The sequence below is a fragment of the Cornus florida genome, unplaced genomic scaffold (genome assembly GCF_030987335.1).
Source record: "Cornus florida cultivar Cherokee Brave unplaced genomic scaffold, ASM3098733v1 CherokeeBrave_3.0.0_Hap2_Chr03, whole genome shotgun sequence".
In the NCBI taxonomy this organism is placed as follows: Eukaryota; Viridiplantae; Streptophyta; class Magnoliopsida; order Cornales; family Cornaceae; genus Cornus; species Cornus florida.
Window position 1 is genome coordinate 22032244 of NW_026775573.1, and position 67684 is coordinate 22099927.

The window sequence follows — 67684 nt, forward strand, 5'->3', positions numbered from 1 at the left end:
ATATATATATATATATATATATATATATATCACCACCGTCTTATAATTTGCTGAGTCTGTATAAAAAAAAGTGCATCGACGGTGAATTATAAGAATCAGGATCTTCTACGCTGCACCGTATCAAAATTGTTCTTAACACAATTAAATCAAATTTTAATTTATTAACATATTAGTATATATTTAATTGCATTAAAAAATTGTTTGTAATATAAAAACGTTATCCAAACCCGAATTATGGGGTCCTCCAGGAAAGCACACCATCATTGTCTCTGTCCCAAAAACAGAGACTTGGAGTTCTTACAGGAGCTCATTGCACTGGAAGTCGTCTGTGTGCTATTTTCCAACGTGTGGAAAAGGTTAGCCCCCAATACACCTCATCCTCTTGAACTATCATGACGTCATGTCAATATTACCCCTAAAATCACAAATTTTTTTTTTTTGTTTTTTCGTTTTTAATGACGAAGGCCAAGAAAGGTATAAAATTTATGATAAAGACCCTCTCATAAATAATATTATTTTATATAATTAAAAATAATACTTGTCTCGTTAAATTAAAGAGTAACTTCTTTCTTATCATATTCAACCCAAATAAAGTAAATTAACAAATTTTTTATTTTTCATTTTTAAAAAAAATATTTTTAATATTAATAGATTAGCGCAATAATTATAAAAAGAAAATTTTCCACCGAGAAAGAAAAGTACTGTCATAGGTGCTTGGATCTATAAAATGGTGAGTTGGTGACCCACTTTATAGGTGGCAAGACGATGACGTAACAACATGGGATCACACAATCACATGTCACGAGTGGGACTCAGTCCGCGTCATCCAATGAGACTAAATAAACATTGACTCAGTCACACCACCCCAATTGAAGTGTTAAAGATAGTACTACGAGTGCAAATGTGTTGCACACATTTATAAGAATAATTTTTAAGGAAAATTGTTACAGATAAAAATAAATAAATAAATAAATAAAATGAAATCTTCTCAGGAGGTAAGTTTCACAGATGGTGGCAGCATTTAATTCGCATTACATTTTCTTGGCGTTGAGTACTGAGGACAAAAATTAATTTATGTTTGACTTGTCAGTTCAAGTTGATTGACTTTAAGTTGATGTGAAAAATAATATTTCTTATTAAAAATATCGATTTGAATTCGCTAATGCTAATGTTTGGCAATATAGAATTTAATTCTTAAATGGGAATTGCTGACCATTTTATTTAACATTTTTAATTAATTTTTTTTTTTCAATTCCAATTTCATTTAATATAGAGCATGACTAATGTAGAGCCAAACAAAGCATAAGAAATGTCGAAGTGACTAGATTCCTAGTTACTATTACATTAGCAACTTTTAAGGTTTGTGTGTGTTATGAGTTCCTTAGCCTAGCTTCACATATGTGGTTGTGTGGTATGAGAGGAAATTTTTGACACGTGTTCTTCAATGATTAGGTTGGGTAACTTGAATGGCTCATAAAATTTTGATTGACGTTCTTCATTGATTTTTGTGCTAACAAAATCAATTATTTTGTTCAACTCAATTATTTTTTTCATTGGAGAGATATTTCATTGTTACTAATAAATATCAATACATTTGAGAGAACGAAAGAGCATACAAAAGAGAAAGAGTTACAGATGCGCAAAAAATTGAAAACATTAAAGATTAGAAAGAGAGCGGGAATGAAAAGACCATTCTGTGTAGTTAAGGTATTTGAAAATATATATATCATTTGCTTTTGAATTTAGTGTTAAAAGAATCATTTACTTAATGCTCCGTTTGTTTTGAAATAAAATATTTTTTTATTTTAATTTTTTGGTATTTGAAAAAGGTTTAGGTAGGGGTTGAGGTCGAATCCATCGAGAAGGGCGTATAAAATAATATGCCTAAAATTAATGAATAAGTTATTTTTCTTAAATTTTAATATTTTTTTCGTCATAAATATTTTATAACAATAAAATACTAAAAAATATAATATATATATATATGTATATATATATTATTTAAAATATTTTACATCCGACAAACGGTGTCTTAGTTTATAATTTCAAGTTATAACTTAAACTAAATAATTAAGATAAGTTGTATCTATGTTGACCTTCTTAAAGTCTTAAAAAAATGTAGTAATAAATATAGATAAAGAGCACTAACTACTATCTAACAAATTTGTTTGTCTTGTTCATATGCTAAATCCTACACGCATTCCACACGGTGATGGTAGTCGCATTGTCAGATGAGATTTGTCTAGCGCTTACAGTATCTCACGAGTGTAGTTTCTCACTTTTGGAAGGAAAGGGTCAAGGTTGAAGTTTCCTTGCGTGCAAAGTACGTGTGTGTGTGCGCGCGCGCAAAGCAACCTCCAACAAAATCGGATTTAAAAATAAAAATTAAAAATATATTAAAAATGGGTAAATTATACGACCATCTCTTATAATTTGTCATAATTACAGGTAATTTTCCTATGGTTTAAAAAATTATTTGAACCTCTCTAAAAATGAAACTAGTCTACACGAATTACCTCCCTTCTGTTACGGTCAACGCAGACGAATTTTGTTGATGTCATGTATTGAATAAATTGAAATTTTTAAAAATTAAAAATATATTAAAAATGCGTAAATTATACGAACCTCTCTTATGGCCGGTTTGTCATAATTACAGGTAATTTTCTTATTGTTTAAAAAATTATTTGAACCTCCTTATAAATGAAACTAGTCTACACGAATTACCTCCCTTCTGTTACGGCCAACGCAGACAAATTTTGTTGATATCATGTATTGAATAAATTGAAATTTTTATATTATCCTTCATCCATCTCCTCTCTCTCATACATACAGATGGGTACAACAGTCATTTATTATAATAACTTGAGGGCATTTCAGTAATTTAGACAAATATGTTAATGCATTTGACGGTCCGTCACTAAGAAGGGAGGTACGTGTAGGTTAGTTTCATTTTGAGGGGAAGTGCTAATAATTTTTCAAACCACAGGGGAGGTCCCTATAATTATAGTAAACCATAGGGAGGTCCGTATAATTTATCCAAAAAAGTTTTGATGGAAGAGACATTCATAGGAAAGAGATTATGTCATTCCATTTTTTTGTTCATTTGTATGATAGAGAAAAAAATAAGGTCACAATTTATTAGGAGAGAAGAGAAGAAGAGAAGACAGAGCTTTAGTTTATTTTTACCATTATACCCATCACTACAATAATATTATAATTTATAGAAGATAGTATTTAATTTAAAACTTATATAATTTAGAATAACATTTAATTTAAAACTTCTATATTGTCCACTTGACTTCCCTCATCTTTTCGCCGAAATTCGAATGGGCAAAAATTTATAAAGAATGAAAGATGATTTATCTATTTTATTATCCTTTTATTTCTCATTGTCTATTTTTTTAACGGAATGAAAGAAATTCTTATGGTTTTTTTTTTTTTTTCTATACCTCTTCCTTCCTTCATGCAGAACCTAACCTGAAAAAAAAAAAAAAAAAAAAAAAAAAAAAAAAAAAATCAGCCATTAAGGAGAAAGGTAAGAGTCCAAAACTAAGATAAGTTTCTCTTTGTCTATTCCAACGGTTTCTTTTATATGGAAGACAAATCTACTTTAGATTTCTTGATTTTATTTTTAAAACTTACTTATTTCGTTTAAAACTGCCCGGTGGTTTCTTCTTGGAAATTAGTAAAAGTTACTAAAATTATAATATATATTCATCACACAAAGCATTTTAGTCAAAAACATGTCTTGACATAATTGATTTTGAAGTCTTAAATCAAAATAATAATAAAAACGATCTCTTAACATGTGAAAATACTTTCATTTTATCTAATATTTTTCTTTGAATGGATCCTACTATCAATAGATTGAGAGCACTAAAGGCATGGCTCTTTACCACTCGAAGAACACAATAACACCTCCTTTATAAAATTTACACTTAATATGAATGAACTATGTTACTTTCCACTGTGCAATCTTACTCTTTAAGTAATTTGTATAGGGGATAAAGCCTAATGTGATTTGTGTGTTCATTTTAATTTGAGTAATCACTAAATTTCTAAAAAAAAAAAATGTAAAAAGTTAAATAAGAATTATCACTAATTTCTTTTCAATTCTTCTTCTTATTTTATTTTTTATTTTTTAATTATTGTTGGAACAAGAACTTGAACACTCAACCTCCATATGGTTATTATATGAGGAGATACCGCTTAAATTAGACATTCGTGATTGCCACTTTACCAGTAATTAAAAATAAAAGTTGAGATCATTTGAGAATTCATTTGTGAAAATATAATGTACCCAAATCACAAGAAAAATGGGCCGAAAAAGTATATGTGAAGGGAAGAAAAACATTAAGGCTATGTTCGGTTGTATAGAATTGAATATTTGAAATTAAAATTAGTAGAATTAGATAAAAGCAACTCAAAAAATTGGACCAATTTTTTTTTTCTAATTTTACTAATTCCAGTTTCAATATAGCCTAGAGACAAACTGTTGAACACACGTGTTGCAGCAGACGTGTCCAACCGTGATCACATCTGAACATGACTTTTAAAGTTAAAACTTTAGAATAGTTATTCAAACTTGCCTCCACTCCTAAAAGTGTTAATCTAAAGTACTTAGGAGACCGAATAGATATCTTGAAATTATAGAATTGGCATTAAAGAAACCTAGTTTAACTTTTCAAAAGTATGAACTAAATTTTTTTATTTTCAGTTCTGAAGTGTTGATTTTGATGTTTTCATTACCATCACTATGCATTCAAACACTACTTAATTCTTTATATAATTTAAGATTGAAGTACAAATATTATGGGTCTACTTAGTTTATAGGTCAAAAAATGAAAAATTATTTTTAGAGATTATTTTGTATACTGACTTATTCGTCGGAGCCTACTCTACCGGTAACACACCGGTGCCTGTAGGATCACCTTTTCTTTTCTTTGTTCAGGAAGTCAGATTAGATCCGAGTTACGTAGAATCCATCATCAACAGAGTTAAAACCTAAACATGAAACAACAATTTCGATTGCTGAACTGTAAGTCAAAAAATGTAGATTACAAAACTAAAGAATTCAACATTTCTTTTGTTGATGATGGATTTTGCGTAACTTGGATCTGATCTGACTTCCTGAATAAAGAGAAGAAAAGGTGACCCTACAAACAACAGTATGTTACCGGTGGAGTAGGCTCCGACGAATAAGTCAGTGTGCGAAGTAATCTCTTTGGAGAAATCAAGAAATTGAGTTAGGATTTATTGCGTACCTCCAAACGTCGATTAGCCCCCTTTAATTATAGGGCTTAGGTTAAGATGTCACGTAGAGTTACCGTTGTCTTCATCCTTATCATAATCTGTAGGCTTAATCCTTATCATAATTTGTAATCCTTATCGTAATCTGTAGGTTTAATCCTTATCGTAATCTGTAGAGCCTATCTCAATCTTATGAGATAGCGTGTTAATTTAACAACCTTCCCTTATTCACGGGTATTTAATTTATACATCCATCAGTTGTCCCCATTTCGGAGGATTGCTTGTCAAACCACCGGAACGTTACTTCCCAAATATTACATAATAATAGATAGTTAGAATTGTAGTAGAGCCTTGTCCATTAGCGTGACTCATAATGCCACTTCACGAATACAGTCGGGGGTCATAGTGCCACATTAGCAGCTGGTATATATGGCAAGCTGCCATGTTGGCAGCCTACCTCTCGGCACATAGGTAACTCATGTGGGGCTGCCAGTGTGGCTGTCTTATTCGAGGAGTGACTCCTAATCCTATTCTACCCTGTAAAAGTAAATTCCTATGCAAAATAGCCCGCTAGGAGCTAATTGTCCCTCACGAAGCAAATTTCTATTAGAATTCCACCAAAAATATCTTCCATATCTTTTTACGTTCTTCTTCTATAAATCGAGATGGTTTGAGTAGAATTCATTCAAATTACTTCCATCTTCCAGAAAACTAAGTAGTACCAGTCGTAGTGATGTGGTAAGTTCAATGCCATTGTTTTCTTCCTTCTTTTTGCTTCTTCCTCCAACTCAGTATACCAAGACCAAAGTTAAAAAATTTTATAGGTCACTATGAAGCTAGGCTCTTGCATATAGCAGCGTGTGTTACTACAAGCATGTTTCACCCAGAATTATGTTAGACGAGGAATACCACCAGTCTGATTCGGCTTCGTCAGAGACACATCTAGTACAAGATATAGCTGGCTCCCTTACCCCACATGATCTAGATCGGATCCCTTTCTGCTGCTTCACATTCAGCAAATGTGTTGCTGGTCTCTTATGCCTCTGCCCAATGATGAAGTGTCCTATGAATTGTTTGCTCAACTTTTCAAAGTTTTCAATGGAGCTCGGTTTTAATTTACTGAACCAGAGACGAGCCCAACCCTTTAGTATGGTAGGGAAAGCCCTGCACATAATCTCGTTCGGTACGGCTTGTAAATACATAAGAGCTTTGTAGGTCTTCAAATGGTCGAGAGGGTCATTTACGCAAATTTACGACTGGGAATGGAAAAGGAGGCTCCAACCCAGCCCGAGAGGGCCGAGATGATCGCCTTCCTCAACACTAACCAATGCGTGAGATCAGAGTTATATATTAGGTGGCTTTACTGGCGATGGGGAGACGAGTTTGGCTCGGAGGGCTCATGCCAGGAAAATTCGGAGTTTTTCAGAGGTGAATGAATTTGGAGTGACAAGTCCTCTAACAAAATTTTTGCGAGTTGAGGAGCCGGTCATAACCTTTTCAGAAGAAGATGACAAGGGAATTTACCAGCCCCATGATGACCCTCTGGTAGTTTCTATGGTTGTCGCTAATTTCACTGTTCGACAAATACTGATAGAAAATGGTAGCTCGGCTGATATACTATTTCTTGGAGTGTACGACAAATTGAAAATCGTTCAAGAGAAGCTCCGACCCATGAAGTCACCACTGGTGGGATTTTTAGGCCACAAAGTATATCCACTGGGGGCAGTTACCCTTCCAGTCACTGCAGAAGCTAATCCAAAGCAGGTCACTGTAATGGTGGACTTTGTAGTGGTGGAGTGCCCATCATCATACAACATTATCCTGGGGAGGACAACATTGAATGCCATGAAAGCAATCACTTCCACTTACCATCTCCTGATCCGTTTCCCAACTGAATATGGTATGGGAGAGCTAAGAGGGGACCAAACAATGGCTCGAGAATGTTATGTCGTCTCTCTTAAAAAAACTAAATCGTAAGAGGCATTTACGATTGAAGGGCTGGAAGAGAGAGATAGGGCATAATTTCATAGAGCGAAACCTACAGTATTTATCACGAGACCTCTTTGTTGGATCAGTTTTTAGCTTTGTCAGCCATTTCAATGATGCGTCATCTTGAATCTGCAGAAAGACCTGCTCTATAGATGTATTTAGGGGGGTGTAGTTATTATACCTGCCTAGGCTCATTGGACGGTGAGACGATTTGTCAGCCTGGCTATTTGAGATTTTCGTGTACTTCGATTCCCTTTCCTCCCTAGTGCTAGGTGCTAGCCTCTTTTTATCTGACCTCTTATCTTTACCATCTTTGTTTTTTCGTACATTCATAGCATCCTCAGCGTTCATGTGCTTCCGTGCTCTAACCATTAAATTTGTCATGCTCGTAGGGGCTTCCTTTGATAAAGAAAATAGGAACTTAGAGGTCTGTAGTCCTCCCATAAAGGCTGTGAGGGCAGCCTTGTCGTCCATCTCTTCTACCTGCAGCATTTTAGTGTTAAAACGACTTATGTAATCATGAAAAGGCTCTCCCTTCTGTTGTTTCACATTCAGTAAATATGTTGCTGGTTTCCTATGCCTCTGCCCAGTGATGAAGTGTCCTATGAATTGTATGCTCAACTCTTTAAAGTTTTTAATGGAGCCTGGTTTTAATTTATTGAACCAAAGACGAGCCCAACCCTTTAGTGTGGTAGGGAAGGCCCTGCACATAATCTCATTCGGTACGGCTTGTAAATACATAAGAGCTTTGCAGGTCTCTAAATGGTCGAGAGGGTCCCGCGTCCCATCGAAGCTTTCAAGAGTTGGCATCTTGAATTTGCTAGGTAAAGGACAACTCATAATAGCTGGGCTAAAAGCTAGGTTGGTCTTCTGTACCATATCGTTCATTGAAGCCTGGCTCTTCCTTTTCATCGCTTGCATGACGTTGTCAACTCTAGCTTTCAGATCCTGCATCTCTAGATCTAAATAAGTGGCGTCCTGGCCCTCTTACCCCACATGATCTAGATCGGATGAGGCAAACTTATTCAATTCCAGATAGTGTTGCTCTCAGACTTTCTTCACTTGAGGATAGAGCGTCCTCCTTTTACCCAATTGAGATTTATTTTTATGAGTCTGCTTTCATTGTCGGATTGCATTTTCCAATCCCTTTTTTTTTTTATTTATTAGGGATCTGTTGCGTCACCTTAATCTTACTTCGACTCAATTCTCCCCGAAGACTTGGAAAACAATGATGGGTCGTTTTGTTCTGTGGCGAGCTTGTTGTAATACTTCGTTCACTATCCAGAAGTTTCTTCATTGTTACATTCCCAAAAGGGGTGACTGGTTGTACTTCTCCCCACGGGATAGAATTATTATCTCTGGAAATCCCCTTAAGCACAAACCATGGAAAAACCGTTTCTTTTGCGTTTCTGGTGATGGCTGGGAGTTCTTTCCTGATAAAAGTACTTTCCTGCGAATATGGACTTCCATTCTTCGTGCGTGGTGCAGTCAGAATTCCATTGGTGAGTTACCCATAATGATACCCTCTTTTGTTTTAAAACTCAAAATTTTTTGGTTTGAGTTATTAATAAAGTTATCGTCCTCTCAGGCTTTAAAGAGATTGCCATTTCATCAGATCTCCAGCGAATAAAGGAAGCCTTTAACCACTCAGTGAGGGACTGGTCTCACTCGTAACACCTCAAACTTTGTTTACCCATGGGATTGGTCCTCAGCCTATTGGCAAGTCCTCTATAACTATATCCCGAAAACTTAATAAGAGGCTTCTAGTTCAGTTCAAAGAAGGCTCAAGTTACTTCCCACCTACTTCCCCCGCCAAGAGGAAAAAAGAGAAGCCTACTATTACAGCACAAAGAGTCTTACCTATTTCGGTTGTTTTGCCACATGTATCTGACTCCCAATTCCCTCATCAGCTTGTGGATGAGACTAGGCTACTCCTTACTGAATTAGGGGTACTCCCCTCAGACCCCTACTCTTCAATAGCATCTGTTCCAGGCAATTCTCAACTTGCTTTTAAGAAGATAAGTGAGTCTTTATCGAAGGAGGATATGATGTATCTGAATTCTCGCCCTCTAACTAAGATTGTAGACCAACTCATGCATGGTCTCGCATGGGTTAACTCTCTCACCATCCTCTATTTTTATTTAGCTTTTCTTTTCTTCTTCATTGTAACTTTTTATTCCCATGTGTTTACAGGTTAATACACACGCGTATTACTTATTGTGTCTAGCTGCAAAAGGAAAAGCGCATGACACCAATATGTTAGTTTCTACTCGCTCCCAACACTAAGCCGATTTACAATTGGAGTGTGATAAACATGAGGCCGCTCTACAAGAAGTGCGTGCTAAGTTAAAAGCAGAACGAGCTTGTTATGCATCTTATGTGCAAAAGCTCGACAAGGAGATGTCCGAGAAACTAATGGTGGAAAGATCCAATGCAGTGGATGAGTTTAAAGCCTCACCAACCTTCAAGGAGATTATGTCAAAGGCCTACTTTGATGGCTTCGAAGATTTTTAAAATCGTGCTGCTTCTGAATTTGCAGACCAAGACTTCTCTGTCATTTAACTGGATGAAGCGAGTGACTCCGAATAGGATAAATGTGTAGTCATTCATTTATTTGCTCCCATTTTTCTCTTTGTGCTTGAAACTTTTCTTTCTTTGCAATCAGTTTCCATTTATATTTGTAGGGTTGGTGAGTAGGATGGACAGTTATGCTTTGTCATTGCGATTGTCGCATTATGTTATTCTATTGACATCTTTGGTTGGCTCGTCCCTTTAATAAGGAAAGTAGATTAAGACGAGTTTTACTCAACTCGTCTATGTAATAAGGTAAGTAGATGAATACGAGCTTCACTCAGCTCACCCTTTAACAGGGGAAGTAGATTACTATGAGCTTCACCTAGCTCACCCTTTAACAGGGGAAGTAGATTACTATGAGCTTCACCCAGTTCACCCTTTAACAAGGGAAGTAGATTACTATGAGCTTTACCCAACTCACCCTTTAACAAGGGAAGTAGATTACTATGAGCTTCGACCCAGCTCACCCTTTAACAAGGAAAGTAGATTAGTATGAACTACACTTAGCTCATCTATTTAACATGAATAACTTAACATATCAAAATGATAATGAATTATTTGAAATAATTGATCCAAGTAGGGAATACTTTATTAAAACTAAAGTTGATAACAAGGTTATTAAAGACATTCATTTGTAGAGAATGAAACAATTATTGAAACTAGAAGTATTAGCAAAAACAAATAATAAATTGAGATTAAACTGAAATTGTTTACTGATAATATTTCTTCAGATGCTCAATATTCTATGGGTGAGGCAGTGGCTTTCCCTCTAAGTCCTCCAACTAGTATGTTCCTGGTCGCTGACATCGCGTAACTTTTTAAGACCCTTCCCATTTAAGACCCAGTTTCCCTATGGTTGAATCCTTAGTTGCTTGAGTAACTTTACAGAGTACTAAATTTCCTACTGAGAACCTTTTAGGCTTGACCCGAGCATTGTAATACTTGGAAACCTTCTGTTGATAAGTAACCATCCTAATCTGGGCTTGGTCTCTCCTTTCTTCGATCAGGTCCAAGCTTGCTTCCTACTCCCTTTCATTCTGCTTGGGCTCGTAGTGCTCCATCCTAAAGCTTGTTAGGTCAATCTCTACAGGTACTACTACCTCATTTCTAAATACTAAAAGCGAAGGGGTTTCCCCTGTGGGAGTCCTTGCAGTAGTACGGTAAGCCCAGCAGCTACTTAGGCCACAGTCATTTTAAAGCATCAAGTCAAGTCTTGATCATCTGAACGATTTTTCTGTTAGAGACTTTGGCCTGTCCATTCACCTGGGGATGTCTTGGCGATGAGAAATGAATTTGAATCCCGAGCTCGGAACAAAATTTTTGAAGTCAGAGTTGTTGAACTGTTTTGCATTGTAATACCCCTAATTTAAAAAGGATAATCTCGGTATTATTTTAATAGGTTTAATTGTATTTAATTATTTAGTTGTTTTCGTGGGTAATTATTTACTTGTTAGGGTAGTCTCGGTATTATTTTAATAGGTTTAATTGTATTTAATTATTTAGTTGTTTTCTTGGCTAATTGTTTACTTGTTTAATTGATTTAATTATTTGTTTAAATTGAATTGAATGTGATTTAATTGTTTTATTTTTATTTTTATTTTATTTATTTTATTTTTATATTTTTAAAGAATTGGATATGGATAGTAATAAGTGACCAATCAATTGAGCTCCATGGACTACTTGGATAAGGGGTTTAATGGGTATGGATGATTACCCATGTATATGTATATTTAATAAATAAATAAATATATATATATATGTAAGGAAAATCCCTTTAATAATAATTTGATATATATTTATATATTAAATATAAAAAGGGGTACACATAGATTATACGTAACATATATTTAGTTACCTTTTTAGTATTTAAATTTTATTTTTATTTCATTTTAGTTTGTCAAGGAATGGGAAAAGGATTAGGGTTATTTTAGTTACCTATAAATATATAACTATAGAGTTGTGAAAGAGGTTAAAAAATATATCACGTACTATATTTTAGAGAGAGAAAGAAGGAAGAGGAAGGAAGAGAAAAAGGAAGAAGGAGGCTAGGGTTTTTATCAAATCCCTAAAGGCAAGTTTTAATTCTTCTCTTTTCCTTTGATTCATACTCTATGCATGCTAGATTAATTCTAGATTTTTTTTTAATAAATTAATTGGAATCTAATTATATGAATTGATTTAGGAATTTCAGTTCATATTTCAATAATGAATTTTAATTATTTGTTTTCTTCTGCCTACGCTGTTGGTGGCCTTGATTTTAACTTAATTTATATTATTTATGTTAGCATGAATCAATCAGTTTATGCATATATGGGTAAAGTCATAAGGCATTCTTTATAAATCTGTGCGCGCCGAACGAGGAAACTATTGATAATTGATTTAATAAAGAAAATCTAGAATGTGATTTAAATGGTAATGAGATTTTGTTTTCTTTCCATGCACGCCAAACGAGAAAGAATAGCTTTAGGAATCTTCAATTTGTTACATTGAGTTTGCAATTGAAATTCAATTCCTACGTAAGCCATAATGAAAAGTCAACTTAAAATAATTTGTTACTGTTTCAAATTATTAGAAAAGAATTTGGTATGTAAAAAAAAATGTTAATTATGCGCTAAATATTTTAAAAGTTAGACTAATTAATATTGTGATATTAAACTGATATTATTATTTTTGATTGATGGATTAGTATTAAATATTTATTTAATAAATTCATTAAGAATTGGAATGCATGATTTAAGTTTACATGCTAAGTATGGAATTTAATTAATTATAAAAGAGATAAATTAATTAAATATTCTTGGATTAAATTATTTTAATCAATTGTTAGATTTAAATTAATTTAATCAGAATATGGAGATGTACAATTTAGTTGAGATGCATGTTAATTTCTTGTGATGTAAATTAAATGCATGCTATTTGGAATTTATATTTTTGCTCAAGTAAATGCAAAGGATGTGTATATGATTTATATCATATTTATTTGGATTGTTATATGTAAACATTATTGACATTATCCTTGGATTTGAAACTTTTCTTTGGTTATGATGTGGATTAATGCACCATTATGGGATGGGGGCATATTAGGGACGGATTAACTTAAAAGTTAAGTCCTACCTATTTTTAATAAGGGAACGGATTAATCATAGTGTTAAGTTCTACTTATTCGTGTCAGGTCAACGGAATAGTTGGATGACATATTATTAAAATAATAATTGGATAGTTTATTTTTTATGGTTGGATAGGACGAATTTTAAATATATAATTATACACCATGATATGAGCTTGAGTCTCAGGATCAGTGGTTAGGGTGCGTATATTGCCAGGGATGTGTAGCTAGATATAGCGTAGTTGTGTACCCTGGTAGGTCTAGGTACTCATGCCCACTATATGTGCGTTTTGCATGTTACCTACTATTCAGGTTGAGACAACTCTATAGTCTAGTGAGGTTCTTTTAGTGTGTATATATCTACATATGGACTATTAAGTTATTGTTGAATTAATTAGGATGTGTACGTGTATCGGGTCTCTGTTTGGGATGTAGTAGATTCGAACTTGTTTGTGAGCCGACTGTGATACCCCCGAATTTTCGAATGTGGGTTAGCCAGGCCCACGCCCGAATACCCGAAGATATCAAAACAAATTGATAATAAACGAACACAGAGTACAAAAGAATAAAGAAGAATAAATAAAATGCTGACAAGAAACTAAAATGATAATCTAATAATAAACCTCATAATATATTTTCATTAATTAATAAACTCTTCTGATACAATTGATCCTCCATAATACAACTCGGGAATCCATACTGTGTGGACCCTTAGAAAATCCAAACTAAACAAATGACAGTAATCTAAAACAGGAAACTGAATCATAAAGGAACTCCTATGTAGCATCGGAAGAATGAAGTAGACTGATCCCCGCTCAGCACGAACAACTTCTACTCGTGACGAACACCTGAAAAATAATGGTGGGTCAGGCCCACAAACAAGTTCTACTCTACTACAGTCCAAGCAGAGATCCGATACACGTATACATCCTAGTCAATCCAACAGTAACTAGTAGTCCGTATATATATATATACACACTAAAGGAACCTCACAAGACTATAGGGTTGTCTCAACCTGAATAGTAGGCAACATGCAAAACGCACATATAGTGGGCATAAGTACCTAGACCTACCAGGGTACACAACTACACTATATCTAGCTACACATCCCTGGCAATATACGCGCCCTAACCATTGATCCTGAGACTCAAGCTCATATCATGGCACCATACTTATATATATAAAATCTAGTAACCATCCTATCCAGTATAAATTAATCCTCCATAAGTCATTCAATTTGTTCAGCTGACCTGACTTGAATATAAGTAGGACTTAACATTTTAGTTAATCCATTCCCTTATATAATAAATTAATCATCCATAAGTCATTTAACTTGTTCAGCTGACCTGACTTAAATATAAGTAGGACTTAACATTTTAGTTAATCCATTCCCTTATATAAAATAGGTAGGACTTAACTAATAAGTTAATCCATCCCTACAATGCCACCGTCCCATACCGGTGTATTAAACCACACAATCCAACAATTGATGTAACAATTAAGGAAATACATCAAACATTCCATAAATAACTATGATAAATATGATATCAAGTTATCACATAATAGGAATGACTTATTATTTCTTTAAACTTCCTATATCATATGTCCTACACAAACTGAATCTTATACATGATGATATTTTATTATACCGTTAAATAAGGATTCTCCATATCCAATTCATCCTACACATTTAATCTCAATTGCTAAAATATTTTAAAAGATTAAATTCATTCGTTTGTTTAAAACATTCAAATAGTAAGCATCATTATGATTGAGTCTATTTAAATTTATTAAAACCCAAACCTAATCCCTATTTAATGTTCAGGAATCTTAGGCATGTTTCTACGTATACATAATTTAAACATGTAAAAATTCACATAAGAAATCAAATCAAAATCATGCATTTTATCAATTCATAACACAAGAACAGATATGAACCAATTTCATAAAACCTATGTTCTAACCCAATTAAACATGCATAATTATTTAATTTTATGTGTTTAATAAATTCTGGAATTTCCTAGGCATGTACAGAAACACGAATCAAAGGGAAAGAGATAGAAGAAGAACTTGCTTTAAACTTTCGGATCGAAAGTTAAACTTCTTCTTCCTTGATCTTCTCTCTATAGGGTTTTTCTCCTCATTCCTTTCTTTTCCTCCTTCCCTCTCTAACACTATCTCTCCAGTATATATCACGTGAATATTTCTAACCCCCTTTTACAACCTATACCTATATATTTATAGGCTAAATAAAATAACCCTAACCCTTTTCCTAATCCAAGTCAACTAAAAAAAATGAAAATAAAAATATTAAAAAGGTAAGCAAAATATGTTACGTATATAATTTATGTATATGTTTATTAAATAAATAAATTATACACATTCCATTATTTATTAATGGATTATCCAATAATATTTAAGTTACCATAATATTATAAAGTAACTTAAAACATAACACGTATCAAATCTATGTATATTTTTATTATTTAAATAAACATATACATCAGATTAAATATTACTACCCAAATTACCATAAAAGTAATTAATAAATTACTTTCTCTTTTATATATATATTAAAAAGGTAAGTAAAATATGTTACGTATATAATTTATGTATATGCTTATTAAATAAATAAATTATACACATTCCATTATTTATTAATGGATTATCTAATAATACTTAAGTTACCATAATATTATAAAGTAATTTAAAACATAACACGTATCAAATCTATGTATATTTTTATTATTTAAATATAAAACATATATATCAGATTAACTATTACTACCCAAGTTACCATAAAAATAATTAATAAATTACTTTACTTTTTATATATGTATATAATATATATCTATATATATACATACATTATCCATGGGTAATAATCCATACACATCCAACCTCCTATCCAAGTAGTCCATGGGACCCAATTGGTTAGCCCAATACTACTAACCATAACCATAAAAGAAAAATAAAATAAAATAATAAAAGAAAAGAAAACATTTAATTTACAATTAAAACAAATAAATAAATACTGAGACTATCCTTTTAAAATTAGGGGTATTGCATTCTTCCCCCTTAATAAAAAGAATTCCGTCATCAGAATTTGCCCTTACTTTCTTCCATTATGCTTGAAAATTGTGAGCAAAAAACATCCTCATATTCCCAAATAGACGCAACCTCACTATAAGGGCTCCACTTAACTCCAATATACCAAGTGGTATACAGAGTTCCTATATTTTAAGAAACACAATAATCATACAATGCGTAGGTTGTATCAAATAACAACGTAATCCTCCTATGTCGACAAGGGAATGATCTACATACCTCCAAGTGCCATAGAATATACGCACAAACTCCTATGCACCCAGTGCTAATAATTTGGTAACGCTAATTCAGAGGTGACTGCCTCAATTGCGAAACACAATCGTCTAAAAGTCAATGTAATAAGTAAAATTGACCTTTCTCCAAAAATCGCCTTTCTTCCTACATAGAAAACAGAACGAGCAAACTACTCCCTGATAGAAAAACTCTAGTATACGAGTTCAACTATTTACAACATCCTACTGTTGCCTCCCAACCGCGCGCAGTTCATTATAAAGGGAAGTATCTATTTCCGGCATATTTTTAAATGAAGTCGAGATTTGATTGTACAACCCTTACTTCCATTTCCAACCAACAAATGAGAGGTATGCATTGTGAAAGATACAAAACCTCCAAAGTTGTCACACTAACCTCCTTGTGCCAACAATATCACAGACAAAATTTCGACAAGTGAAGTAAACACTTCCAACAGTCTATGAAAATCTAGGATATACGCCTCAAACATATCCTTTATGGTCTAATTTAATCTCTCGATTAATTCCTCCGTCTATATATATGAAGTAGAGCTGTTGCTCCAAAATCTTCATAAAGCTCCTTCGAAATAGCACTTTGCATCCACTAATATGGACATCCACATGCTATAACACCACTATCACTGAACTATATAACTACTATGAAGTTCTAAAATAAGCATCACTCAAATTTATGTCCTCAAGCGATCTTTCTCAATCCACCACTCGGATTCCATATGGAAAATTGAAATTCCAAATCAATGTCGATCCTTCCCACCAACTATCACTCCTGTTTAGTTCAATTTTCATATTTGTTATAGGAAGTGGCTAAAGATTTCTATGATATCTAACGATCAACTTTCCACCTTTGTAGCAGGTTTTACACTTAGGGCAATTATATACACGTCCCTATCCGTACTTGTTCACCAAAACTGACATTTGATGTCGTGATGTACCTTCTAACCGTCTGGGTGTACCAAGAAAAATTATAAATTTCCATCTCAATCGCCCGACAGTCATATCACTATTTATAGAAACTACTAACTCCTCCTCCAATACCTTAAACTCCATCTGAGTAAGGTAACACCTTCTCTAGGGTTAGCTCCGATATTCAAAATTGACCTCCTGAACTACCTTGGTAATAACAAGTGTTATTATTCACACTTTGCATCCATATAAGCCGTCTCGTGATCCGTTATATTCGTATGAACTGATATCTTACCAGCTCGATCAAAATAGACAAAATGAAACTGATTTAATTTTATCAGTCAACCAATATCCCATCTAGAATCCTGACCCTTGCATCAAATCAGCAATCCCTCAACTAAATCCGTGAAAATGCTCTGTCATTTCCACTTCAGTATAGAAAATAGCTGCAAAAATCCAGTGATCTCTGATGGTCCATCTCTACTATTTAATAAATATTAGACTTAGAGAAAAAACACTATATTCCTCTTCCTGCCTGTCCTCCAAACATCTGCTTCATACTGTGAAGCATCATATTTCTACTAAGGTGAATAAATAACTAAGAGTTGTGAAACTCAATGCTTGCACTTCATCAAATTTGTCTACAGAAAGTACCGTTAGTCCGGTACCACCAGCTTTCGTCTGTACCCATTGTTTATTTTGGAGCATCTTCAAAAGCAAATTCTGTAACTAAATCTATCCACCACTGATCCGTGATAAACTTGCCGATATTAAAAATCAATCGGTAATTCAATTTATTAATAGTTAACTATGACTTTAACTCAACAAAAGTCAACAAATTACGACCTTTTCATACATACCATGCACCTCATCTTTATATAAGTATTTGGTCTCACCATCTTGTCTTTGACACACCCTGCTTCTTTAAGACAAGTTAATGACAATCTGACTTCTTTATCTAACTTCAAAAGAATATGAAATCTTCCCATCCTCTACATAAGTCATCAATTTCCTTGCAACAGCTAATTGTTGCAAATTGTGACCAAAAAAATAATTCCATTTTATTTATGGAAATGAAAAGACTTAGTTTCCTCCTCCATGTGCAACACTGGCAAATTCCTCCCAATGACACACCCTCTTGAATAAATTCTTGATTAAGAATTTACTGATGAATATTTATTCAGTCTCCTATCCTCACTCGGTGTCATTCCAATAAGTACTTAATCCAGTACTAAATCCTCCTTCTGACTTGGTAACAACTTCTAAAATTTTCAAGAAGATGTTCAGCAAATCCAGCACCTCTGATATATCATCATGGCATTTTAGTGATCTTTATTTACCACTACCTTACGCATACCGAAACATTAACAATCACCAATATCATGCCGTTGTAATACGATACGAATCCATACCTAACGTAAAGTATATCAAATTAATCGTTCTAGATTGTTTGACTCGTAGTGATGGTTTAATTATCCCATCCCAAAACACACCATAATGACACATGTCCAGGTTCAATAGATTGGTTAGATTTATGTGTATCTACCAAATCCTATGACCGTATGCTCACAAATTTAGCGTAAATAGCGCTATGACTCCATGTTATTAAAACAATAATTAGTTGATCACACACTTATGTCCCCAACTAAACCACATACCAAATCCTGAGTAATTAACAAAAAAATAAAATAAAACACGTATGATAAACACAATAGAACAAAATATACTCCTACTTAGGACATCGTTCTTTCTAGAAAAGAAAGTCTCCTTTGAAATCAACCTTACTAGATTGTTTCAAAATTTTCTTTTATAGTTTCGTAAATAATCATTCAACCTCAAAACATATCCTTTAAAACATCGCTTAAAAGCACAAATGTTTTCCTAAGCAAATACCAAGGGCTTAACCCTCATCCTCCTTATATGCGGAATGTAAACTGTCTTACTTGACTTTATAAATCGAATTAGAACGTCACAACATAATACCAATGCCTTTTTGTATGTGATTTAAAAATTATGTATTTCGTTCTGATAAGAACACATCCGATCCCCAAACTTCTGAACAATACTTCTTATATACCTCTTTTAGAAATGATAAGAAAGATTTAATTATTTGTAGATTGATCAACCCCAATTTTACTAATAACATTCGCTATATTACTAGCAATTCAGATCACCTCGCGTAATCATCCCTCTTCAAGATTTAGTACCCTCTCTATTGGATACACATAAATCTCCTCCATTAGGATCCTCTTCGGCTCCTACTCCTTGCTTGTCTCCTTTTTGAGATCAACTGAAGTCGTGTTGGTCCCGATATGCGGTGACCTATCACGTACACCTAAATCCTTCCTTGGCTTATACTTTTAAAGTAACGCCAAACGAACCTAAACCGTCAATCCTTAACTCTGCCTTCTGGCAACGAAATCGATAACATACTCCTCTACTCCTTTGGGTCTTTATTGCTTTCGCCTTGAACCCATCCTTTTTCTAGTGCCAACCATTCTATGACTACAGAATATAATTGGCATCAGCTCCTCCTAACAAACCGTAAATAAAGTACAACGAATCCTAATATGGGTTCTAAGTTTTAAGAGACGCAACGCGGAAGTCACATAACGAAAGACACTCCTAAGGACACTTGAACCTGGCTTGCTCTGATACCAACTGTGATACCCCCGAATTTTCGAATGCGGGTTGGCCAAGTCCACGCCCGAATACCCGAGGATATCAAAACAAATTGATAATAAACGAACACAGAGTACAAAAGAATAAAGAAGAATAAATAAAATGCTGACAAGAAACTAAAATGATAATCTAATAATAAACCTCATAATATATTTTCATTAATTAATAAACTTTTCTGATACAACTGATCCTCCAAAATATAACTCGGGAATCCATACTGTGTGGACCCCTAGAAAATCCAAACTAAACAAATGACAATAATCTAAAACAGGAAACTGAATCATAAACGAACTCCTATGTAGCATCGGAAGAATGAAGTAGACTGATCCCCACTCAGCACGAACAACCTCTACTCGTGATGAACACCTGAAAAATAATGGTGGGTCAGGCCCACAAACAAGTTCTACTCTACTACAGTCCAAGCAGAGATCCGATACACGTATACATCCTAGTCAATCCAACAGTATTCAGTAGTCCGTTTATATATATATACACACTAAAAGAACCTCACTAGACTATAGGGTTGTCTCAACCTGAATAGCAAGCAACATGCAAAACGCACATATAGTGGGCATGAGTACCTAGACCTACTAGCGTACACAACTACACTATCTCTAGCTACACATCCTTGGCAATATACGCGCCCTAACCATTGATCCTGAGACTCAAGCTCATATCATGGCACCATACTTATATATATAAAATCTAGTAACCATCCTATCCAGTATAAATTAATCCTCCATAAGTCATTCAACTTGTTCAGCTGACCTGACTTGAATATAAGTAGGACTTAACATTTTAGTTAATCCATTCCCTTATTTAATAAATTAATCATCCATAAGTCATTCAACTTGTTCAGCTGACCTGACTTAAATATAAGTAGGACTTAACATTTTAGTTAATCCATTCCCTTATATAAAATAGGTAGGACTTAACTAATAAGTTAATCCATCCCTACAATGCCACCGTCCCATACCGGTGCATTAAACCACACAATCCAACAATTGATGTAACAATTAAGGAAATACATCAAACATTCTATAAATAACTATGATAAATATGATATCAAGTTATCACATAATAGGAATGACTTATTATTTTTTTAAACTTCCTATATCATATGTCCTACACAAACTGAATCTTATACATGATGATATTTTATTATACCATTAAATAAGGATTCTCCATATCCAATTCATCCTACACATTTAATCTCAATTGCTAAAATATTTTAAAAGATTAAATTCATTCGTTTGTTTAAAACATTCAAATAGCAAGCATCATTATGATTGAGTTTATTTAAATTTATTAAAACCCAAACCTAATCCCTATTTAATGTTCAGGAATCTTAGGCATGTTTTTACGTTCCATCATTCGACAGGTTTAAAAAAATACATAATTTAAATATGTAAAAATTCACATAAGAAATCAAATCAAAATCATGCATTTTATCAATTCATAACACAAGAACAGATATGAACCAATTTCATAAAACCTATGTTCTAACCCAATTAAACATGCATAATTATTTAATTTTATGTGTTTAATAAATTCTGGAATTTCCTAGGCATGTACAGAAACACGAATCAAAGGGAAAGAGATAGAAGAAGAACTTGCCTTAAACTTTCGGATCGAAAGTTAAACTTCTTCTTCCTTGATCTTTTCTCTATAGGGTTTTTCTCCTCATTCATTCCTTTTCCTCCTTCCCTCTCTAACACTATCTCTCCAGTATATATCACGCGAATATTTCTAACCCCCTTTTATAACCTATACCTATATATTTATAGGCTAAATAAAATAACCCTAACCCTTTTCCCAATCCAAGTCAACTAAAAAAAATGAAAATAAAAATATTAAAAAGGTAAGCAAAATATGTTACGTATATAATTTATGTATATGTTTATTAAATAAATAAATTATACACATTCCATTATTTATTAATGGAATATCCAATAATATTTAAGTTACCATAATATTATAAAGTAACTTAAAACATAACACGTGTCAAATCTATGTATATTTTTATTATTTAAATAAACATATACATCAGATTAAATATTACTACCCAAATTACCATAAAAGTAATTAATAAATTACTTTCTCTTTTATATATATATTAAAAAGGTAAGTAAAATATGTTACGTATATAATTTATGTATATGTTTATTGAATAAATAAATTATACACATTCCATTATTTATTAATGGATTATCCAATAATACTTAAGTTATCATAATATTATAAAGTAACTTAAAATATAACACGCATCAAATCTATGTATATTTTTATTATTTAAATATAAACCATATACATCAGATTAAATATTACTACCCAAGTTACCATAAAAATAATTAATAAATTACTTTACTTTTTATATATGTATATAATATATATCTATATATATACATACATTATGCATGGGTAATAATCCATACACATCTAACCTCCTATCCAAGTAGTCCATGGGACCCAATTGGTTGGCCCATTACTACTAATCATAACCATAAAAGAAAAATAAAATAAAATAATAAAAGAAAAGAAAATATTTAATTTACAATTAAAACAAATAAATAAATACCGAGACTATCCTTTTAAAATTAGAGGTATTACACTGACCACTATTATTTTTCAGGTGTTCGTCAGTTCCAGTCTTAGAGATTGTTCGTGCCGAGCAGAGACAGTCATTCACTCTTCCGACTCTACGTAGGACTCGTCTTCATTAGTTACTTATTATTTTTATTTCGGTTCAGTTATTTCAGTTAGGATATTATTAGGGGTTCACAGAATGGATTCTCGAGTTGTAGTTTAATTAATTACTAGTATCCGAAGATTGAAGGATTTTATTATTGGATTTTTAATTATTATTTATTTGAGGATTTTAAAATAGGGATTTATTATTTAGTTTCCTTCAGCTTATTATTTATTTATTCTTTTTGTATTCAAATGCTTGTTTAAATATTAATTGTTTGATATCCCTTGTATTCTGTGCTTGGACTTGATCACCCGTGACTCTAGAATTGAGGGGTATTACATGCATTGTCTGTGACAATCACTCTAGGAATCCCAAATCTGCAAGCTATTGATTTCCACACGAAGTTCCTTATATTGTTCTCTGTGATCTTGGCCAGAGGCTTAGTTTCTACCCATTTAGTGAAGTAATCAACCATAACAATGGCATACTTAGTCTGCCCTTTGCCCTTGACGAGAGGCCAATCAAGTCCATTCACCATTGAGTAAATGGCCATGGTCCTGATATGGGAGTCATCTCCTCTGATGGTTGTCTCGGGATGTTAGCAAATCATTGACATTTATCCCACTTTTTAACAAAGTCAAGTGTATCTTTCTACATGGTGAGCCAATAGTATCCTTGTTGGATGACCTTGTTAGCAAGTGACCTACCCCCAGCATGGTTTCCACAAACCCCTAGGTGGATTTCCCTCAAAATGTAGTCAGTTTCCTCACTAGAAACGCATCGTAAATACGGCATGGAGAAGTTTTTCTTGTAGAGCACCCCTTTGATAAGCGTATACCTAGCTGCCTGCATCTTGACCTTTCGAGCTTTTGCTCGGTCTGTTGGTAGCACCCCATCCTTGATATATCTGATGATAGGATCTGCCTATTCCACACTCAATATCGCTTGTTGCACTTCAATTTGTCTCTCCTGAGATATAGATGGTTCGTCCAAATATTCCAGTGGTATAGTCTTATTGATCTCAGGTTCCAATGTAGTAGCTAGCCGGGCTAAGGCGCCTACTTTCCCTTTCTCTTCTCGTGGTATTTGATGAATTGAGATTCTTTGGAAGTGATTCTTTAATTCTTCCACCTTATGGAGGTAACTTTTCATCTTCTCGTCCCGTGCCTTATATTTCGCTCGAACTTGTCCAACGACCAGCTGGGAGTCGGTGTACACCTTTAATTGCTCAACCCCTAGGGCATTTGCCATATTTAACCCTACTATCAAGGATTCGTACTCTGCCTCGTTGTTGGTTTCTTTGAAACCAAACCGAAGTGAGTACTGTATACATTTTCCCTCTAGGGAAACAAGAACAAGCCCGGCTCCGCTGGCCTGAACATTAGATGACCCATCCATGAACAAGTTCTAGATTACTTCTGGCCCATCTGCTCACTTGAACCTGGTTCTGTCAAAAATTGGGGTTGGTTCTCCTCTTCTGGAGGGGTAAACTCAGTTAAGAAATCAGCCAACACCTGAGCCTTTACTGCTGTTCTTGGCTTGTACTGAATGTCAAAATCTCCTAACTCTACTCACCACTTCATCAGTCGACTAGAGCTTTCTGGCTTATGTAGGACCTGTCGGAGGGGTTAATCTGTTAGCACCACTATCGTATGCGCTTAAAAGTATGGTCTCAGTTTCCTAGCAGACACAATTAAAAGTATGGTCTCAGTACTCCGCACCCCTAAGTGCTCTACTCACAAAGTATACTGGCCTTTGGACCCTTTCTTTTTCTCGTATCAGAGCTGAACTGACAGCTGTCGTGGAGACCGCAAGGTATATGTATAGTTCCTCTCCCGGTATGGTTCAAGACAGTAGTGAGGGAGAGCTAAGGTATTGCTTTAGTTCTTTGAACGCCTGCTCACACTTTGGGGTCCATTCAAAAGCCTTCCTTAGCACAAGAAAGAAAGGTAGACACCTGTCAGTTGACTGAGAGATTAGCCTACTCAAGGCAGCAATCTTCCCTGTTAGTCGTTTTAGATCCTTGGTTGATCTTGGCAATCTCATGTCAATGACTGCTCGGATCTTTTCTGAATTGGCCTCAATTCCTCTTCTGCTTACCATATATCTGAAGAACTTTCCTGAGGAAACCCCAAAGGCACACTTGTTGGGGTTGAGTTTCATCTTATGCCTCCTAAGTACCTCGAAGGTCTCCTGCAGGTCAGTCGAATGGTCTTTAGCTTTTAAGTTTTTCACCAATATGTCATCAACATATACCTCCATATTTATACCAATTTGGTGCTTAAACATTGCATTCACTAGCCTCTGGTATGTTGCACCACCGTTCTTGAGCCCAAAAGTCATTATTTTGTAACAATACAAACCTCTATCAATGATGAAGGCCATTTTTTCTCTATATGAGGTGTACATAGATATCTGGTTGTATCCAGAATATGCATCCATGAAACTTAGTAGTTCATGTCCAGTCGTTCCCTCAATGAGCATATCGATTCTTGGGAGAAGAAAACTGTCATTCGAGCAAGCTTTGTTAAGGTCGGTGAAATCTACACATAGCCTCCACTTTCCATTTGCCTTCTTCACTAGGACCACATTTGCCAGCCAGTAGGGGTAGTACACCTCTTGAATAAAGTAAGCTTTTAAGAGCTTTTCCACTTCTTCTAATATAGCCTGATTCCTCTCTGGAGTGAAAGTCCTCCTCTTTTGTCTGACAGGTTTGAAGTTAGGATTTACAGTTAGGCAGTGCCCCATGATAGTGGGGTCTATACCTAGCATGTCTTCATGCGCCCATACAAATACGTCTCGATTCTTCCTGAGGAATTAAGTAAATTCATCTTTGATACTTAGGGGGAGTAAAGACCTTATACTCACTTTTTTCTCGGGCTCACCATCACCAAGGATAACCTCTTCTAGCTCCTTTGTAGGTTCTACTCTATGAAAGTCTGGCCTATCTCTCCCTTCCAGCCCTTTAATCGTAAGTTCCTCTTGCGAATTTGTTTTTCTGAGAGAGGCGACATAACATTCTCGAGCCATTGTTTGGTCCCCTCTTAGCTCTTCCATACTATATTCAGTTGAGAAACGCATCAGGAGATGGTAAGTGAAAGTGATTGCTTTCATGGCATTCAAGGTTGTCCTCCCCAGGATAATGTTGTATAATAATGGGCAGTCCATAACTACAAAGTCCACTATTACAGTGACCTACTTTGGATTGGCTCCTGCAGTGACTAGAAGGGTAACTACCCCTAGTGGATATACTTTATCGCCTGAAAATCCCACCAGTGGTGACTTCATGGGTCGGAGCTTCTCTTGGCCAATTTTCAATTTGTCTTACACCCCAAAAAATAGTATGTCAGCCAAGCTACCATTGTCTATTAGTATTCGTCGAACAGTGACATTAGTGATGACCATGGAAATTACTAGAGGGTCATCATTGGGCTGGTGAATTCCCTTGTCATATTTTTCAGAAAAAGGTTATGATCAGCTCTTCAACTCGCGGTAATTTTGTTGGAAGACTTGTCACTCTAACTTCATTCACATCTGAAAAACTCCGAATTCTCCTGGCATGAGCCCTCCAAGCCGAACTCGTCTCCCCACCACCAGCGAAGCCATCTGATATAACTTTGATCTTACCCATTGGTTGGTGTTGAGGAGGGCAATCATCTCGGCCCTCTCGGGCTGGGTTGGAGCCTCCTTTTCCATTCCCAATCGTAAATTTGAGTAAATGACCCTTACGAACAAGGTTCTCAATCTGATTTTTAAGGTCGAAATAATCTTCTGTGTTATGTCCATGGTCCCGGTGGAGCCTACAGTATTTATCTCGAGACCTCTTTGTTGGATCAACTTTTAGCTTTGGTGGCCATTTCAATGATACGTCATCTTGAATCTGCAGAAAGACCTGCTTTACAGATGTATTTAGGGGGGTGTAATTATTATACCTGCTTGGGCTCACTGGACGGCGAGACGATCTGTCAGCCTGGCTGTTTGAGAATTTCTTATACTTTATTCCCTCTCTTCCCTAGTGCTAGGTGCTGGCCTCTTTTTATCCGACCTCTTATCTTCACCATCTTTGTTTTTTCATGCATTCATAGTATCCTCAGCGTTTATATTCTTTCGCGCTCTAACCATTAACTTTGTCATGCTCGTAAGGGCTTCATTTGACAAGGAAAATAGGAACTTAGAGGTTTGTAGTCCTCTTATAAAGGCTGTGAGGGCAACCTTGTCGTCCACCTCTTCTACCTGCAGCATTTCAGAGTTAAAACAACTTATGTAATCACGAAGAGGCTATCTCCTTCTGTTGCTTCACATTCAGTAAATGTATTGCTGGTCTCCTATGCCTCTATCCAGCGATGAAGTCCTATGAATTGTTTGCGCAACTTTTCAAAGTTTTCAATGGAGCCTGGTTTTAATTTATTAAACCAGAGACGAACCCAACCCTTTAGTATGGTAGGGAAAGCCTTGCACATAATCTCGTCCGGTACGGCTTGTAAATACATAAGAGCTTTGTAGGTCTCCAAATGGTCGAGAGGGTCCCGCGTCCCATCGAAGCTCTCAAGAGTTAACATCTTGAATTTAATAGGTAGAAGACAACTCATAATAGCTGGGCTAAAAGCTAGGTTGGTCTTCTGTACCATATCATTTACTATAACCTAGCCTTCCCTTTTATCGCTTGCATGACGTCGTCAACTCTATCTTTCAGATCCTGCATCTCTAGATCGATATGAGTGGCGTCCTCAATCTTATCACTAACGTAACTAGAAGTATCTCCATAGAGCCTGGTGGTATTCTGTTCAGGGGACCGATGGTGATGGCTCCTCTATTGACCCCTTATTTGACTAAGCTTAACATTGTTGTTAACCCTACGGGAGTTATTGTTGGGTACTTCACTGTTGGGGGCGGCTAAGCATTACAAAATCATCGCATTTTGTTGGACTAAGGTTTGAACTTGTTGTTCCAACGTTGCGACGCGTTCCTAATCATTTGGGACGACAGGGGGTTGCCCCGTCGAGTCCCCTTTATCAGAAGCCTGCAATGCTTCGTCCTCGCCAGCAACCAGACCAGATCGCAATTGAACCATGCTTTGTTTAGAGAACAAAAATATGTTTCCACAGGCGGCTCGAACTGTTGATGATGGATTTTGCGCAACCCAGATCTGATCTGACTTCTTGAAGAAAGAGAAGAAAAGGTGATCCTACAAACACCGTAGTGTTACCGATGGAGTAGGCTCTGATGAACAAGTTAGTGTGCGAAGTAATCTCTCTGGAGAAATCAAGAAATTGAGTTAGGATTTATTGTGTACCTCCAAACGTCGATTAGCCCCCTTTATTTATAGGGCTTAGGTTAGGATGTCACATAGAGTTACCATTATTTTCATTCTTATCATAATCTGTAGGCTTAATCCTTATCGTAATCTGTCAGTTTAACCCTTATCGTAATATGTAATCCTTATCCTAATTTGTAGAGCCTATATCAATCTTATGATATAACGCGTTAATTTAACAACCTTTCCTTATCCACGGGTATTTAATTTATTCATCCATCATCTTTAATACAGCCTTTCTTCAGAACTAAGTCTAAAATTAGATGGTATGTTTTTAATCGACTGAAACTGCCCTTGCCTTCCAAATCGTAAAAGCAGACTTCTTTATTGTGTTCAATATAAAACGGTAAAGTCTAACATGGCAGAGTCTGTAAATTTGTATATATATAATTCGAGATAAACAACAAACAATGAAATATCCATATCGATTATTACAATTGGGAACCAAACCCACCTCTTTTTGTTGTGTCAAACACTTATCAAGGCTTTCTCTATGTCCCTCACAAATTTCATAAATCACCTACCCTCACTCAATAGAGAAAAAAAATAAAAAATTGAAACCAAAAAAGATCGAAGAAAAACAAAATTGAAGAATCGTATAATTTTTTATGAATGAAATAGATGCTATAATTTACACTGCAGTTTACTTACTTAAACAATCTAACGAGTTGATGGCGAAGCACAGTTTAGCAATGGCAAGCGGCCAAAGGTTGATTTCTTTGATCTTTCGGTATGCTAGGTATTAGCATCCGATCGGACTTGTTCCTTCCGTTGATATATATATATATATATATATATATATATATATAATATCTTTTAAGGGATTTTTGTCCACTGGTTACAAAAATGATTCAAGAACATGCATTTATAGGAGAAATAGAGAACTCTAAAATTACACAAATTATAAGATAATAAATTAAACACTGGAATAAATATATATATATTTTTCCTGAATGAAATAATATTAACTTCAATATTAGTCTCATGATCCAACAAATTGCTTTGATTTACATTCTCCACACACTCTTGAAGTTTCCAATAAATTTGGTTTAGTCTTCCACCAAATTATGTTGTGGCTGTAGCTGGTGAAACCAGGAAACCAAACATGCATCATTCTGAAAACCTATGAAGATTCAAATGATGCAGTAGTAGAAGGTGTAATATTCAGAAATTACTCTCACAAGACATAGAATGTTAAAGGTTGAGTCTATCCATGTAAAGGCCAGATCATCCGCATTTGACAAGCTTTTGATGGCGCAATGTTTGAAGAAGAAAGGCCATATAGTAGCAGTCACAAGCGATGGAAACAACACACTCAAAGATGCAGATATTGGGCTCTCCGTGGGGATCCAAGGCACAGAAGTGGCAAAAGAGAGCTCAGATATAATCATCTTGGATGATAATTTCTCCTCTTTGGTGACAGTTCTGAGGTGGCGCAGGTGTGAGTCGTACGCAGCGGAATGTATACAGGAAAGTTTTTATTTGTTTTATAAAACAGATCTGTGTCGTTACCAACTTTACATATTTTAGCAATTTAAACAGTTAATCACATGCATATAAAATAAAGCAAAGTAAAGGTAGAGATGACACCATGATTTTAGCGAGGAAACCCCAGTTAATAAAATATGTCAACTGTTATGGGAAAAACCTCGTGGACTTGTGCAATCCAAAGTAAACCAATCCACTATGCTTGAAACAAAGTATACCAAACTTTGACTCTGGCTTACACCCTATCGTTCTACACCACACCAACTGCTGACGATCCTCTGGCTTTGCGACTCCCCGTCCAACAGCAACTTGATCTCAGGCTTACACTTGATATTTGTAGAAGAGTAGCAAGTAGATCAGATAACACTCCACGAATGCTCTAACCCTTTCAAAGTGTGACTGCGTTTACTTCTGTTTTCAATCGTCTGAATGATGTAGAAGAAGATCTGTTTCGTCTGATCGATGTAAATACAACTGCATGATCACGATCAGGATTCGAATACCACAACTCTAAACTAAGTGTTTATGTGTATATGTTCTAGAAAGATATCAGAAAATATCAACTCTGATTTTCTGTAAAAATAATCTTCCTAAGGCTTTGAATAATATCTGAATAATAATGTAAAAGCCCTTTTCAACCAATGTATATGACATGGTTTATATAGAGTTTAGAATGACCTAATCCCTCTGAAAATAAGATAAAATTCGTGCATAGGATTTGGTACAATTCTAAACCAACTAGGAGAGAAATCTGAAATAGGAAACTAAACTTTCCATAGGCTATCAGGACTCTTAAACCTATTCAAAGAATTGGGAACCGGTTCAAAAATGGCAGAATGTATTTCGAGGCCAATGTTGAAAACTTGAACTTGTTCAAAGAATTGGGAACAGGTTCAAGAATGGCAGAATGATTTTTATACGACATTCTAATGGCTTGAACCTGTTCCAAGAATCATAAACAGGTTCAAATCTACCAGACTTGAAATTATCAAATATGGAATGTGTCCTAACCTTTTTTGATTTCTTCCTAACATGGTGTTCTTCCTTTTCTGTGATGATCACAATTATAGCATTTTTGAACAACCTTCCAAATCCATAGTCTCCGTCGATCTTGATAAATTGCATTACAAGTAACTTAAATTACAACTCAACATAGACTTGTTATGTCTACGACAATTGCCAAAAATAATTAATATCTCACAGCAGGTGTGTTTACAACAACATTCAAAAGTTTCATGTGAATGAGAAGGTCAAGGACACGCTGATCAATTTCAATAGTTTTGTTCTCTGCCAAGTTTTTAGTGAGTTTAATGCAAGGAAGTTGGAGAAGAAGAACATATTTAAGGGGATACTGAAGAACAAACTGTTTCTAGGAATCGTTGGGATAACAGTAGTTCTTTTAAAGGGGTTTATTAATACGGAAAGGATGAAATAGGATCAATGGCGTGCATGCATCAGAACATATATATAGAGCTTTCTCAGCCTTCTATCATACAGAGCTTCTGTATCCTGAAACAGACAACCACAATCAGGTGTTGCAAACATATTATATATATATATATATATATATAATATGTTTGCAACACCTGATTGTGGTTGAAATATCGAGACACCTGAAACAAGATAATTAAGAAAAAGGAAATTATTACTCAGAGAAAGCTTGTGTGCTTTTGTGATTATGATGTTTGTCTTCAACTTCAACATGTTGAGTGTGCGTAGCGGAATGGTTGTGGAATATATTATATGGATAGATAATCTAGAGAGATGGTAAATAGATTCAACTTACTCTTTTATCCAATTTTTACTTATTTTAATTTTACCGAAATAAAACTAAAATCAAACCACAAAGCAAAAATAAAGTGCAAGTAAAGTAAATAGAGTTTGAGAGATGATACCAGGATTTTATCGAGGAAACCCCAATTGGTAGAATAGACCAATTGTAACAGGAAAAACCTCGTTGGACTCTCCAATCTTGAGATAAACGATCCACTATGTTTGAAGCAAAGTATACCGAACTTTGACTCAGTGTCACACCCTATCGTTCTACCAAAAACCAATTGCTGACAATCCCTGGCTTTGCAACTCCCCCGTCCAACAGCTCTCGACCTCAGGCTTACTCTCGATCTCTGTAGAAGAGTTGCAGGTAGATCAGACAACACTCCACGAATGCTCTGACCCCTTCAAAGTGTGATCGCTTCACCCCTTTTCTTCTATATCTGAATTTGACGAAGAATGAATGAATTCTGCTTTTCCGAAATTTCTGAATCTTCAATTATGCTTTAATTCCGATGAGATAGAGAACAACACTCCTAAATCACTCTTGTGTTTATGTGTGTGCTCTCAAAAATAAAATCAGAAAAATCAGATTGATTTTCTGAATGAATAAAAAATATCTCTCAAAGATGGCTCTCAATTAGATTTGAATTTTCTATGCAAAAGTCGTTCATAAGAATATCTCTCTAAAGGCTTTCTCAAAATATAGAATTGATGTTCCTTAAAGCCATGAATAAACCAATGTATATGATAAGGTTTATATAGAGTTTAGAAAGTCCTAATCCCTCAGAAAATAAGATAAAATTCGTGCATAGGATTTGGTACAATTCTAGACCAACTAGGAGAGAAATCTGAAACAGGAAACTAAACTTTCCATAGGCTATCAGGACTCTTGAATCTGTTCAAAGAATTTGGAACAGGTTCAAGGATGGCAGAATGTATTTCGAGGCCAATGTTGAAGACTTGAACCTATTCAAAGAATTGGGAACAGGTTCAAAAATGACAGAATGTTTTCTAGGCCAAATTCAAATGGCTTGAACCTGTTCCAAGAATCATGAACAGGTTCAAATCTGCCAGACTTGATTCCTAAGGTTCTAGGCACTGTTTTTGGTATATTCTGAAACTTACCAAATATGGAATGTGGCCTAACCTTTTTAGATTCCTTCCTAAAGTATTGTTCTTACCTGTTTCGAATGATCTCAGTCATGATAACTTTGAACAACCTTCCAATTCTGCAGTTGCTGTCGATCGGATATGGTAACTTGAATTACAACTCGACAAGGACTTGTTTTGACACCGAAAGTTGCCAATTACAGAATATATATTTTTTACAGTCTTCCCAAAATATATATCTTACACAACATTCCTTAACTTTAGCCTTGAATCAAGGCATTGTGGAAGTGGGTGGGCAATAACAAATGCAAAGTGAACCAAGCCACCAAAAGTAATCAGCACTAGCAATGATTATGGCCATATCACAACAATAAATCAGCCTTCCAATACTAGCAAGCTTCTTTAGAAGCTCTAGCATAACCACTTGAAGAACTATTGTCATCCCGATCGACCATCCCTAGAAACAGTTTGTTCTTCAGTAACCCCTTAAATATGTTCTTCTTCTCCAGCTTCCTTGCATTAAACTCATTAAAAACTTGGCAGAAAACAAAACTATTGAAAATGAGTGTGTTCTTGACCTTCTCGTCCACGTGAAACTTTTGAATGTTGTTGTAAACAAACTTGCCTTACCTCTGAACTGTCACCAAATAGGAGAAATTATCATCCAAATGATTATATCGATCTGAGCTCTTTTTAGCCACTTTTGTGCCGTGGATCTCCATGGAGAGCCCAATTATGTGCTTCTTTGAGTGGCATCATTGTTTCCATCGCCATGTGACTGCTACTGTGTGGTGTTTCTACTTCAAACATTGCACCATCAGAAGCTTGTCAAATGGGGATGATCTGGCTTGCCATTGAGGTAGTTGAGGGCTTAATCCAAGCTCTCCAACCCCTACCTAATCTGCATTTAATATTTTGAACTTGAGTTTGGAAAGGGAAAACGAATATCAGGTTGATTCGGGTTATTCTTGAATTGAGTAACTCGTATACATAAAAAAAAATATTTAAAATCTATCAAAATGTACAACTGTCCGATTTTAGTTACTCGTATGCATAAAAAAATATTTAAAATATATCAAGATATACAACTGCCCAAAATCACCTATCACCATCACCCAATCCAATGAATTAAAACTTTTATTTTATTGATTATTCAACCCATGCTATGCATCGATTGAGGCTTGAACTCCTAACTTCTCCTTTAGGATGCCAAGTTTATACCAACTGGACTATTGCTCATTTGGTCCCACCGGTGTACATGCATAAGGCTTTGATGTGCCTGTTTTTTAGTTTTCGAATTGCATTGTACTTAAAAAAAAAAAAAAAATAAATTGCATTGTACTCTTGAGCCTGGGCTGGTTTTGTTTTTGACGATGACTGTCTTTTTTTTGGGCCACTAATGTGGACATGGTTTCAATTATTCTTTTTCGTTGCCCATCTTTCTTTGCTGGGCCATGGGAATGCCTTGTGTTTTTATTGTAATTATATTTTTGTTATAGTATTACACTATTTAATTATCGGGAAAAAAAAAGTTTGAGAATTAGTAGTAAAAAAAAAAAACTAAAAGATTTAGTTACTAGCAAATACTCTTTAAAGGCCATTAAAAAGTAACAATTTACTAATATTTAAAGATCATTAGACAATCACTATAAATTCGTTATAGTTGCATACCCTAAACAAAACCACTATTGTACTTATATTTAAAGTTTTCTAAATAACTTTTCAGTCTTTCTGTTTTTTCTTAATAAATACTCACACATACTTGTCTCACTTTTATCCTCATTGTTAGCCTTTTTAAATTTCCTAAACCAACTTTACCAAAAAAGAAAAGAAAAAAACTACGATCTTTAACTTTTATAGCTTGCAGACTTCCACTTGAAATAGTATTCATGGACCCACATGCAATCCACCCACATCCACACACTATTCTTACACTACTACCATACTATTTCTCACACACCGAATTACTTGCAATTTTTTTCTCTCATTCACATTTATGGTGTGGACCCATATGTTTTCCTACTAGGGACGATGGACGCACATTAGAGTGACAATTGCCCACTGATTTTTTTTTTTTTTTTTAATTTTAATTTTTAATTATATACCTACAAAAATTTTACTTTGCCCCTATCTAAAACTACAATATATATATATATATATATATACACTAAATTCACTTTTTCCCATTCAAAATTTTCTGAATCCGTCTCTTAGTACATTCCTCTCTATTAGTACATTAAGAGACTTCCGATTTGAGTCTACCGGATTAAGGCTTGTATAATGAGTGCGCAATGACCTTGGGAGTTAAAAGCTAAATATGAAACAACAATTTCAATTGTTGAACTGCAAGTCAAAAAATGTAGATTACAAAACTAAAGAATTCAACATTTCTTTAATACAGCCTTTCGTTAGATGGAATGTTTTTAACCGACTGAAACTGCCCTTGCCTTCCAAACCGTAAAAGTACGTTTCTTTAATGTGTTTTAGTATAAAACGGTAAAATCTAACACGGGAGAGTCTATATATTTGTATATATTTGTATATATATAATTCGAGATAACAACAAACAATGAAATATCCATACCAATTATTACAATTGGGAACCAAACCCACTCTTTTTGTTGTGTCAAACACTTGTCAAGGCTGTGTCTATCTCCCTCACAAATTTCATAAATCACCTACCCTCCTCACTCAACAGAGAAAAAAATAAAAAATCGAAACCAAAAAAGATTGAAGAAAAACAAAATTGAAGAATCGCATAATTTTTTATGAATGAAATAAATGCTATAATTTACACTCAGTTGACTTAGTCAAACTATTGAAAATTTACAGGAGAAATCAATGAAAGAAAATCTTCCAATATTGATGTTCTTTCCTATTATAAAAGATTTACTATGGAGGAATTTGTGGAGAAAAACCTTCCAGTATTGATGTTGTTTCCTAAATCTATCTCATTCAATTCTCATTATTTCTTCTCCTATATAAAAAAGTTTTCATCATTGTATTGAACATAAAAAGATAGATTATTATAATAAAATATATGTAACCTTTTGGGCTAAGTGTGTCTTGGATGTAAGCCAAAATGGCTGAACTACGTATGTTATTACCTTGTGTTCTTCATACTTTGTTTTACAAAAATATCTGACGAGTTGATGGCGAAGCGTAAAGTAAATGGCAATCAACCAAAGGTTGATTTCTTTGATCTTTTGGTATGCTAGGTATTAGCATCTGATCGGACTTGTTCCTTCCTTTGATATATATATCTTTTAAGGGATTTTTGTCCACTGGTTACAAAAATGATTCAAGAACGTGTATATATAAACAGAAATAGAGAACTCTAAAGTAACACAAATTATAACATAATAAATTAAACACAAGAATAAATATATATTTTTCCTGAATGAACAATATAAACTTCAATATTAGTCTCATAATCCAACAAGTTGCTTTGATTTACATTCTCCACACACTCTTGAAGTTTCTGGTGAAACCAGGAAACCATACATCATTGATCATTCCATGTGCTAATTTGCTGTCCATTGCCTTCACTGCAAAAGCAATAGCTATTGAATGTGGTATTCTCAAACCCTATGAAGATTCAAATGATGCAGTAGTAGAAGGTGTAACGTTTAGAAATTACTCTCACAAGAGAGAGAATGTTAAAGGTTGAGTCTAACCGTGTAATGGCAGGCCAGATCATCCCCATTTGACAAGCTTCTGACGGTGCAGTGTTTGAAGAAGAAAGGCCACCTGATAGCAGTCACAAGCGATGGAAACAACGATGCACCCACACTGAAAGAAGCAGATATTGGGCTCTCCATGGGGATCCAAGGCAAAGAAGTGGCAAAAGAGAGCTCGGATATAGTTATCTGGGGTGATAATTTCTCCTCTTTGGTGACAGTTCTGAGGTGGGGCAGGTGTGTTTACAACAACATTCAAAAGTTTCATGTGAACGAGAAAGTCAAGGACACGCTGATCAATTTCAATAGTTCTGTTCTCTGCCAAGTTTTTAGTGAGTTTAATGCAAGGAAGCTGGAGAAGAAGAACATATTAATTAAGGGGAAACTGAAGAACAAACTGTTTCTAGGGATCGTTGGGATGACAGTAGTTCTTCAAGTGGTTATGATGGAGCTCCCAAAGAGGTTTGCTAATACTGAAAGGCTGAAATGGGATCAATGGTGTGCATGCATTGGAACATATACAGCTTCCTCAGCCTAGCTTCCAACATATAGAGCTTCAGCTGCATCCTGAAACAGACAACCACAATCAGGTGTTGCACACATATTTTGATATATATATATATATATATATTGAAATATCGAGACATGGAGCAAGATAATTAAGAAAAAGGAAATTATTACTCAGAGAAAGCTTGTTACTAATGCTAATGACAGCATGCTTTCTGATTAAAAGAGATTAGTTCTTGACAATCCAACCAATTAATCGGCCATGACAATTCACCCATTGGCCTCAAATCAGCCTTCCAGTACTAGCAATTCGCCTCTTTAGAAGCTCCACCATAACCACTTGAAGAACTACTGTCATCCCGACCATCCCTTAAATATGTTGTTCTTCCCCAGCTTCCTTGCATTAAACTTGTTAAAAACTTGGCAGAAAACAAAACTATAGAAAATGAGTGTGTCCTTGACCTTCTCGTCCACGTGAGACTTTTGAATGTTGTTGTGAACACACCTGCCCTACCTCTGAACTGTCACCAAAGAGGAGAAATTATCATCCAAATGATTATATCGATCTGAGCGCTTTTTTGCCACTTCTGTGCCATGGATCTCCATGGAGAGCCCAATTATCTGCTTCTTTGAGTGGCATCATTGTTTCCATCGCCGGTGACTGCTACCGCGTGGCCTTTCTGCTTCAAACATTGCACCATTAGACGGATAGACTCAACCTTTAACATTCCCTCTTTCTTGTGAGTAATTTCTGACCGTTACACCTTCTGCTACTGCATCATTTGAATCTTCATAGGGTTTGAGAATACCACATTCAATAGCTTCTTGTTATGTGTTGGAGCCGAACACCACGAATTCTCTGCTCTGTTTCTTCTACGGCTGCAACTTCCTTCACTCCACCATATTGATGGAGATCATCAAAAACAGAGCAAAAATTTTTCCTACGAAAATGAAAAGAATATACAAATAATGACTAACACTCAAAACTCAAATACACCCAGTAACACTCTTTAGTGATTTTTTTTTTTTGGTAAATTTAAAATATATATATATATTTCCGTAAATAACACTCTTTAGTGTCTTGTCGAAGAGGCTTAAGGGGTCTCACAAATTTCTCACTCCCCCAATACCTCACTCCTTCTGCTCTTCTGTATTTATAGAGAAAACCTACCACTTAAAGCAACAAGATACAATGTCAATATTTGTGGACCTACACTTTGACACTTATAAATGTGGCAGCCGAAATATGTACAGTGCAAGAGAGAGAGTTCACAGTTGATATGTTTTTTTTAGTATTATATCCTAATATTTTTAGAATTTTGATATATATATATATATATATATATATATATATATATCTCTATAAAATTATGCTTTTGCCCCTCCAAAAAATAGTAAAAAATTCCACATTGATACCTAACTTATGTTTCTGGATCTGTCCGTGCAAACATGTGACTACGTGTAACATTTAATAAGTGACCTGTCATCACGTACACTTAGGGCAAGTGGTATAGTGCTAGCAATACAGGTTAGCAAGGCTTTGTTGAATTGCTAGCCACATCAGCAATTGTGCTGATGTGGCTAGTAACAGTATATTGCTATCTTTCGGGCACGGTATGGGTTAATTGACATCTATTATTTTATTATTTTTTACTGTACTTTTTAATACATTTAATATTTTAAGTAAAAAAAATTAAAAACATATTTATTTTTTTTGTTTGCTTGTATTTTTTAAAACGGCTACGTTTTCGACCACTTGAATTTTTTTATATTATATATTGCTATCTTTTAGTCACGGTATGGGTTAATTGATATCTATTATTTTATTATTTTTGCTTGTATTTTTTAAAACGGCTACTTTTTTAACCAGTTGAATTTTTTATTTATTTATTACATATTTGAATAGAATACTTCTTTTAATACATTTAAATTAATATATTTTCTCATAATTAAATAAATCAAAAATACATTACATATTTTCTCACAATTACGTACATAAATAAAATAAATAAAAAGACATTACATATTTTCTCACAATTACATAAATAAAATAAAAAAAGACATTATATATTTTCTCACAATTAAATAAATAAAATAAAAAGACATTGCATATTTTCTCACAAATATAAATAAATTACATATGACCACCGCCTTCTTTTAGTTTATTTAAGATTTGATTTTGTTGTTGAATGATCCATGCCTTTGATGCTTCTGTTGGAGCCTTCGATGGATCTTGACGCATTATATCTCTTTCAAACTCCATTTCAGCCATCATTTCTCTTGTTTTTATTTCTAGCTGTTTAGTCCGTTCTTTCTCCAAATTTGATTCTATCGCCAGCTGCTTAGTTCGTTGTTTCCCCATGGAAAGTTAAAGTCTCATTCGCTTTCCTTCCACACCTACTTCACCAAACATGACGCCTTGTGCTGTTACAGCTTCTAATTGTTTAAGAATACTTGCTTCAAGATATGGCGTTTTCTTTTTACGAATCTTCCTTGCTTTTTGTCCCTCGGGACGTCACATGTTCGAACCTTCGGTATCGACTGGTGTATCGTCATCACCAAGATTTACCGACCCTGGAGTTGATACTGTAGGAGTTGATGAACCTGGTGTTGTTGGAGTCGATTCCGACCAATTTCTTGGCTCATTAATATCAAGATCAACACCTCTTTTCATTGGTCGTCTAGTTGGATTTTCGTTAACGTTGCAATGCATCTGCCATTTTTTCGAATCCCGAAGAACATTCCAACAATGCTCGTATTTAAATTTTTTTTTCTGTTGAAGTTCATATAGTTCTCTAACAGCATTCATCTATAAAAAATAAATAATCATTGAAATTAATAAGTTGGATTAAAATTAAGAATAAAAAAATATTGTACAGAGTAAAAACTTACCATATCATACTCGTTGTAACCACTGATTGGATTGTCGTGGACATTTTTGTAGTATCGTGAAAATTTGTTTACATCACGTTGAAAGTTTGAAAAACGGTTCATCAGAGCACCGTGTGATCTTTCTTCAGTTATCTTGTCTCCCAATTGCCTAATCCAATGAGCATGAATTCGTTGCCACAATGTACCCATACTTTGATCTGTACCCGTCACTGGATCTTCACCAATCATGATCCATGCTTTGCACAATGCTATATCTTCTTCTTTGGACCAATTCCCACCATTTTTCTTCAAAGGTGGCTGTGATTGAGAAGGTTGAGAGGAATTTTGGAATTGAGGTGTGTATGGGGGTTATTGAGATGGATTTTGGAATTGATTTGTGTAATGGTAACAAAATGGATTTTGAAATTGAGGTGTGTATTCTGGATAAATTTGGTTTTGGAATTGGGGTTGAGATGTATATTTAGAATCGATTGGATCTTGAGAGTGCCACCCATAATTGAATTGAGATGGTATTTCGAAGTTTCCATATTGGTTAAAATGAGAGTTGTTGAATGGAGGTCGCTGATCCATTGAATGTCGAAGGATGATGATTTAGTGAAATGAGTGTTGAAGGATGAGGGAAATGAGTGTTGAAGGATGAATATTGAGTGAAATGAGTGTCATATTTATAGAGATTGTTGTATACCCAACGGCTATATTCCCAACGACTATATTCTCAACGGCTATATTCCAACGGCTATATTTTCTCTTCTTTCATTCCTCATGTCCATATTTTCTCTTATTTGATTCCTCTGCCACTTTTCTCTTCTCTGAATTCTCAACTTTTATATAAGAAAAAAATGGCATCATCATCACAATCTTTTCAAATCTCCGAATCTGATTCTTCAAAAAATTCGTCAGATTTTGATCGGGAGATGGTTTATCAATTCCATAAAAAAAGGATCAAAACAATTCTGGATATTTTTACGCCTGAGAATCTAAAAGCATTATTTAAACCAAAGAAGAGACGATATATTAAACGTGATCGGGAGGATGCAGCACAACAACTTTGGAAAGATTATTTCATCGAAAATCCTGTGTTTCTACCTGAATATTTTCATAGACGGTTCTGAATGCGACGCCAGTTGTTTCTTCGCATTTTGAACGATATTACAACTCATGACAACTTCTTCAAACAGAAGCCCGATGCTACTGGTCGTATGGGGTGTACCCCTATACAGAAGATGACAGCAGCAATACGTATACTTGCCTATGGAATTTCAGCGGATCTTTGTGATGTGTACATAAAGGTTGGAGAGAGCACTGCTATTGAAAGCTTGAAGAGATTTTGTGATGCTTTACTTGCATTGTATGCGGAGCAGTACTTACGCTCGCCAAACGAAAACGACATTGCACGTTTACTTCAAGAAGGGGAAGAAAGAGGATTCCCAGGTATGCTTGGCTTTATAGATTGTATGCATTGGGAATAGAACAATTGCCCTAAAGGGTGGCATGGCACACACAAGGGGAGAGGTCGTAAGCCTACCCTCATATTGGAGGTGGTTGCATAAAAAAATCTATGGATCTGGCATGCTTTCTTTGGTATGGCTGGTTCATACAATGATGTGAATGTCCTAGATCATTCCCTAATATTCAATCGTATCATTAATGATACAATGCCTCCAGTTAATTACGAGGTGAATGGACATCACCGTACGTTGGGGTATTACCTATCTGATGGTATATACCTTAAGTGGGTAACTTTGATTCAAACCATCCCGCACCCAACTACTGGAAAAGAGAAATTGTTTGCTCAAAGACAAGAAGTAGTTAGGAAGGATGTTGAATGGGCATTTGGTGTGTTGCAGATAAGTGTGTTATAACGCATGGACCAGTATATTATTGGAAGAAAGAAGACCTGAGCAAGATATTGAGAACGTGCATCATATTGCACAACATGATCATAGAAGACGAGCGCGACACTAACATTTTGGAATGGACATCTCTAATGGATGAGTCGGTCTACCTTCCACAGTATAATCGAGACCGATCATTTTTGGCGGCACACATCTCCACTCGCCTCAACAGGATTTGCAATGTAGAAAGCAATGGAGATCCCAGGAGAGATCTTATAGAGTATTTGTGGAATAAATTTGGCAATGAAGAGGTTTAACGGTAATATTGAGTAAAATGTATTTCTTCATATTGTATGTTTGTGATGAATAAAATATTACTTTACAATTTTTTTTTCTTATATATTTGTTGACAAATTTTAAAGAAAAAAAAAAGCAAAATCATAAAAAAAAAAATTTACAATAAAATTAAATTACATATAAAAGGAAATAGTAACGAAAAAAAAAGAAGACCATTTCTAACAATATGATTTTTTTTTTTTTTAAAATTCATATATATTTGTTGACAAATTTTTAAAAAAAAAAAATTCAAAAGACTAAGAAATAGAAATCATAAATATTTATTTCAAAATAAAAAATAAAATAAAATAATCAAAATCATAAATATTTTTTTTACAATAAAAATAAATTACATATAAAAAGAAATAGTAAAGAAAAAAACCAAAAGAAAAAAAAAAAAACAAAAAACAAAAAAACAAAGGGAAAAGAGCCGTTGCAGCAGTGGTGGGCCTTGTTTGGCTTGCAATAGCTTTGTTACCTGTTGCGAGGTCCTTTGCTATTCTTCCTCTGTGTGCCACAAATTGCTAGTCTTATACCAAAGTAAACACTAGCAATACTGACTCCCTAGCTAGCAATAAAAGCCTTATACCGGTTGCTCTTACACACTTGTTGACTTTAGAGCCACCAATATTGACATTTCGGGTGTCCGTTAAAACCACACTGGACAAAGAAATTATGAAATCATTGTCCTTGAATATAATTGTTTCTGTGTTGAGAGGAGTTATGAGGCATGAAAGGTGAGTGACAAAGGCTGAAAAGAGAGTCAAGATTAGTTACTCTTTTTGTGGTACATACGATTAAAGAGTAGGTTTATATGTTATGTAACAGAGTTATTAGTTGTTTGCTTAAATAGGATCAGGGCTTTTGCTGGGAAACATTGTAGTACCCAAATTATCAGACATATTGCAAGCTGTAGTATCAGAATATATATAAACACACATGTAAAGAGACTATATAAGAGATTTGCAAATAGGAAAAATTATATATATATATATATATATATATATATATATATATATGTATGTATGTATGCATAATTATACCAAGTTAGAAGACTTTTTAGGGTCATATAGAGTGAACTTTTAAATTTCAAATAAATGAAAATTTTAAAATCACTGAGTTGGACATGAAAAAACAGTTATTTTGAAAGGAGGCAATATTCATACTCTACTTTTCAACACTTGCACTCCCTATTAAAATGAAATGATACATCTAATCCTAACTTTTACACCTGAATAATATATATATATATATATATATATATATATATATATATTGTAAATTACACAACAACTCTTCTAAATATGGTTAGTTTCCCCTCTCTCCAATCGTTAATGTTTTCAGTCATTTTGACGGGATTCAAAAATAAAATGCCCATCCAGAAAAAAAAATAAAATAAAATAAACCCAAAAAAAGTTATAAATAAATTATCTTTTTTTATAGAAACTTAAGGAAGAAAAAAAAAAAAAAATTGTTGAATAAATTAGTCTTTTACGTGACTTAATAAATAAAATAAAAAGTATCAAAAAAAAAAAAAACCTCGGATGTGATGTTATGACTTATTATATATATATTTATGTGTGTGTGTGTGTGTGTGTTGCATTGAGCCTACAAAGGATCAGGGAGAAGGAAAAATTTGGTAAAATCATGTGGGGTCCATTAGTAGAATGGTTGGACCAAAATTTCTTTTGTGCACCTGGGTTTGTTGATTCAAAGAATGAAGATGTGTTAAGAAGATATGGTGAGAAAAGTGTAGTTGCCAAAAAGATAAGATAGGAATGGGTGGTGGGACCCAATTGATATTTTGTGATATTATAGTATGACATGATGGTGAGCAGTTGGGTGTGCCTTTAAATAAGGTATTTTGGGTCTGTGTATGCATCTTCTGAGTAAGAAAAAAAAGAAAAGATAGAGTGAGCAGAGAAAGAGAATGAGGGTCGAAATTAAAGAGAGAACAATGAGAGACGAAAGTTACAGAGGAAGAGCTGAGATTTGCAGAGGAGGAGCTGAGAGCTGCAGAGGAGGCCGAGAGCTTGAGGCTTTGATGATTCAGTGATGAAAATTCCTTTTTAGGGTAGGGGTCTCTAAGCCACACAATCTTGCACCTTTGTGAGTTAATTTTACTTAATTAGTGTCCTAACATGTTAATTTGTGTTGATTTTACTCTAAAGTGATTTAATTGGGTATATGAAGTATATGATTTTGTGTGTAGTTGATATTGTGCAAATTAACATGCTTAATTTGAATTGATTGCCTTGAAAATGATTTTATTATTGTAAATGAAACCTATGATTATGTGTATTAATTAAATTTTGTGAAAAGCATGCCTAAATGTAAATTTTCATGCCATGATGTTTAAGATTTTGCTAGAAATTGCTATGTGAGAGTATGTTGAATTGCGTAATATGAAATTTATGAATATGTGTATTAATTGATTTGTATGAAAAACATGCCTAATGTGTTAAATCCCTTATCTTTGATGCTTATTAATTTGCTAGAAATTGCTATGTGTAGGTATATTGAATTATGTAATATAAAATCTTTTATTGTCATTACTTTGGAAAAGTATGTGATGTTCATGCATGACATTGGGCATGAAAAAGGAAAAAATGTTTTGAAAGCAAATGAAACTATTTTGGGGAAATTGTTTTGAAAAGTGTTTGCAAAAACTCGGACGCCTAGTGGTCCGTGGTGTTAGTGTGATCTAGAGGGGGTTAGAGAGAGGCTCTAGTGTGGTTGAGCTTCCCAGACGACACCATGGTGGTGCCATGTGGTCAGGGAAGACTAGCCAACCCCTCCCTCGTGACGCCTTGGAGGTGCCTTGGGTCGGATTACACTAACGATTTGGAAGTTAAAACAGAAATGTTTCTGAAATGGGGAGTGACATGAGCATGGCATTGCACTTCATTGGCATACATGGTGTATTTGTGACTTGGATGACATTTGTGTTTATATTGGATGTTGTGGTTACATCCCCGGTATAATATGATCCCATTTTTATGCTTTCTATTCTCTATGTGGATTCATGGGGGTCATAAGAGGTGTGTCTTAGGCACCTCCTAATGAGCAAATTTGCTCACCCCTTATATTTAACATTCTTCAAGACACGGAAGGGAAGTGGCGGACGATGCTCCTCCAGAGGTTTCGATGGGTTAGTAGATCATTTTGATATACTTGGTGGCTATGTTCTCATTTTATTATTTATTTATTTATTATTATTATTATTATTAATTATTTTTATATAAACCTTGGGATGACACGCATATTATGTATTGACATAGGATAGGATGGTAGTGTCTTTAGTTGACCTCGAGTTCGGGTAAGGACCCGATTAGCGATTCAGACCCCTGGGTTTGAGTCGTTACAAAATTGGTATCGGAGCAATGGTTCGAATACCATTAGGACGACGCTTATGTGTTAAGGTGCTTAATTGTTGAAAAACATGTATAACTGATTATTTGCTTTATTGTTTTTGTGTTTACGGTTTTAAGAGACATGCTCTCTTGCTAAGTGTTGACATGCTTATGTGCTTAAATGTTAAAATATGTGTTACATGGCTAGAATGTTTATGTATTAATGATTGAAAGCATGTTATACGTGATAAGATGGCGAGCTATAAGTATGGGTTATGACATGTAAGTGGTGCATTGTAATATGACGGACAGTTAAGCACAGGTTGTGCAAGTGTGTATTATATGAGATGATGATGAGGATGAACGGAATATTTAATTTCACATAATAATTTAATGGATTCATTGGTTAAACTTATGTGATAGAACACGGTTGTGTCAAGAGTTATACTTCGGTCATTGTGTATATATATAAGTATGTTTTCTGTATATACCTATTTTCTTATGTGTTTTTGCGGTCAATCATAGGATGGTTATGTGAGTTTTGACATGAGTAGGAGAGGAACTCGGTTGCTGCAAGGTTATTGGGTACTGGTTCTTATCGAACTACAGGTGTTGACTTCTAGCTCATGGATTGAGTTATTGGGTGTGTAGTCATTTTGATCTTCTTGTTGTATTTTGTACGGTGCTTAAAGAACGAATTTAGAATGGACTCGCATTTTACGGCATGGTGTCTATGTTGTGTGTGAGTTTCATGCATCGATGAGTGGGTTCTTGTGACCATGGAGGTCAGGTGTACGAGTGAGGGTTTCGTAGGAGAAAGGTATGACCTTAGGGGTCTAGTGTTTGTGACTTAGGTCTCGATTTAGTATTGAGGTTCTCTTCGAACCGGTTTGTGGTAGGTGTGATAGAGGTTGCTTGAGTCACGAGTGTAATCTATAGATTGTAGACGTGTATTTTGGGTATTTTGGTACGATCTAAAGAAGCATGTTGGTTTTGATTGTTAAGGGGACTTGTTGGACTCTGTAGGTCTAGGGTGACGTAGGACCGGTTGCGGGATATGGATCATTTTGTGGTCATGTAAGAGTATGTCTTAGAGACTTGTTAGTCTAGGGTGATTCCCATTTCGGGAAGCTATAGGAGCGTGGTGCGGGTAATTAACTCTCGATGAGTTGATTGCATGGCTTGGTGGATGAGCGAGATTATATGTTGTCACAGTTGTCGAGAGAGCCTCAAGGTGGTGTATAGTGGACAATTTTAGCTGTGTAGTGTAGGATTGCACGATAAGGTAGGTAGAATGAAGTCATTGGAGTACTGGGTCATTTGAGGACTAAGTGAAATAGGATAGGTACGGTGTATCTAATGGATTGTGTTTTTGAAATTGAAAGTTGTGGACTAGAGTTGAATTTTATGTTGTATCTGGGGTACGGGGAAGTAGTACATGTTGTTTAAAGATTCGAAGAGATAAACAAATGATTAAAATGATTGGAACGAGGGTCAAGAGTGTTTTGAGGAACGGTGAAAAGGGGGAGGTAGTGACGTTGAACCTGGGGTATGAAGTTTTATTATTTAGGCACGTAGATTGTCTTAGGATGAGTGGTTTGAGTAGCCAGATAAGCGTTTGTGATTGATTGCCTCGTTGATGGTTTTGAGGTGACAGTTGAGTGTTGAACATTCTGAAATTTGTGCTCAATTTGTTTTGAGGATTTGTCGGCATGGCATTATCATATGGAGGTTCTTTCCTAGTGGTAAATAGTGGCCATTGTGGAAGGTATCGAGAGTAATGCTTATTCTTTTGTTATGATGGTGTCATTGGTTGAATTGTTTGGTGGTAACTTAGTGATGTGGTGAGATAAGAGGTTTGAGTTGTCATTCGAGGATGATGGTAGTAGAGGCGTTATGGCGTGATGTTTAGTATTAATGAGCATAATGGTTTGGGATATGATCAGAGGGTGGTTTGGAGATTATGAGTTGTTTGTTATATGTTTTCAGGTAGATGTTGGGGGTTGTGCATCAGTCGAGGTAACGGTGAACAACTTAATCTTTAGAGCTAGTAAGGATGATGTTACCAGATAGGCACCCTTTTCTTTTGATTAGTCAGTGGGTTGTTGTGATTGAGGTCACGAGTTGAGTGTGCACGGTGATCGAAGCAGTATCGTCTGGGAAGGTAGTGATGGAACGGGTGGTAAAGTGTCATTTTATGGCATAGGGGTTGTTATTTAGGAGTGATGGGATGCGGTGTCCGATGGGTTATGATCGTTTCTAGTGTTGGTGTGTTATGAGCATTGATACTCTAGTCTGATGGTTGTGTTGTGAGTTGTATCTTAGTACTCGACGAATGGGTGGTAGGGATTTGATTGGTTTTGGTTAGCATGGGTGTTGCGGGTATCGTATGCGAAGTTTCTGTGTTGATGGTGTAGGATGGTCCGTTAGTGGTGGGGTCGCCTATAATTGAGTTCGTAGTTTCGTACGGGCATCTATTTGGTTCTTCTCTTTGTGTGTAAGGAGTTTAGTTCATCTCAGGTGAGATTGGGTGTCCATGGTTGGATAGTTGGTGTGTAGCATGTGACAATGTGACGGGTGTATTCAGGTGCGAGTCGTCAGTCTCTTATGAGAACGGGGTTCGTTACCCTTTCAATTTATTCTAGTCCTGGCAAGTCATCAGTCTCTTATGAGAGCGGGGTGCATTCAGTTGCATTCAGGTACAAGTCGTCAGTTTCTAGGAGTTATGCGCATCCGTGGGCGGACGAATTTGTGAGCAGTTTGTTACGCTGTTAGAGTTTATCGATTGAGGTCCTGATTGAAGGGGTTAACTCACTCCCATGGGGGGAGGTGAAGTCTTCGGTTTCTGTAGTGTTTGTTTTGAGAGTGGTTTTGATTGGTAGGATGTGAGGTACGAGTTATTAAATACGAATTGTGTTTCCGGTGTTTTGTACTAGTAGAGATAGCTAGGGAATGTGTATTGAACAGTGGTTTAAGGATGATTAGGTGATGTGATGTGAGTCATGTACTCGGAAGTTTTTGTAGGCGTTTGATTCGAGCAATGCCTTGAGTGTGACGGCCCTGGTTTTTTAAGCCAGTGCGTCATGTGATGAACCGAAGATTGACCCGAAAACGGAAGCGAAAATAGAAAACAAGACTCTAAGAAGTCAAAGTGACCTTTCATGAGGTCGTGGAACTCAATGAGAACTGACGCGGGAACGAATGATCAAAAAAAGACCGAACAGGCCCCCAAGGGCAAAATGGTCATTTCTGAAAATATAAAATTGGGTGCTACGAGAACACCACTAGAAAGACAGCAAAAATTTAATCAAATTAGACCCAAGACTCACTTGATTCGGAGTCCGGATGAAGAAGATATGAAACTCCAAAGTTTCATAAAAATCACATTTTTGGGTTTGAAATCAATGCAGCAAGGGTACTTCGCAAGGGGTAAAATGGTCTTTTCAAATAAAACTAAATGCAACTGAGCATGCCGTTAGATAGACCAGGAAAAATTAATGAATCTAGACTCAAGAATCACTTGATTCGGAGTTCGGACGAAGAAGATATGAAACGTCAAAGTTTCATAAAAACCAACTTTTGGGTTTAAAATCAGTGCGGCAAGGGTACTTTACAAGAGGTAAAATGGTCTTTTCAGATATAATTTGATGCAACTGTGCATACCGTTATATAGACCAGCAAAAATTAATAAACTTAGACTTAAAAATCACTTGATTTGGAGTCCGGATGATAAAGATATGAAGCCTCAAAGTTTAAAAAAAATCAACTTATTTTCCAGGTAAGAAATCTGGGCAGGAATAGTATTTTTACAACAAGCAACATTTGATTTTTTTTTCGGAATTGAAACGAAAAACGGACTTTAAACGAGTTTTTCTGGACAAACACGAAGAAGAAACCCCCCTTAAAATCACGTTTTCTTTTCGGAATCGTGGAAGGAAAGAGAAAAACACGCTGTAAGATCCCTAAAATGCCCCTAGATCAGCCTTGGTCAAAAAGGACCCAAAAAGCTGCTAAAAGATTTGTTTTCAGAATCTGCCCGCAACTGAGAGCAAAAATAGGCTAGAAGATGAATTTTTATGGAAAAACACAAAAAAGAAACCCTTCCCAAAATCGAGTTTTCTACATGACATGTGGAGAATTAAAAAAAAAAACACTCAATGTAGAAAGCCCAAAATGCCCCTCCATGAAATTTGGTCATGGGGGTCATAAAGCTGCTAAATGTAAAACTGGAAGCTGAACTTTGTAATGGATTTCCGGTATTAAGACGACATTTTCTGGAAAAAACACGAACAAGAAACCCCCCCTAAAATCACATTTTCTAAGTGACTATATCAAAAGAAGAAAATAAAACTAATGTGACAGGTTTAGAAAGCCCCTAGATCAGATTATGCAACAAAGTTTCAAAATGAGTCCATAGGAGGCTCATTTCACCAAGGAAGAAGGTTTTCCCGGAAACGACCATGCACGCAAATGTAACTTATCTATTAGGACGTGCTACAATGGTCCATGGCCACCGATGCAAAATCCGACCCCCCAACTGGCAGAAAGGCAAAGATGAACAAAAAAAGGGAAATTTGAAAACCAAAATTAACAAATGATTTCAAATTACCATTTGGCCCTTGGCCACATTTCATACATGATTAATGAGATCGTATGAAAGAATAAAAATGGAATTCCCACACCCGATGCAAGCATAGTGAAGCAATGACTCGGCATATATTTTTCAATATTTTTATAATATTTCATGAAGTTAAAAGTTACATAGGATACAAATTAGATGTCATTGGCCTATAGCCTCATCTCATACATGTCAAATACATTGTAAAGAATATAGTTATGTACACATTACAAAAATAGAATCAAATTTACACATTTTGACATATAAAGCTATTAATGGCATTTCAAGCCAACATTTACATGAAATGAGAACTTCAAGTCTATAAATCATCTAAGTATGATGTGAATCCCAAATCTTGATCTCGGTACTTGAAAAATGTCCCCACTACGTGGGTGAGTAACATAAAGCTACTCGTAGGAGATGAGCATGCATCGACCTAGCATTTTACAATTATATCACCTTAAGGTGAAATATGTCAAAGGGGCTCATGCCACCTAACGTCTATATCAAAATGAGACTCAGGGAGCATCCTAAGCTGCTCATGCAATTTAAAGTGAACAACGACATACTAGTATACATACTCAAGTATACTAAACAATGTTAAACACGTTATACAACATACAAGCATACATTTCCAAGTATACTAAACCACATTAAGACAAGTCATGCAATGTCTAAGTATGTTTACACAAGTATGCATTTTTATATGAAAATCTCGTAAATCAAGTATACCGACACAAGTATACTAAGCTAAGAGAGATACGTCTAAAATAATTATACACGGTACAAGCATACTAAATGAAATCTAAACTCACAGAGCAAGCATACAAGTTCAAGTACACTATATGAGATCTAAATGCACAAAACAAGTATACAGTTTCAAGTATACTAAATAAGATTCAAATATCCAAAGCAAGCATTAATTCTCAAGCTACAAGTAATCCATAATTAAGAACTTGAAATTAAATGCGAAATCAAATAGTGGAAAGACTAGGATCCTTGACTGCAGACTAATCGAGTTATTCCGGGTTACTAGCCCGCAATGTACTACCTAGTGCGCACGTGTATAAGTTATTCTGGGTAATTACGACCCACAAGGTACTACCTATTATGCACTTCATATGACTTAGGCGACTCACGAATCCGTACTAGGGCGAAACCCTAGCCATCACATGAATATGATCATTATAAGCCTCCAAAAACAATAAGTTCAAAACTTATGCAAAATCAATAAGTTAAACAAACTTATACATCTCAAATAATGTCTAGGAATCAATTTACATGCGCAAGTAAGTTTGAATTCACACAAACTATGTCCTAGAGTGCAAGTCTAAATAGCATATGACATGTCATGTTCTCAATATGCAATTTACATACAAAGCAAGAATATTTTACAATAATTGAGTTACATTACTATTCTAAGCCACAAATACTAAATAAGCTTCAATTTAGTAACAAGCTTTCAAGGTAAACAATTATAGTATTCTAACAAGTTATAAACCTACACAAGATATATTTAAACAAGCTTTACAAGTCAATGATATTATATATCATGCTAAGTCCAATTACCATTTTAAGAGGCCCCAAGTACTAATTCTACATCCAATTAGTAATATGCTCAGAAGGTAATTAATTTCACTACATTAAAAGGGATTTTCAACCTAACATGAAAAGTCTATAGATTTCATATTAATCCCAAACAAACTCAAATTAATATATGTTAAGGGATATAGCATAACCTTCACATATATTATACCCAAAATCAATTTAAGTGACTACAACAGTTAAAAAAAAAAAATTAATTAAGCTAATTAATTAATTTTCTCTAGATTTTCAAACATATCTAAATGTCCTCAATTTAATATATGTTAAAGAACTCACTAAGGCTTACTTTAATATCACATTACAATTTGATTCCATGCTTGATACAATTAGGTGAATTAAACTTTCACAAAAGATAAATATTAAATAAAACTTGCAATTCTTATTCAAATAATCCCAATTTAATATATATCAACCACCATACCAAGGCCTAAATTTATAGCATGCCACAATTTAATTCTAAGTTGCCTAGCATCATGAGAATTAAATCTTAAACAAAGAAAATAATTAAATTAAATTCTATAACTTGAACAAGGCATGCTCACAAGTTGTATATGCTCATATAACAATCAATACAACATTAATATAACCCTAAAACATCCCCTACCTCAATTTGAGATGAAAATATCAAAAGCCCACCGAAAAAAAAATGCTCCGAATCCGACGATACCAAAGGGTTTTGTCGGGGACAACACGATCTACATGAACCCACAGGAAGCCCCATCAAAATCACAACTTGACTTCAAACCCGAACTCAAAATTTGGCCAAAAATGGGTTCTAATAAGGGGGAAAGATGCGCGTGGTCAAGACAAACACAAAACGTGAAGGCACTTCGACTTTTTAACAAAGGGAAGAAGGTTCAAATGAAAGAAGAAGGGTGGCAGCCCCCTTGGGCTGCCATAGCAGGTTCTGCTCGTGCATGGAGAGGGGAGAAGATGACTTTTAAATTTTAAGTCCCCCTATTTATAGAAAATCTCAAAAAGTGCCTCCGAAAGGGTCCCGCCGGGTCCGGAAAAGTGGATTTTGAGCAAACACGCTCAAACGGTAAAACTCCATGAACAAAAAAGGTTGAAAATGAGAAAATATGAACAACAGAAGAAACAGTGTCGAAAACTGAGTCCTGAGCAGAAAGATATGCCCCAAACAAGTTCAGCGACAACCGTAACTAGAAACCTTGAAACTGAAGAAAAACGACTAGAAGGAATTTCTAAGAGTACACGACTCGACGAAATGTGAAAATGAATTCCGTACGAGGATCCAGGCTCCAGATGAGGTATTTTGCAATAACTTTCATTAATTGCACAATGGCCCTAGCAAAAACTGAAAACTGCACTTATGATCCAGAATGAATATATCTTCGAAAAATATTTTCTTAAAAACCCATGAAATAAAATATCTTCAAAAGATATTTATGAAAAACACCCCAAGAAAAGAAAAAAATTTTGAAAAACTATGCATCCATGCCTCTATGGACACCGGGAGCAACAAAAGTACTTTTCTGTAAAAGTAAAGATACGTATTTCGTGAAAACCACTTAGAATGAAAATACGTGAAGTCAAAAATCAACTACGAACATAAGGAGTGAGGTTTTGCCAACAAAGTGACAAACTGGGAAAAGACAAAATAGGGAAAAGGACAAAACAGGAAAAAGGACAAAAAGTGAATAGTGTAAAAAAAAAAACAAAAAATGTGGAAATGACTCGGTCCTCAAAGGAAGTTGTCAATCCAAAGGAAAGAGTCTCAGAAACCATTTCTGAGCACTCGAGACGACACTAAACGACGAGAAACCGAACTTAGAAAAGGAATTTCAACGAAAAAAATTCATGTTATTTTTCCCTATCATCCGTAAAATTCTAAGGAAAAAGGAAAGGAAGGAAATGACCGGGTCATTACATTGAGGACAAGTGTCGATGTTGTCTTAGAATTTTGTGATTAGAGAAAGTGAATGTGTGATTCTGTTGAGGAATAATAGGAATGATTGACTTTGGTTTTGAGATTTCAGGCATGAAATAGTTACATTGTGTGTTTTGACGAGGTAAGAATTGAATCGAGTAATGCTATGGAGTTGTTTACCTGGTATGGGTGTTAAGAGGGGAATTAAAGATCTTTTATGCTAGTTGATGACTGAGGTATTTGGTGCCGTATTGCTTTTAGTTTTTTATGGTTGTTTAATTAAAGTATGATTGGGATTTCTAGAGCAGGTATGTGACTATATAGTTGTTGAGGTTACGTAGGACGATGGATTGATAGTGAATGGATCTCATGGTTGTCTTGTGGACTGTGTAAAAGTGTGTTTGAGGTTGGACCTGAGGACAGGAACGACGTCTGTGTTGAGACCGGATTGATGACGAGAATGAATCAGTCCCTCTGTAGCACAATGTTGGGTCAAAGGTCAATGATTGTTATATTTGCCAGGGGCAGTGAGAGTATGGTATCGTGTGTTATGTCGGTGTGACGGTATGGATTCGAGTGGTTAGTCTCGAGTGACCAGGTGTGTTAGGTGGGATCAAGTATCCGATAAAAGTTTGTGGTGCGACCATTTGATTATCGAGGATTTGTTTTGGTGACTAATGTCTATGCAGCCATTGGGGATTCTTTGTTTAGTAATCTTAAGGTTATATGTGTAATGATTGTCGTATAATGGGGGTAGTAGTCGTTGGTAAGATTATGAGATAGTATAGATGTGTGTTAGATGACGAGTATTGGTTTAACAGTGACATGTAGATTTGAGTTTGAGCTTGATTGTGAGATGGATAGGGTTCCTTGTCTAGGATTTTATGTATCCTTTAAAGGATAAGTTGAGTTAGGATGTTTTTATGGTCAGGGGTCTTGTGGCTATTCTTTTTTCGGGCTTCAAAGCTTTGTGTAGCAGTGTAAAGGGGACTAGTGTTGGTTTAAGTCGAGTGTTGAATCCAGCGGGTTTTGTGTATGATGTTGTGAGCGGTGAGTACCCTCATAAGGTGGTAAGCATTGGGTCCTTCTGGCGGCAGTGTGTGATTGCCTATTGGCGCCGGGTCAAAGGCAATAAGGTTGTTGAGTTCCTAGTCCTGCGGTTTAATGAGGTGTTTCTTGGAAAGGTGTGTGGCTGTGGGCCTTCTTCTTTAATGAAGGTAGATTTCGGGGCCAAAATCTTTTAAAGTTGGGGAGAATGTGATGTAATGACCTATATATATATATATGTGTGTGTGTGTGTGTGTGTGTGTGTGTGTGTGTGTGTGTGTGTTGTATTGAGCCTACAAGGGATTAAGGAGAAGGAAAAATTTGGTAAAATCAAGTGGGGTCCACTAATAGAATGGTTGGACCAAAATTTCTTTTGTGCACATGGGTTTATTGATTCAAAGAATAAAGATGTGTTGAGAAGATATGGAGAGAAAAGTGTGGTTGCCAAAAAGATAAGATAAGAATGGGTGGCGGGACCCAATTGATATTTTGTGACATTATGGTATGACATGATGGTGAGCAGTTGGGTGAAGATGTACCTTTAAATAAGGTATTTTGGGTTTGTGTATGCATCTTCCGAGTGAGGAAAAAAAAAAAGATACAGTGAGCAGAGAAAGAGAAAGAGGGCTGAGATTGAAGAGAGAACAGTGAGAGACAAGAGTTACAGAGGAAGAGCTGAGAGTTACAGAGGAGGAGCCGAGAGCTGCAGAGGAGGCCGAGAGCTTGAGGCTTTGATGATTCAGTGAGGAAAATTCCTTTTTAGGGTAGGGGTTTCTAATCCACACAATCTTGCACCTTTGTGAGTTAATTTTACTTAATTAGTGTCATAGCATGTTAATTTGTGTTGATTTTACTCTAAAGTGATTTAATTGAGTATATGAAGTATATGATTTTGTGTGTAGTTAATATTGTGCAAATTAACATGCTTAATTTGAATTGATTGCCTTGAAAATGATTTTATTGTTGTAAATGAAACCTATGATTATGTGTATTAATTAAATTGTGTGAAAAGCATGCCTAAATGTAAATTTTCATGCTATGATGTTTAAAATTTTGCTGGAAATTGCTATGTGAAAGTATGTTGAATTGTGTAATATGAAATTTATGAATATGTGTATTAATTGATTTGTATGAAAAGCATGCCAATGTTTTAAATTATATACCTTTGGTGCTTATTAATTTGTGAGAAATTTCTATGTGTAGGTATGTTGAATTATGTAATATAAAATCTTTTATTTTCATTACTTTGGTAAAGTATGTGATGTTCATGCATGACATTGGACATGAAAAAGGAAAAAATGTTTTGAAAACAAATGAAACTATTTTAGGGAAATTGTTTTGAAAAGTGTTTGCGAAAACCCGGACGTCTAGAAGGCGCCTAGTGGTCCATGGTGTTAGTGTGATCTAGAGGGGGTTAGAGAGAGACTCTAGTGTGCTTGAGCTACCTAGGCGATGCCATGGTGGTGTCATGTGGTCGGGGAAGAAATGCCAACCCCTCCCTCATAACACCTTGGAGGTGCCTTGGGTAGGATTACACTAACGGTTTGGAAGTTGAAACGGAAATGTTTCGAAAATGGGGAACGACATGAGCATGGCATTGCACTTCATTAGCATACATGGTATATTTGTGACTTGGATAACATTTGTGTTTATATTGGACATTGTGGTTATGGTTTACATCCCCGGTATAGTATGATCCCGTTTTCATGCTTTCTATTCTCTATATGGATTCACAGGGTCATAAGAGGTGTGACTTAGGCACCTCCTACTGAGCAAATTTGTTCACCTCTTATATTTAACATTTTTCAGGACACTAAAGGGAAGTGGCGGACGACGCTCCTCCACAGGTTTCGATGGGTTAGTAGATCATTTTGATATACTTGGTAGCTATGATCTCATTTTATTATTTATTTATTTATTTATTATTATTATTATTATTATTATTATTATTATTATTATTATTTCATATATAAATCCTGGGATGACATGTATATTATGTATTGACATAGGATAGGATGGTAGTGTCCTTAGTTGACATTGGGTTTGGGTAAGAACCCGGTTAGCGATTCAGACCCCTGGGCTCTGCTCATTATATCGGGGTTTGGTTTATCCATGGCCCAAGGTACTTCCAAAGGGGGCTGATATGCTTAGTGAGCTTTGCTTGGAAAGCTCACCCAAAAAAAAAAAAAAATTCTATTGAATAAATTATTTCTTTTGGTAGGATTAGAAAAAAAAAAAAAAGAAAAAAAAAAAAAAAAGAAAGTTGCTTCTATTGAATAAATTATCTATTTCGACACATATTTTTTTTTTTAAAAAAGAAAAAAGTATGGCACAAAAAAAAGGACCGGGTTGGATTAACGAGTTCGGTGTATGTGACTTGTGTTGATGATGGAAGTGTTTTGGGCTGGCCATTTGCATTGCATTGCATTTTCATTTAAAGTAAGTGAAATTGTATTAATGACATTAATTATATTGATATGTGATTTGAATGTTATAAAATTTTCCTAAATATGATATCGGTTTCTCTAAATCTCCGATGTGTGTTGTGTGGCTCAAGAAAGTCCAAAGTTGGCACCTTAATTAGATATTTTCTATTGAGCCTCCATGCTCACTCCTTCCATTAACATTTTTCAAGTCACGACAAGGATGTGATTGACAACGGACCTTTACAAGTGTAGGTAGAGTTGACGGACGCATCCTTTTGAAAGTTTTGTAACCAATGTTTATTGACTTCAATTCTTTTGTAAAGATGACCTTAAGGGTCTTAAACTTGTAATCTTATTTTTTTAGGACATATTATGTATATTTCGGACAATAACGTAATGACCTATTCTGACCATGGACGGAAAAACGAGTTATGTATATAAATGGACTATACTGACTACGTAATCCAAATGAACGGGAATTTAGTAGGGTGGGTGATTGAGTGATTTTGCATACTCATGTTTATGGTTGTAATGGGAACTTTGGAAGTTAAGTATATATCATCTTTAAGTAAGTTAGGAAGCACCCTAATGATCTTTCATGGGACCTATGAAGTTTCCCTAACTCTTTGCACTCAAATTAGGCTTTTCTGGATCTTTTTTCTCATTCTGGCCATTTTGAACCGGTTCAACCCCTTGAACTATTCAAAAGTGAAATTAGGTTCCCAACATGGGTACACTGCCATGTTGAATTGGTTCAAGTTCCATAAAATCAGGTTGTCTTGGCAAATTCCAGTTTTGGACCCTAACCTCGAGTATTCATAACTCATTCATCCTAAATCCAAATGGGATAATTCTTAAGCCTAAATTGAATAATTTTTCGTTAGCTTCCCAATTGTACCAACCTAATTCTCAGATTCCATCTACTCTAAGAGTTATAGTTGTTTTAGTGAAGTAGTGTCGAGAAATCTTCCAACCCGAAAAGGGGTATTTATGGATAACTGTTACAAGGGGAGACTTGTTTCACATCTGATCCGGATGGGAAGTGACATGGGTATAAACGGGTGGGTATGCAACACTACCCAACAGTTCAAGTTTTTGGGTAAATGGGCAAGCGCCCACCCATTATAGTTGGTATCAAAGCCAGACCCAGTCCTTAATCCGGTGCGACGCTAAGCGCCCAGCCCAGAAGGCGTCCAGGAGAACCACCCCAGGTAGGCAGGGTGGTCCGACTGCAACGAGGGCATTGTGAGTTCGGGTGGGGGAGAATGTTACAAGGGGAGACTTGTCCCACATCGGATCCGGATGGGAAGTGACATGGCTATAAATGGGTGGATATGCAGCACTACCCAACAGTTCGAGCTTTTGGGTAAATGGGCAAACGCCCACCCGTTACAATAACCATGATTAACTCCCATAAAACCTCTTAAAATGTCATGGAGTGACTATAATAAATTGTATACACCTCATTTGACTCACTTAGAGTCACATTATATCCACTTTGATTTAAATTGATCATTTTACCCTTGTATGATCTCGGGTCGGATTAGGACCCGATTAGCGATTAGAATCCCCCGAATTTGGGTGTTACAATTCATGCTACCATTTGTTAGACATTTTGACAATATGAGAAAATATGGATTTAAATTTAACCTATAATTTTTCATTTTAGTTATACTTTAATAAAAAATTATGCACACATCCCATGCTCAAATTGGAACTATTTTGAATTAATTATTCTCTCTTCTATTTCCTGGCCCATACCCATAAAATGATCCATTTTGTAGTGGGTCAACCCGATTCCACTAAAAACCCAAATTCGGGAAGGCACTCTTTATACCAGTCTGATGGTGTATAATCATCCTCAACCTCATAGCAACCAGACATGTATATCTTGTCCCCCTCCTCAAGGGCGGACACAGGGGTAGGCAAAGGTGGGCTATAGCCCACCCCAAAAAAAATTTATTTTTTTAACAATACTAATATATTAGTCCAGCCCAAAAAAAAAAAAAAAAAAAAAAAAAAAAAAAAATTATTAGTATTAGCCCACCCCAAAAACCCAATGAAGCCCAAGTAAACTCAGCCACCATACTAAAATAAAGGTCCAAACCAATTCCTTAGTATTCATGTTTAATGTTAGTCCACCCACCTAGAAATCCTAGATCCGCCCTTACCCCTCATTTAAAAAAACCCGAGAAATACAGAAACTATTCGATTTTCAGGCCGTACAATCATTTTAGCTTTCTGGGTCTTTCGAACAAAGGTACAATTAGTCTCTCTCCTTATATATATTATATATGTATAATATTTTATATACATCTCTGTCTGCATGCACTTAGACATTGACTATGTCATTTACTTCTGTCAATTGCTCATTTGTTTAACACAAGTTTCATTATATTAACTTTTATTTTATTTTTTAAGTACTGTTGTCTGAAAGAAGCAGTATTGTTCTTTATAATGAAATATTGTTTGGGTGGTAATTAATTCTTTTAATACAAGTTTCATTATATTAACATTTATTTTATTTTTTAAGTACTGTTGTCTGAAAGAAGTAGTATTGTTCTTTATAATGAAATATTGTTTGGGTGGTAATTAATTCTTTTAATTTATTATAAATTAGGTTTGATGCAATGTCTTCCCTGTTTCAGCCGAACAAAACAAAGAATAAACAAAGAAATAGAGGGTTTTTATTTTTTATTTTTGTCAACTTCAAGTTGCAATTTAACAATTGAAATCGAATTCTCTGTGAAAATATTTTTATATAACCTGATATAGGTTGAAAGAGCAAATAGTTTCAAATGCTACTAGAAGTGAATTAGGTTTGTTAACTTTCTTTTTTATAGTTAAATTACACACATCAATGCCTCATTGAGGGGACTCAAACCTTCAACCGTGGTAGGAGGAAATACCAATTAGGCTAAGCCTTTGGCGATAAGTTTGCTTTTTCTCTCTCTATATATATAGAAAATGGATCGTTTGGTTCGAGTGGAACTTACAAGTGATTCCCCAAATGTATGAAAAATTAAAAAGATAAAATCTAGAGAGACAAATGAAGCTGTGCAGTAAATGAAGTAATATCTGGTCCAATAATTTGAGCTATTACATAAAGGGTGAAGCAAATGAAGTTATAGAACTTCGTTCTTTGGCAACTATGGATCTTTTCTAACCATCTTGTTGGTTGATGGTTGATAAGCGCTGAAAAGTGTGCATTTAAACAATTTAAGCTTGAGTGTTCTAGGACCTTTATCTATCTTATTTTTTCGTTTTAGACTAATTTCGTGTTATTTCCATTTTTAGGTCAATAATGTTAAAATGTGCTAAAATTTTATTCTTAAGGCCTTTTTGGAATAAAACTAAGTCTTGTAGAGAATCTGGAGCAAAAGGAGGCTGATTTGGAGCAAAAAGGAGGCTGATGCTGAAAACTGCCAAGTGAGATAGATCGCAGAAAAGTGAGATTGATCAGAGTTGGATCGATCAAGCCCAGATCGATCAAAAGTTGGATCAATCGAACAAACTCTGATCGATCAAAAAAAAGTCTGATCGATCAAAAATGTGTTGGCAGTGAGCTGTCTAATTCCCGAGCGCACTGATTTTTACCTATCACATAGTCGCGGGATTAGATATTTTTGGGCTATATTTTTGACTTAGTGACTAAGAAAATGATCTTGTATTTAAAGGAAATTGAACCATTTTGTAAGGGAGATTTTTATTATTTTATTTTTACATTGTAATTTTATTTTCTTTCTTTACAAAAGTTAGAGATTATGGTTAGAAGAAAATAGGGAAGTGGAGGCACATCTCAAGAACCCATCTCTAGATCCACACACACACTCTCTCTAGAGCTTCAAAAAAGAAGAAGAAGAAGAGGAAGAAGAAGATGGAGCCATGTTTGGAGCTTGCTTTTGAGGGTTTCATGGCCACATTCACCTCCTCCATGATTGGCTAGATCTACACTTAGGGCTTGGATGAGCCGTAAGTCTTTTGTAATATAAACCCTTGTATTTCTATTTTTGGGGATTTATATATATTGTTGTGATTAGTGTTCTAGCCTTGTGAATTTAATGAATCTTAGTATATTTCTATGATTCTATGATTTAATTCTTCCTATTAATTCTCTAGTTTATTTACATGTCTATGTATGATTAAATTAGGAATTATTTCTTACATGATTCATATGGATTAATTTTTTCTATTGATTCTCTATTTGATTACATGCTGTTTTATATGTGATTATTTGGGAATTGATCTCTATACTAGTTTCTCTATGTTGGTTGCATGTTTATGTGTAATTAATTAAGGATTTAGTGATGGCTAAGCATGGGTTTTCATTGAATGAGTTTGTCGATTAATTTGATAGATTATACTTATGCTTGATGGGTTGTTCTACAATTTAATTCATGCTTGTAGGAAGTTAGACAATTTATACTTGATTTGATATTCCATGGTTTATTAATGCAAATTCCATGATTCTCTAGATTGATATGTGCTACAATTGTGACTAGTTTGATGGGTCATGCTTAGATTTGATGGGTTGTTCTACATTTAGTTCATTTGTTGGTTAAGTAGATAATTCATGCATGAATTTAATGGTCCATGCTTAATATTGCAATTGGTAGTCGCATTTTGTTCACAACAATGTATTCCCCATTAATGGAAAGCAAGTGGTTAATTGCATGGGCTTAGTGGTGATTCCAATACCCTAAGACCTCTTTTCATATCTCTTAAATCCCTATCTCTTACTAGTTTACTTTAATTACATTTTAATTTCTTTGCATCTTAGTTTAATCAACCAATCTTTATCTTTTGCAATAAATTGATACATTAGAGTCGAAGTTAAATTCCAACACGTATAATCTCTGTGGACGATCCCTACTCGCTATACTTTATTTGTTGTTGTAGTGGTTTTTATAAATGTAAATTTGACTAGAAAAGCTTCCAAAACCACATTCATATTTTGACTTTGCGAAGCGACCTCTCGCATTAAAAAGTCCGTTTTCTAAACATTTGGAAAACGGACTGTCAAATTTTGGCGTTGTTGCCACGGATTAACAGTTTTGTTGGAATTAAACTAGATAATAGTGTTCATCTGATTGCTTCTATTTTTATTTTATTTTCCATTGTATATTCATTTCTCATTCTTGATATTATTTGTTCAATTAGGTACTTGACTACAAGGAAGGCAAACTTTGGAACTTGAAGCAATTGTTGGAGCTTAAAGCTAATATTAAAATTTGAAGTTGCTTAAGGACCATTGTGAGCAATTCTTGAAACTCTTGTATTTTAATTGTGCACTTTTGTGCATGCTTGAGATAGCCCTTGTTGAGGCTCATTTTATTGCTTAAATCTTTGTCCAAGTATCAGCCCGTGTGGAGGCCAATATTTTCCTGCATTTGGATTTTAATTGTGAATGGAGAAATTGTTTGATCCAAGTTTGGAGGAAAATTACTTCCCCTCACCTTATGTCCCTCCACCATATTTTGATCCTTATGAGGTTGAGTCTAATTCATTTTAACATGCATCATCTTATTATGAACTTGATCACTCTTTGATCCTCCTTATGACTACTACCCTCCCCCACCATTTTATGAAGAACCAAATCCACCACCTTCTAGGTATTCACCCGGATTTGAAGAAAAAGTTTTAGCTTTACTTAATTTGCATATTTCACAAACTCCACTTATTAATTCACATTCTCAAATTTTAGCCAAGTTAGAAGCTCAAGTTAAGCAAATTGCAAGTACTCTTTTTCGTCAAGAGGAGGAGGAAGAGGCAAATAAAAAAATGACATGAACTTTAATTTATATAGATGAGGATGATGAGAGTGAAGAAGAAGAAGTAGCAAGTGAGCTAATGCCTAGTACTCTATCTTGTATAGAGAAGGAAATGGCAAGTGAGTTGGTGGCTAATCCAATAGAGCATAATATGATTAATGAGAACTTTCTTTGTTTTGATTATGATTTTATCTCCACCATTGCTACTTTAGAGAGTGAGGAGACGGTGACCACACTTGAGGTAGGAGAGGATGAGGAGGAACTTGTTGAAGAGGACATTCCTTCTATTATCTCCAAAGACCATCTTAAGACATGTCTTTTTGAAATGTATAAAAATTGTGGTTTTGACCTTGCAACCTCTAAAAATGAAGTGAACTCTCTAATGGACTACTTAACTAACTTGGAAAGTGAGGAGATGGTGATTTTTGAGGAAGAAAAGAGGGATGAAGAGAAGGTGTTTCTTATTAATTCAAATGAGTCTTTGAAAGACAATGCCTCACCAATTATCAAAGTGGATGATCATTTGAATGTGTTTCAAGAATACAACAAAGAGGCAAGCCTGACCATCATTGATTTTATTTTCAAGACCGTGGATGAAAAGAACAATATCATTTTTTTCATTTCTTTTCAAGTCATTCTTTTGGAGGATGATTTCATTGTTGTAAGTGAGGCATTAAATGAGAAAATTGACAAAAGGCTCAATGAGGATGTCTCATATCTAGTTTTTGATTCTTTTGATTAGTGAGTCCAACCAATGTCATGCTAGAGACATTAAACATTAGTATTCGTAGAGTTTCAAAATTCTATTCCTCCCTCATTTCTTTTTATTTTTATTTTTCGTTCTTGTGTACATTCTTCCATTCATTTTTCAATCTCCATTCTTGTTAATATCATTGGGGCCTAGCATATGATTTTCTACCCTTTTATCTAAAAATTAGGTATTTGGTGCCAGTTCGATCGATCATAAGTGTCCATTCGATCGATTGAACCTCTCTGCAGTCAATTCTCTGCAGAAATCAGCTCTCTATGTATCGAGCGAATTTCGTTTTAGATCGATCTGAGTGTTCCAAGATCGATCGAGATTTTCCTCAAGTCGATCTTCATTCCATACTTAGAAAATTTTTTGGAGCTCTGCATTTTTCACCTCTCTGTGTATCGATCGAGCTTGTTTGCAGATTTTCACATCTTCGATCGATCGAGTTTCGATCGATCATCCTTAGATCGATCACAACTTTGCCCCCTTTGACTTTTTGACTTTTTCCTTTTTCTATTTTTATTTTATTTTATTTTTCATTTTCTTTTACTTTTGTCATTTTCTTTTATTTTATTTAGTTACTTTTCTCTTTTGGTTAAAAAAAAAAAAAATTCTTTCTTTGCATTCTTTATTTCATTACATTTTCATTCCTTACATGTTTAGTTGTTTTATTTTTGTGCATGTGTTCATATTTGTTATGTCTAAAAAAAAAAAAAGTTTTTTTTATTTTTCATTATTTTGTTCTTGTATCTTTTCTTAGTTTTTGTTTTTCATTTATTGCATTATACATTTTCTGTCATTGCATTTTATCTTCTTTATTTTTCTTTTTGTATTTTATTCATGCATCATATTCTTTATTTTTGTTGCATTTTATATATATTTGCTTTCATAAAAAGATAAAAATATAAAAACTTTTCACCGTTGTGCCCTTATGTATAGTCATGTTACTTTCATATTTTCTATTGGGCTTGATCTCATATCTCTCTTTCATCTTGTGCTATATTGCCTTTGAATGCATGATTTGATTATTCTTATCCTATTTGATGTGAGTTTTCTAGTGTAGTTATTCAAATAGGTTGTTGATTCTAAGTTTGGGGGAGACCCTTTTCATATTGGATCATTGCCGGGCTTCATGATTTCACCACCATGGTATACTCTTTCCATCTTTTTCATTGTTCTTATTGCACATTGAGGACAATGTGTGATTTAAGTTTGGGGGTAAGGTGTCTTCGTTGCATTTTACTTAAAGTTGAGCTTTAAATGTATGATTGAGATTTGAGATTGATGTTAGCTATGATTTCGATCTTTTGAGGACTATATTGCTTAAAATTTAAAAATTGCTTGACATGAGAGTCCAATACTCTTTGTATGCCTTGTGGATGCCATTTAGGAGTAAATTTTTCGAAAGATTGATATCATTCTTGCATTTGTGGTCCACATAATCCTAATTTTGTGATTGTTTTGAGATTCACTCTAGGATTCTACACTAGCATAGGCACACACTGGCATTTATTTGTGGGGTACATGGTTCATTGATTATTGAATTGGTTATATCTCAATTGGGCTAGTAGTGCATTGAAAGCTTTTATTCTTGATAATGATAGATAACAAACCCTTTTCATTGAGTAGCCGAGATTCTAGCCTCATCAAGCACTGAATTTCTCGCGCCGAAAAGTGGAGGGCCCAAACTCTAGGTTAATAATTTGAAAAAAAAAAAAAAAAAGTTGAAAAAAAAGAGCAATAAAAAGTGAGGACTTCTCCCAAAAGGTGAGAAGTGAGAAATGATTAGATGGAGGTTGTTTTGATTTGTAGCCTGTTGATTTGAGCTTGTAAGTCCTTAGGAGTGTTTGAACACCTAGTGCTCTAAAGCCGTCCGGTTTGGGAGTTATTGACCTAACGTTTGACCTCATGGATCGCTAGAAAGCTTAATAAATCAACACATTGCACCATGCTTCCATCTTTGATCCTTAGGATAGTTGAAAAAAAAAATAAAATAAAATAAAATCGAGTGAAAAGAATAAGCGCACCTAAATTAATAAAGTTTTAATAAAAGGTCCACTCTTTGTCTTGATGATCGGTACTAGATTTGTGCGCTAGTTTGAGGGTAAGGATGTGATCATTTCTTTAGTTGGCTTAGATAGTAACATACTTGATGCCAGTCCACCAAAAAAAAATTCTAGTGTTGTTTTGATTTACATGATCATTTTCTTGATGTGTGGAGGACCATACTTGCTTGCTTGATGTTGAGATTTTGGGAGATTGCTTGGAAAAGGTTAAAAAATTGCATACTTGAGGTAGTTTTTTCCCAATGCTTGTTTGCAATATTGGTGCCTCTTTAGTGAGAATGAGCTTAATGTTTGTGGGTATCATTTCTGGAAACCCTCACAAGACTTCACTTGTTCATTAGGGATAACCTAGGGGTTTAAAAGGCTTGTTGCATATGCTAAATGCAATCGTGTTCCTTACGAAAATGGCGTTATCCATTTATTGCTTTTTAGTTCATAGTTGTTCAGTTGTTCATTTCATTCCTTTACTTTGTAGTTCATTACTAGGGACAAGCAATATTTAAGTTTAGGGGTGTGATGAGCGCTGAAAAGTGCGCATTTAAACCCCTTAAGCTTGAGTATTCTAGGACCTTTATCTATTTTATTTTTCCGTTTTAGACTAATTTCGTGTTATTTCCCTTTTTAGGTCAGTAATGTTAAAACGTGCTAAAAATGGTTTCTTAAGGCCTTTTTGGAATCAAACTAAGTCTTGGAGAGAATCTAGAGTAAAAGGAGGCTGATGCTGAAAACTGCTAAGTGAGATAGATTGCAAAAAAGTGAGATCGATCAAAGTTGGATCGATCGAACCCAGATCGATCAAAAGTAGGATCGATCGAACAATGTGCAGGCAGTGAGCTGTCTAATTCAAGAGGGCGCCGATTTTTACCTACCACATAGTTGCGGGATTAGATATTTTTGGGCTATATTTCTGACTTAGTGACTAAGAAAAGGACTTTGTATTTAAAGGGAATTGAACCATTTTGTAAGGGAGCTTTTTATCATTTTATTTTTACATTGTAATTTATTTTCTCACTCTAGAAAAGTTAGATATTAGGCTTAGAAGAAAAGAGGGAAATGGAGGCACATCTCAAGAACCCATCTCTAGATCCACACACACACTCTCTCTAGAGCTTCAAAAAAGAAGAAGAAGAAGAAGATGGAACCATGTTTGGAGCTTACTCTTGAGGGTTTCATGACCACATTCACCTCCTCCATGATTGGCTAGATCTACACTTAGGGCTTGGATGAGTCCTAAGTCTTGTGTAATATAAACCCTTGTATTTCTATTTTTGGGAATTTATATATATTGTTATGATTAGTGTTCTAACCTTGTGAATTTAATGAATCTTGGTATATTTTTTATGATTTCTATGGTTTAATTCTTCCTATTAATTCTCTTGTTTATTTATATGTCTATGTGTGATTAAATTATGAATTATTTCTTACATGATTCATATGGATTAATTCTTTCTATTGATTCTCTATTTGATTACATGTTGTCTTATGTGCGATTATTTGGGAATTGATTTCTACACTAGTTTCTCTATGTTGGTTGCATATCTATGTGTAATTAATTAAGGATTTAGTGATGGCTAAGTATGGGTTTTCATTGAATAGGTTTGTAAATTAATTTGATGGATTATACTTATGCTTGATGGGTTGTTCTACAATTTAATTCATACTTGTAGGCAAGTAGACAATCTATACTTAATTTGATATTTCATGACTTATTATTGCAAATTTCATGATTCTCTAGATTGATGTGTGCTACAATTGTGACTAGTTTGATGGGTCTTGCTTAGATTTGGTGGGTTATTCTACACTTAGTTTATTTGTTAGTTAGGTAAACAATTCATGCATGAATTTGATGGTCCATGCTTAATATTGCAATTGATAGTCGTATTTTGTTCACAACAATGTATTCCCCATTAATGGAAAGCAAGTGGTTAATTACATGAGCTTAGTGGTGATTCCAACACCCTAAGACCTCTTTTCATATCTCTAAATCCATATCTCTCACTAGTTTACTTTAATTGCATTTTAATTCCCTTACATCTTAGTTTAATCAACCAATTTCTATCTTTTGCTATCAATTGATACATTATAGTCGAAGTTAAATTCCAACACGTATAATCTCTGTGGACGATCCCTACTCGCTATACTTCATTAGTTGTAGTAGTGGTTTTTATAAATATAAATTTAACTAGAAAAGCTTCCGAAACCACATTCATATTGACTTTGCAAAGCGACCTCTCGCACTAAAAAGTTTGTTTTCTAAACACATGGAAAGGGACTGTCAATGGTTGAAGCACGCAAAATTTAATATCTTGAAAATAATCAGTAACTAGTTCCAATTATGTTATATTTTTTTCTTTATATGAAACCGTGTTATTATTGTTTGAATTTATGATAGTGTTGCCGGCAATGTTTTCCTGGCTTCATGCTGAATGATGGGAGTCTCAATCAGAGCTTAGGTTCATGCATGAGCTACAGCTGCTTCAATGTTAATTGGAAATTAGTATAAATAACCTAACTTCCAGATTGATGGTTCATTAAGTTTAGATTTGTCGATTATTCAAGTACTTAAGTTACACATTTGAAGAGTTGTCAATCACAAAGAATAATTTGCACGCAGCCGCTTAACTGATGATCATGCATATGTTGTGTGACAGTCAATGTGA

At 34.9% G+C, this 67684-nt stretch overlaps 3 protein-coding genes and 1 pseudogene across 3 annotated transcripts; 2 read left to right on the forward strand and 2 right to left on the reverse strand.

The window, feature by feature from the left end:
- Nucleotides 1-7234: 7234 nt before the first annotated feature.
- Nucleotides 7235-8193, reverse strand: LOC132301255 (uncharacterized). The gene is made up of 2 exons (XM_059798526.1): nucleotides 7293-8193; nucleotides 7235-7248 (listed from the first exon to the last, which is right to left on the reverse strand). The coding sequence occupies exons 1-2, from the start codon at nucleotides 8191-8193 to the stop codon at nucleotides 7235-7237; spliced, it is 915 nt and encodes a 304-aa protein (XP_059654509.1).
- Nucleotides 8194-29060: 20867 nt separating this feature from the next.
- Nucleotides 29061-36461, forward strand: LOC132301257 (putative calcium-transporting ATPase 13, plasma membrane-type). The gene is made up of 4 exons (XM_059798527.1): nucleotides 29061-29308; nucleotides 32051-32121; nucleotides 35738-35865; nucleotides 35934-36461. Exons 1-4 carry the CDS (start codon nucleotides 29061-29063, stop codon nucleotides 36459-36461), a joined length of 975 nt encoding a protein of 324 aa, XP_059654510.1.
- Nucleotides 36462-38876: 2415 nt separating this feature from the next.
- On the reverse strand, nucleotides 38877-39577 carry LOC132298692 (glutathione S-transferase T3-like). Its single transcript, XM_059795079.1, has 2 exons — nucleotides 39323-39577; nucleotides 38877-39239 (listed from the first exon to the last, which is right to left on the reverse strand). The coding sequence occupies exons 1-2, from the start codon at nucleotides 39548-39550 to the stop codon at nucleotides 38946-38948; spliced, it is 522 nt and encodes a 173-aa protein (XP_059651062.1). The 5' UTR covers nucleotides 39551-39577; the 3' UTR covers nucleotides 38877-38945.
- Nucleotides 39578-40161: 584 nt separating this feature from the next.
- On the forward strand, nucleotides 40162-41474 carry LOC132301258 (uncharacterized; annotated as a pseudogene).
- Nucleotides 41475-67684: the final 26210 nt, after the last annotated feature.

Coding starts and splice junctions, on each gene's coding strand:
- LOC132298692 (XM_059795079.1), bottom strand. CDS start 39,550: ATGATTGGTGAAGATCCAGTGACGGGTACAGATCAAAGTATGGGTACA. Junction 39,240..39,322: donor GTTACAACGAGTATGATATG/GTAAGTTTTTAC, acceptor TATTTTTTATAG/ATGAATGCTGTTAGAGAACT.
- LOC132301257 (XM_059798527.1), top strand. CDS start 29,061: ATGTTAAAGGTTGAGTCTATCCATGTAAAGGCCAGATCATCCGCATTT. Junction 29,309..32,050: donor ACAGTTCTGAGGTGGCGCAG/GTGTGAGTCGTA, acceptor AATTTGGAACAG/GTTCAAGGATGGCAGAATGT. Junction 32,122..35,737: donor ATTCAAAGAATTGGGAACAG/GTTCAAAAATGA, acceptor TGGTGAAACCAG/GAAACCATACATCATTGATC.
- LOC132301255 (XM_059798526.1), bottom strand. CDS start 8,193: ATGCAGGATCTGAAAGCTAGAGTTGACAACGTCATGCAAGCGATGAAA.